Here is a 72,089-nt window from a genome sequence, read left to right as displayed (position 1 = left end):
TGCTTGAATTTCCCTACCTTGAGCTCCACATAAGCTATCTTTAGAAGTAGGGTGAAAAGAGGCAATGCCTTGGTGAGGATATATACACAATGAGCGACATGAGAGATCCTATGGAGAAGTAAAGCTACGGTTGGTCTTTACAAAAATATTTCCAAAACCCTAGTCATATAGCAGGGAAGTGGAGGAGACTGAAGTCAATACCATTCCACTCTTCAACTTCCCAAGCAATTCATGGTAGACACATCAAAATTCACAGACAAAGGTAAGGCCTAGAATAATTTGTATGCAGATGTCATATCATGTGAAGTCAGGTATGCCTTAGTTCTTGCCTTTACTCGAGGACGAGCAAAGAACTAAGTGTGGGGGATCTTGTTGACGGTCATTAACGATCCATTTTGACCATCAACTATCGTGAAAAAGTCGAGCATCAGAAGGAATAAATGTTAGCATAGGATGATTATTTGACGAATTCCACAGATGCTGGTCTGAGAATGTCTGCAGGTGAATTTGGGCCAAAACTGCAAGTAACGAGCACATTATCCAAGGCATAAATTCTTGGGCCAAGCACAAGCAAGCCCAAAGGCCAAAAGGGCCCACTTGGCAGCTGCACATGAGAGGGAAACTCAGCCCACACGCGTGACACGTCATTGATCCGAGGCAACACCTTCTCGACGAATCAGATGCATTCACGAGGATCCACGGGCCCACCAGAGCACCAAAACTGACTCAATACAGGCCCTTACCCATATACATGACATGGGGGCCCACCTAACAATCTTCTGACCAAAGACCGGGGTGAATGGAGCTAGCCCACGGTCGGCCGACCAGCCAGGTCGGCCGTCCCAGTGGCGACGGCACACGGGCCCCACCGCCTCTCAGATGACACGTGGCAAGGTGTGGTTGATCCCTAATGGCGGTTTGGCTCATTTCTTGGGCGAATGGCTGGTGGTTCCCTCCTATAAATATAAGGGGAGGGGGTGAGAATTACAACAACACACACAACACACTCACACATCACTCACCTCCAAGTGTAGAACCTCTCTAGCTTGTGTTTAGTAGGAGTTAGGAGTAGAGGTACTCAGGAGGGGCGCCAGCAATGGCGCTCTTCTCCAAATTGTACCTCTACGAGAGTGAGGGAGATAGTCGGGGGATGTGCCGGGCTTGTCGGCGCTCTTCTCCACTTGTACCACGACGGATGCTTATTCGGTTGTAAGTGTTCGAGACTTTCTTTGCTTATTTAGAATTAGAGTTTAGATCGCAAGTTATCATCTCTGCCTTATATTAGTTGATGTGTATGCTAGCGAGTAGCATTTGACTCTAGAGTTGGGCTCCGGATAGAAAAGGATAACCCTGTACGCCTCTAAAGTTAGTAGGGAAAGGCGTAGACGTGGTGTCTAGGCTGGACTATACCACTCAGTTGTCTCATAGTCCCACGGTTTCTAGAGGTAGCCGGCAGGTGGTGACAACCCTGTTCGAGCCTTTTAGTAATCCTCCATGTTCGGATATTGGATAGAGCACATATTGGAACTATCGGCTTGTATAAGCCGGTCGATACCTTTAGCTCGAAGTATAACGGCGACGTGATCTCTTCTTCTAAACATAGATTCTAGATCTTAGAAAGTCATCTCTTTCCTATCCTCCCACACCAGTGTGTGTGTCCTTGGACAGCCTGAACCCGTAGGTAGTGTACTCACGTTCCCTAGTGGATACGATACCCTGGAATACTCTTGGGTGAAAGCTACAGGAGGCCCTTGTTGCCGCATGCACCGAGGCGAAGAGCCATGCTGAATCGACCGAAGCCGCCCGCCGAGACGCTGGAGCGGCGGAAGAGGCGAAGGCTAGTGCTAAAAAGGCCAGAATAGAAGCCGAAGAATCACGAAAACTTGCCTTCGCCTTGCTCGTGGGAAAGATGTTGTCCAGCGATGGCGCACCGCTATCAGCTCCTTCGCAGATTTGGTGCAAGCTGATATGCACGGCCTGCTCGGGAAGTTCGCTCTTGACCCCCCGGAGATATCGCAAGAAGAAAACATTGAAGTGGCGGAGCTCTTCCGCTGGATCTGTGCCTCCTTGGTGATGGCCAGATCTGGCGCGGGCTTCAAATGCGAGCTGTCCGCAACGATTGCGGTGTGTACACTTAGTGCCGTCGTCTGCCGTTTGCTTCCAGCGAAGAGCAGCGGCTCTTCGTCTGGCATTGTGATGGCTCAGCTGCGGCTTCTTCAGGACGCATCCTTCGAGTGGCCTTCGCTAGACTCCCTGCGCCCCGAGTCCCTCCCTACTTTGCCGAAGAACATCACCAAGAACTTCGCGAAGTACTTCCATGAAAAGGGGCGTGGACTCGTTGATTTGGAATTGGAGCACATGAAAGATCAGGTACCAGCTTTGTGTTTTCCAAAGTTCACTTTTTGTTATCTTCTTCACTAATTGACATGTTTGCTCTCTCCTAGATTCAAGAGAAGGCTGAAATCTTCGCTCGAGGATTCCTTGGCGAAGCTGAAGCCGGCAACATGCGCAGCGGCGCTCTCGCCAGCGGTGAAGGCGGAGCCCCCGGCCAGGGCAAAGGCGAGGTCCCCGGGCAAGGCGAAGGCGGAGCTGCCAGAGATCAAGGGGACAGCGCGCCGAAGCCGGGCGAGGTGTGAGGGGCGAAGGCCGAAGCGATTCTGTAATCTTAGACTGCTGTACTTAAACGAAAAAATGTTATTGTATCTAATGCCTTCGGTATCTGCGCAGGACCCTGCGCTGGCCCCTGCGCGGATCACCGAAGGTACCGTTCCCTGGTGTCTGAACCTCGGAAATTTTTATGTTTCTGGTTTAACATGGAAAAAAGTCCGCGCTCGCAATCCTTGGCTTTCATTCGAAGACTTTTGGTCTAATCGAAAGCGTATATATGAACATCGGAACGCCGATACGAAGCGCTTTTTTGCGGAATTCCAAAGCGATCCTGAAAAACATGCGAAGATTTTGTCCGAACGCCAGCTTCGCTGCGAAATAAATACTCTTTTGGACACTGACAGGCCTTATAGTGCACCCATGGGTCTTCTAGAGCCGAAGCCGGAGCCCGTGGAGGAAGTGATGGAACCGCATGAATTCATGTATCGTCGCAAGGGAATTTTTGACGAAGAGTCTTCTTAATGTTGCGTTGCCCTCGCTTGCAGGGGCTGGCTTTGAAGCATTTCTTCGCCGGACTGCCGGAGAAATATTAGATATCACGGTCCTCGAAGTCATATCTGACTTGGACCGCATTATATTTGAGGAAGAATCTTCAGATGTAACCTCGTAGTTTGATAGATTTTTTTTAGTGTTTTTCGCCTGCGAGCGAAGTGTACATTTGTGTCTTCTTCGCATTTGCGCGAAGAGTATGTCTGCGTTCTAACACAAACTATGATTTGTATGTGTGAAGAATGTATTCCTGTTTCCTCGTTTACCCTTCGATTGTCCAAAATTTCATGTGTTGCGAAATGCCACCCCCCTTTTGCTCAACCATGAGGGTGAACGTGTTCTGACTGGTTCATCGACGCCGCATTCGAGCGTATTTTGTTATTTTGAAGTGCCACCCCCTTCGCTCAATTTGCGGGGGCAATGAATTTTTATGTGACTTCAATTTTTTTCCTGGTAGGATTTTGCTTTTGGTCCTCGCTTACAAGAGTCTTATTAGGGGACCTTCGGCTATTTTAGCTGGAGAACAAGGTGTGCCTATCCTTCGGTTTTCGTGCGAAGGGATTTTTGTTGCCTTAGGCTCTTCGCTTGTAATGACTTTTCTGCCTTTTGCTTTTCGTCCTTAAGGTCTTTTCTGCCCTAGGCTCTTCGCCCATAAGGACTTTTCTGCCTTAGGCTCTTCGCTCATAAGAACTTTTCTGCCTTAGACTCTTCGCTTATAAGGACTTTTCTGCCTTAGGCTCTTCGCTCATAAGGACTTCTTTGCTTTAGGCTTTTCACTCATAAGGACTTTTCTGCCTTAGGCTCTTCGCTCATAAGGACTTCATTTTCTTTGGAAATAAAGCTAAGGGGAGCGAAGCCCCTATCCGAGATTGTGCCCCGTGCTTACTTCTTTCAAGCCTCATCGCTTGACCTGTGCGCCGATGACTCCCCTCTTCGCTTGGCGAAGAGGGATAGACGCCTCGGCGCCTTTATAATATACATAAGTTGGAAGACATTTTTTTCTAGGGGCCTTGTTTATATTTCACAAGGGGTTACACAGAATTCCGCCTCATTAAAAACCTCACACCTTCGACAGTCAAATTGAACATGCGAAGGCTTCCCCATGAGGAAAAGAGTACGGTCCCTTCAGTACATCATGCGAATCTTCGCGAAACAGAAATTAAAATTGCGTAAAGAAAAACTAAACTATGAGCCCCTTCGGTTATTTTCCTCCGGTGGCTCTTACATAGTTCCTACACATAGTACTTTTGTAGCATATCCTTGTTCCATGAATAAGGGTCTTCGGCACCTTCCAGCGTGCGAAGTCTGCAGGCTTCTGGCCTCACCATGGAGGCGACAACAAATGGTCCTTCCCACTTGCTATGCATTTTTCCTTTTTGTTTTGCCTTCGGGATTCTGCGAAGCACAAGATCTCCTTCCTTAATCTCTCTGGGCTTCACCTTCTTGTTCTTCCACCTTCGCGTTTCTTCTTGGTACTTGCCGAGGTTGATTGCGGCTTGTATCTTGCCCGCTTCGATCGTGTCAATCGAAGGCTTTATGTCTTCTTCTATTTTGTCTGCCCTTTCGGTTGTTCTCCATGATTTGAGCTTGATTTCTTCTGGTGTGAGAGCCTCCTCACCATACAGTAGCTTGAATGGGGTAAACTTCATGGTCCTCGATTCCGTCGTGTTGTGGGACCACATTACCCTTAGCAGCTCGTCGATCCATTTTCCCTTCGGGAGGTCGGTGATGTTTTTATTTATGCCCGCGAAGATGATGTCGTTGGCCCTCTCCACCGTGCCATTTGATTCCGGGTGGTAGACCGAAGCGAAGCATAGCTTCGTCCCCAACTGTGTGGTGAAGTCTCGGAATGTGGTGCAGTCAACTGCTTGACGTTGTCTACGGCGACTTCCTTCGGTACGCCGAAGCGACATACAATATTTTGCCAGAAGAACTTCTGCAAGGCTCCGGCGGTGATATCCCTGAGTGCCTTAGCTTCGACCCACTTCGAGAAATACTCCACTGTGACTGCAGCGTACTTGTATTTTCCTGGCGCCGTGGGCAGAGGCCCTACAATGTCGATGCCCCACCGTGCGAGGGGCCACACCGGGGGCAGTAACTGCACCTCGTCTGGTGGCAACTTACTGTAGAGTGCATGCCTTTGGCAATTTGGGCATGTGCGGACCACCTCGTGCGCGTCTGCTACCGCCGAAGGCCAGTAGAAACCTTCACGAAAAGCTTTGCTACCAAGGCCCTTGTTGCAATGTGCGGAGAGAACATGCCAAAATGAATCTCTTCAAGCAACTGTTTGTCTTCCTCGTGAGAGATGCACTTTAGGAGGGGCGCGCAGACCCCCCCCCCCGGTACAGGTCTTCATTGATGATTCTGTAGTTACGGGAGCGAAGCGCCATTCTTTTTTCTTCGTTGTCATCTTCCGGGATAAAGTGTCCGCAAAGATAAGCCATTATAGAGGCCCTCCAGTCTTCGCAGGCTCTTTGGCACAATTGACGGAGCTTTACTTCAATTTTCGAAGAATACGTCAAGGGGTAACGGATCATACTAAGCTGCGGCCTTCGCCAATATATCGGCTTCCTTGTTTTGTGTTCTGGGGAAACTTCGTATGCTGAACCCAAGGAAAAACTTTTCCATGCTTCGCACAAATGCTAAGTACTTTGCCAGCTCTGGCTTTAGGGCTCGGTTTGACTTGTTGATTTGCCCGATGATCAACTCCGAATCGGACCTGATGGATAGCCTTCGCGGTCCCAGCGCTCATGCTTTGCGAAGACCTAAAAGTAGGCCTTCGTATTCTGCAACATTGTTTGTGCAGCCTTTGAAGTCGAGCCTTGCTGCATATTTCAGCTGCGTGCCCGAAGGGGCCGTGAGGACTGCCGAAGCCCCTGCCCCATCTCTCTAGTATGCCCCATCACATTCAAGCTGCCATATTGATTCTAACTTCGGTGGTTCTTGCGAAGGCATCGCCGGAATCCGGTCTACAATGAATTCTGCCAAGACCTGGGACTTGATTGTTATTCTGGGGACGAAGTCAATTGTGTGCTCCGCTAGTTTTGTGGCCCATTTGCCTATTCTGCTGGAGGCCCCCTTGTCTTCAAACATGTCCCGAAGAGGGAACGAAGTTGGGACTTTTATCTTGTGACTCTGGAAATAATAGCGAAGCTTTCGCGAAGCCATGACAACTGCGTAAGCCATTTTCTCCATTTTAGAGTATAATAGTTTCGAGCCACTCAGGGCTTCGGAGACAAAATAGATGGGAACTTGCTTAAGTTCGCCTTCAATTGATCGTTCTTCGACGAGAGCTGCACCGACCGCCGCACCCAAAGTGGCGATGTACAACAAGAGCTTTGCCTTCTCCGAAGGGCTGGACATGATTGCCAGATTTTCTATGTATGTTTTTAAGACTTCGAAAGCCTTCGCTTGTTCTTCACCCCACTGCATGTTGCCAGTTCCTTTCAATGCCTTGAAGAATGGAAGGCACTTTTCTGCCGACCTAAAAATGAATCTGTTCAGCGAAGCCAGCCTACCTATGAGCTTTTGTACCCCCTTCTTTGTAGTTGGCGGCTTCATCCACCTGATTGCCTCAATCTTCTCAGGGTTCGCCTCTGTGCCCCTTTTAGTGATCATACAACCTAATAACTTTCCTCTTCGAACACCGAAGACACACTTCTCGGGGTTCAGCTTCAGTTCGTGTCGGCGAAGATTTTCAAATGTTTCACAAAGATCTTGTATGTGATCTTCCCTCTTCCTGCTTCGGATGACCACATCGTCCACATATGCGGAGATGTTTCTGTCTAGCTGATCCCCGGGCACCTTCTTGATCATTCTGTTAAATGTACAACCTGCATTGCGAAGATCTTCTGGCATTCTGACATAACAGTATGTCCCGAAGGGAGTGGTGAAGCTGGTTTTCTCTTCGTCTGCCTTGTTCATGAAAATTTGATGATAACCAGAGAAGCAGTCCAACATGCTCAGCATTTCTGAGCCAGCCACTGCGTCAACCAATGTGTCGATGCGAGGCAAGGGATATTCATCCTTCGGACATGCCTTGTTCAGGTTGGTAAATCAATGCACATTCTCCATTTCCCATTCTTCTTCGGTACCATGAAAACATTTTCCAACCACTCTGGGTATTGTACCTCGCGAATGACGCCTGCATCTAGCAACTTCTGCACCTCACCTTGTGCTGCTTTCTTTCTTTCTTCGAACAATGACCTCTGTCCCTGTATTATTGGTTTTGCCTTCGGCTTGACCGTAAGTGTGTGTTCAATGACTTCTCAACTGACTCCCCGCAGGTCCGACGAGGACCAAGCGAAGACGTCTTGATTGTTCCGTAGAAATTGTATGAGCCTTTCTTCTTCGTGCTCCTCAAGCTCCTTGCCAATGATCACCATACGATCAGGTACATCTTCACATAACAGTACCTTCTTTGTGTGTTCTGCTAGTGACACCCCTTCATTTTTCTGGTTTCTTCGCGTGTCTTCGGCAACAAATGCTTCAGTGTCCTCTTCGGACGCTTCAATGGCGTGCACAGTCTTGTTGATGCTGTATGTGTTATCTTCGCACCTGCGCGCTTCTTCTTGATTGCCGCAGACCGTCGCAACTCCCCCGCCGAAGGTATCTTCATACATTGATATGGCTGATGGATTACAGCTGCAAATTTCACTAGCGTGTTGCGGCCGAAGATGGCGTTGTAGGGGTAATTGATGTCAACCACATCGAAGGTTATTGCTTCTGTTCTTTGATTAGCCCCTTCGTCGAATGTGATGTTGAGCTCTATCTTATCGAGGGCTTCGATTCTCTTTCCTCCGAAGCCAATGAGTGGGTATTGAGAATTCTGCAAAGCTTGCTCTGTGAACCCCATCTTGACGAAGCACTGCCATACCAGAATGTCTGCGGAGCTGCCATTGTCGACCAAAATTCTTCCTACATCATTCCTAGCGAAATGTACCGAATTCTTGCCAATGTTGGCTCTAATGACAAGGGGGTCATTCTGAGGGTAGTGTTGCAGCTGTGGCAGAACCAATTTGAATTATACCAGTTTTAGTGCACTAAACATCTAAACGCACCTCAACTGGTATAATCATTGGTCCTTCGGGTAGAATCCAATTATAGCCACTTGATATTGGATCGTATCACAAGTATATATCCCGTACGAAGGTGAGTCAGAGATACAATAATTCCACAATAATGTATATCATATAGATAAGGAGTATAATTTACATCAGAGTTTTAAAGCTAATTAGCCGAAGCTCTAGCTTTTACAAATTTTATTCCAAAGGAAACTAAAGAAGTTTCATAGAAGTAGAGTATAAGAAAGAAGTTCTGCAGCAGAAAAGAAAACATAACTATACACAACCGTCATGGGGTAGATGTCATGGTAAGCCCAAGCATGACATCATTCTGCCAAGTCAAAGCTTGCTGGGAATGGTTCCCATTCCATAGACCAAATAGTAGGTAAAACACTAGGCCAAGTCAAACTAGTGTTTTGGTCTTCCAAAGTCATTCCTGAAAACAAGGTCACAAGTAAGACTGAGTATACTAATACTCAGCAAGACTCACCCGTCTAAGGGTATATCATAGCCCTTTTAACTAGACATGCAAAGCTTGTAAAGGCTCAGGGGTTTCTTTTGCTGAAAAGCAACAATGAGCTCGTACGTTCCGTCGGCTAATAATGTTGTTTCTATATGCAATGCAATAATTGGAATTTAGTGAAGTGCTTGAGTATAGCTTTCCTTCACTAAAAAGTTGGAATTTAAGCAATTAAACAATCCATAAAAAGGTTTTAATTAAATTTGTAAAGACATACACAATATACAAAGAAAATTTTTAAAAGCATGAGCTAAAGTTTGGTAAAGAGTTTTGAAAAAATTTTATAAAGTTGGTCATGTGTTATAGAACACTAGATTCAAAGCTCACTTAAAGTAGAGCTCTAAAATCAAAGATATAAATAAAACGAGCTATTAATAAGTTTTATTTTTGGAATTTGATACACAAGGAAATATTTCAAACTCTTCACACTAGATGATAGAGCTAATTAAAAGGAACAAAACAAAATTAATTTGGCATTTTTCTATTTTTCTACATTTTTTCTAGAAATTTTGAAGTTCACTGCAAAAAGAATAAAAGGAAAAAGATCTTTTTTGCAGAAAGGACCCTGGAAGTTTTGAAAGCTTTGCAATCGGGTCCTTGGCCGTGGTCAGAGGGGAGGGGGAGCTTTGACCGCCGATTCCGGCGAGGGGAGTCGCCGGCAGCAAGGGCTAGGGGGCCAGGAAGGCTCAGTGAGTCAAGGCGCACCTCTGGGTACTGGTGGCGTGGCTGGAGATGGCCGGTAGGGGGGGTCGTCGGCGTAGAGCATGACGCGACGGCGGGGGTGAATGGCGGCGAGGGGTTTCCGGTGAAGGACTGGTGGCGGGGAGTGGTGGGTGAGCTTCACGGAGTCACTGCGAAACTAGCATGGGTATCGAGGTGGTTGGGCTAGCACTGTGGCGGCGGGTCGACGGCGGAGTCGAGCTCGCCGGAGAAGGAAATGGTGTGGTGGTGGTGTACGTCGGCGAAGAAGCTTGAGTGGGCTATTTATAGCCCAGATGTGGAGGGATTAGCACGAGAGGAGGTTCAGGGATGAGTTCGGCCTGAGTAGAGGCGAAATAGTCAACGGCGGTGGTCTCTCCACGGGCGCCGACGATGTGGCACACAGGGGAGGCGCTCGGGCGGCGTGGCAGGGTGAAGGGGCGCCAGCAAAGGTGGTTTGGGTGACGGCGGTGCTCCAGGCGCGACGCGTGGAGGCGGTGGGGGTGTCGAACAGGGGCAGGGGTGGCTTCCCGTGGCGGCGTGCTCGTTGGAGAGACAAAACAGCGGCGGCGATCTGGGGGCGCAGCGTGGCAAGGAAGCAGGACCAACATAGGGGAGGGGTGGGGCCAGGGAGAGGCAGGGAGGCCTGGCGGCGCTCCAACGGCGGCGCAGGGTAGCCGGTGGGCGGGGAAACCCACGGTGGCGGCGGCGCAGCAGAGCTCCGGGGAGGCTGTAGCTAGAAGATGAAGTGGTGACCATTTTGTAAATAGAGAAAAGTGTAAGGGTCCGACTGTAAACTAAAAATTGCCATTGATCTTGATCTCAAATGAAAAAGTGTCTAAAAATGAAAGTTGTTCAGTTTTTCAAGACCTACAACTTTCATGTTGTGCAAATTTTCACTAGATCAAAGTATTTTGAAATATTTTGAAAAGTTTGAATGAATTCTATTTAATAAAGGAAAAAAATACTTTTTGCTTGCAAATTCATCACAATTTTGGACTAAAATGCAATAAAACTGCCAAAATCATGATTAAGTATTTTGCAAGAAAGCTCTTCATAAAATTGAAATTACTCCCAAAGCCAAAACTTCTTGCAAAAAGGGGCTAGTAATTTCTTATAATTACAAAAATGCCCCTAATTTTGCACTAAAATTTTTGAACTATCAAACAAAGAAAACACTAATTTCACACAATCATTCATACACTAACAGCTAGACACCTGAGGTGTCACAGCTGCAGAAGATCCGCCTGTGTGAAGGATATCGGGACATGCGACCACGGGGTTCGGAAGCCTTTGCCTTCACTTACATGAGAGACTGTTCTGAAGTATTCTTTCTGCTTCCTCTTCGTCTCATGTATTGGTTCGTTGGATCCTCCAGAGATGGCGTTGATGATGTTAACCATGCTGCCGGAGGGTGCGTCGCTTGCACTTTCCGGAATCTGTCCTGGCTCGAGCTTTGGTCGTGGGGGTAAGGGCATGGAGCTCCTTGACCATGTGTTGGCGTACTGCGGAGCAGGTAGCATCGGCATCAATTGGTGCGAAGGTGGCGGCATGGATTGTTGCGAAGGCAATGACATTGGAGGTGTGTATGATGGGTTGTAGTTGTAGACTGGATATGATACTGGCCAATTTGGTGTTGGGGTTCAAGTGGTGGGTGGAAGGGGAACTTGTTGCAGTGGTTTTGAAGTGTAATTTACTAGTTTTGCTGACTGGGCATTTTTGCGCTCGAGCTCTGCCTTCGTTTCAATTGCGATTGGGCATTCATTGGTCCAATGACCTTGATCTTTGCCATGGAAATAGCAAAATGGCGTTTTTTTCTCTTCGGCCCCCCTTTTCTCTTCGGCCTTTCTGGTAACGGTCTTCGCGATTCTATCTGTGTTCGCGGCTGGACCTGTCACCACGGCTAGACCTGTCTTCACGGCTAGGTCTGTCGTCGCGATGATCTCTGCCACTCTTGTTCTTGTGGTGCCTGGTATCCCGTGACTCCTCTTCGGAGACACTATTGACAGTTTTCTGCTTCGACTGGTCGGAGTGCCATGGCTTCTGGTGCGACCTCTCGCTGTTCTGTAGTTTCTTCCTGAAGAGCTTGTCTCTTGGCTCTTTGTGAATCTTCGAGGCAAGCATCGACTCTTCGCATTTTTGTGATGTCTTCGGCGGAGATGCCGAGGTCCAGCAGAGCGACCTCGTGTTGTCCTTCTGCGATGGTGTCGACGGAGGTGTCTTCGTTGCCAGCTGCGGGGTCTTGCCCGGCGGTTGCTTCGTCTTGCACAAGCATCGTCATCGTCGTCGTCATGTCTGCCGAAGTGGTAGTAGTGTCTCCTTTCTTCTTTGCCGCCATGTGATGTGGCGTGGTGTGTCGAACCGATGGGTGGGCGCCAAACTGTTGGTGGAGAGTGCCTCCGGAATGGGCGAACACTACAACAGTTCGGAAGTGCTCACGCAGACAACTCGCAGTTAACACAAAGGCTTCGCACGATCAAGCCGAGTTCTCTCTCTCTATTGAATGTGTCCCATCAATGTACAGAGGTCAGGTATTTATAGGTGGCGGTTCACCTACCACCCTCCGTTATTACACTGTAATGCCCCCTAACAACTATATTCCCGGAATATTCCAGGGACACAATCGTATTTTTACATTACACAGCAGATCACAGTCGGGCCCTTACTATTTAATGGGCCCCGTCTCGTACATCATCATCCGGTGAGCTTGGCCTTCGCGGCATCCGACGCGATCGCTTCCTGATGCCTCTCTTCGCAACTCTTCGCCGTTGGACCTTGGTCTTCGCCTCTCTTCACTTGCCTTTGTCTTCGCTGTTTGGACCTTGGTCTTCGTCTCTCCTTGTTTGCCTTCATCTTCGCGCCTCTCTTTGCTTGAAGCCCGAGGTCCTTCGCTCGCTAAGGATGCTGAGCCGGCAGAAGACCTTGTCATTGGACCCGAAATGGTCCGCAAGCCTTCGGTCGATGTCCAAAGTTGGCATCCCCAACACTCACCCTGCGATCGGGATGAGCTCGACCCCGTCATCTTCTTAAATGCTCCGAAAATCTTCCATCCTACACCCTTCATGCTTGCAACAAGAACGAACAAGAATGAACGAGAACAACTTGATTCGGGTTATGTTAGTGAAATTGAAATGAAACTCTTACACAAAAGTTTTTCCTTCAAGAGTGTAGACAAACTTGCAGCAATGAAATGAGAAATAGAGGTTTCTTGAAACCAAACTTGAGTCAAAATCCAATAAAAAACCCGAGCAAAGCTTGTGAGAGGGAGTGTGAGAGTGAGAAGTGAGCATGAGAGCTTCACAACTCCATCTCGGCCTCTATTTGAAGGGAACTTGACGTGTGCATTCAAGGAGATGTTGGGCACAACAGCTAGGTGCAGTTGGAGGAGGTGGGCCTACTAGCTGTTAGCCTGGGGTCGACCGACCCAAGGGTTCGGCCGAACCTTGGGTGTCCCCCCTGGCTGACAGCTGGGGCCCACTGCTCCTCTAACGGTTACTTGCTTTTATGCTTAGGTGCCCGACTAAACTTTTTTTCAAAGGATGTTCAAAACTATTTTTCAAAGAATTTTGATGCCCAGAAATATTTTTAGGATTTTTGTATAAATGAAGAAAGTGCTAGAAAAGATTCCATCATGCAAGAGTGGTTTGGAAAATCAAACATGCAGTGGACAAAATTCAAATTCAAGAAAAGCAAATTTGTGGAAGAATCAAATATGAGATAAGTACCAATTTACCTTCGGCAAGAGCTCGTCGTTTTAAGTCTGACGTGCAAGACTTTTCTCCGGCAGTACTTACCATCTGTCGGCTCGCCCTGGAGAATTAGATGACACCGAACTCTCGACCTTTTGCCACACCTTGTTTGATTTTCTTTTATGTGACAATGCAGTCGGTGGGTGTTCTGGCTAGGGGAGTGGTTCACCCTAGAGTGCTTGCTCTTCGCTGTCCTGATGAATCAAGAAGCGTTGCTCCTCCCTGTATTTAAACTGGAAAAACATGTCCTCTTTCCTGGCGCGTGATGAGGACATGAAACCTATGGATACGACTATGATAGTTAAATACAAGGTGAGCTCATTCCTATATTTGTATAATTATTTTTGGTACAATTCACTTAGTTCCACTTGTACATGCCAATCTTTGATTGTAGGCCCAAATGTAAAGTTGAACTTTCATTTTGCCGGTAGACCGATAGTGAATCATTGCGAAGGTCATAACTCAGTCATCCGAAGTGCGATTGAGGTCTATGAGATCTTGATGGAAAGCTTATTTGATGGAAAGCTTATTTGATAATCTCTCAAATAGATCTGGTCCCACGTCAATATCTCGTCGGCAAGGTCTTCAAATCATCATGACATTCTGTCATTGTTTCTGCCGGAAGCTACATTGTCATCATGGGCATGTTATTCATCCTTGGGATCCTGGCCAAAGTTGGAGAAAGCCCCAAAGATTTGTAGAGGAGTTTGAAGATGCCCAAGAACGTCCTCCTCCATGGCCACCACCTTAGGAGACCTGCAAGGCGGTCCAAGTCAAGTTGGAGGCCCAAACCAAGTCGACTTCGAGTCCGTTTCAGAGTCCAGGAGCAGTCTGCACTAAAACAGGTTCCACGGTCGCATACAGGCTTGGATTAGGCAAAAATTTATATGGTTGGAAATATAATTCCAAGACACTTCCAATGGAACCAGTCCCAGGCCCAAATTCGTCCGGAGTCGTCGGGAATCGTCCGAGTAAGTTGACGTCTAGAATCTGTCCCAGTGCTGCGTCACTGTTTTTGGGCCGATGGTCCGTGTATCGTGTTGGAGCCCAATAGGGGCGCGTCCAGGGGTCCCTCGATGACCCTAGGGTCTTCATTAATAGCCGCCGCCACATCGTAAGGGTTTGGGTTTTGCTTAGATTCATTCTGTCAAGAACAGTTGTCGCCGTTCATCGGTTTGTGAAACCCCAACTCGTGAGATTAATCATTCATCTGCAGAGTAACTTCATTTGAGCTGCGTTTCTTTCGAGTTCTTGCTTGTGTTCTTCATTGTGCTTGCAGGGATTAGCCTTCTTGGCGAGGTCAACCGGGTTGTGACACGGTTGATAACTAGAGGAGTTGTGGTGCTAAGATTGCTGGATTCGGGTCTTAGGATCTGAAGCCGGATCGGTGTGTCTCGCTCCGCCTACAACGAGAGTTATCCAGAACCTAACGGAAGATCGGGAGCACCCGACCCCATCATTTGGTAATCAGAGCTTCAGGTATACCATCTGGTTTACATCTATCCTTTAGTCCGAGTGTTTTCGCTTTCGTCCCATAGTCCACCGCCATACTTCTTTCCTACCGAAAACCGTCCGCGCCATATCCTTTGCATAATTCAGTTTTAGAGTTCGTAGTGTTGAGTTTTTGTCCTAGGTCAAGTTCTTGTTGCTAGTTTAGATCGTGTTTTAGTCTAATTTGTGTGATCCCCTTTTGTCCTAGGTCAACCCTTGCCATCACCATCCACAAGATCCACATCTTTCGTCCATATAAGATCCTGATTCGACTGTCTTCTATAAAACAGTCATAACTTTTGCATCTGAACTCAAAAAAGTGCAAACTCTATATCTACGGAGAACTACAAAAAATTTTAGATCTGTTCCATCCTAGAATTGCTAGGTTAAAAAAAATTAGAATTGCGAAATTCGATCAGGAAAACTGAGTTTTGGGGCCGACAAGTTTGGTATGCATTTGAGAGCACAATCATGATTTTGAATAGACCACATCTTTTATCCAATTGATCTCACATTTTTTGTGGTTTGTTTTTGTGTGCTCCTTGCTGGAAAAAATATATCAAAAGTATAAGAGAAAAAAAGGTTGAGAAAAAAAAAGAAAAATAGTGAATGAAAAAAAAACAAGAAGAGAGGAGCACATAAGCAATAGCCAATAGCTCTATTTGATTGTGGTGCCTTTTGCCTTGTCCTTGTTCGTTGCTACCAATCATACTTGTTTCCCTCTCTTTTTATCACAAATTGGTGCTAGGAATACGTATTTGCCAGCAACTAGGACAAGTGCTTTGGATATTTATTCAATATTGCTATCTGTGACTGACTTGTGTGCCACATACAAATATTTTTGTTCCTTTGTGTGCCTTCCAAGCTCCACATATACACTTCAGATCAGTAACCCAGAGGATCTTGCAATCTTGGTACCACTTCCTCACAGGTATCACGAACCAGCCACCGGTTGTACCATCCACTGCTCGTGTGGGTAAGAACTTTGTAAGAGCTTGGTAAGACGCTTGAGAGTGTGTGCCTTTTTGCATAACCACATCCTAGTAGATTATAGGAAAATATACTTCTGTGTGTTTTCTTGTTTTCCACTAACAATGACAGGTTACAATTAAAGAGATGGAAGAAAGATGATGACTTAAGGCCCTTCAAACATTGCAGCACCAAACCATGTAAAACGAGGTACAATTGATATTTCTATTCCTTCTTTTGATGGTGATTGCAATTATTCTGAATATGCTAAGTGGGAGCTTGAGGTAGAGAAGGAATTGCTTTCAATCAATAATGTTTCTGAATATGAACAAATTAGAGCCATCACTAGTGCTTTCACAGGATATGCTTTAACATGGTGGCAATTTCGTTGTGAAAATTATGAGACACCTAAAACATGGTTGATGTTGAAACAACTTTTAAGATATGACTATGTGCCTATATACCACTTTATTTTGTGTGAAGAACTTCAATTTCTCCAACTAGGTAGCAAATCAGTGAAGTCATATTATGAAAAAAATGCAAGCTTTAATATTACGATGTGAAATAGATGAATATGTGGAAGCAACTGAGAATAGATTTTTGCATGGTCTTCAACCTGAAATTCAGAATGTTCTTAATGATCAGTATTACACTTCTCTTTCACAATTATTTGAACTTGCTTGTATGGCTGAGAAACAATTATTTCATGCACCTATTTGCAAAAATGAAGAGCAACAAATAGAGGAGCAACGTCTTGTTGTACCGCCATGTATGCCTAACATTTTGCAGGACTTTAGAGATTACAAGCAACATGAGACAAATGAGGAGGAAGATGTACACATAGTTTTTGGTGAAATTTCAGTACCAACACTTCCACTTCCTTCCACTGAGATTGAGATCATAGGTAATAACATTTGTGAAACACTGCAAGGTGAGCATCTTTTTTCTAATCTACCTTTGTCACAAGCTGAGGTGCATGATATTTCTTGTGATAAAGAAGAGTTGTGTGACATCATTACTTTGGAGCGAAATATTTGTGTCGAAAATATAATTTTGCTTCCCATTGAATCTGAAAATGATGAGCTCAAATTATTATCTTCTTTAAATACTTTGGGTTATATAGAATTTGATAATCTTTGTACTCTAAGTAGTTTGAAGGAGAAATTTATATGCGCTGAATTGCCATGGTTGCATAGATGTATATATCATTTTATTGGGCGATATAATTGTAAAGGAGAGTATATGGTGCATCGTGTCTATATGTGCTCAAATCTGAAATCTACTTTGGTTGTGCAAGAATTTGTTCAAGTAGAAGGTTGCAATAACAATAATCATATCTTGTCGACATCCCCTAGTTTTGTTTTAAAGAAACAGGTTAACTTTCAAGAAGGGGAGCGATATTGGTTACTACCAACAACCTGTCCTCCAACTAAGCTCAAACCGAGGACGGTTTACTGTCAAGAAGGGGAGGATGATGAGGACATGAAACCTATGGATACGACCATGATAGTTAAATACTAGGTGATCTCGTTCCTATATTTGCATAATGATTTTTGATACAATTCACTTGGTTCCACTTGTACATGTCAATCTTTGATTGTAGGCCCAAATGTAAAGTTGAACTTTCGTTTTGCCGGTAGACCAATAGTGAATCATTGCGAAGGTCATAACTCAGTCATCCGGAGTGCGATTGAGGTCCATGAGCTCTTGATGCAAAGCTTATTTGAAAATATTTCAAATATATCTGGTCCCACATCAATATCTCATCGGCAAGGTCTTCAAATCATCATGACATTCTGCCATTGTTTCTGCCGAAAGCTACATTGTCGTCATGGGCTTGTTATTCATCCTTGGGATCCTAGCCCAAGTTGGAGAATGCCCAAAGATTTGTAGAGGAGTTTTAAGATGCCCAAGAATGTCCTCCTCCATGGCCACCACCTTAGGAGACCTGCAAGGCGGTCCAAGTCAAGTTGGAGGCCCAAACCAAGTCGACTTCGAGTCCGTTTCGGAGTTCAGGAGTAGTCTGCACTAAAACCGACGCCATGGTCGTATACTGGCTCGGATTAGGCCACACTTTATATGGTTGGAAAGATAATTCCAAAACGCTTCCAATGGAACCAGTCCCAGGCCCAAATTCGTCCGGAGTCGTCAGGAATCTTCCAAGGAAGTTGACATCCAGAATCTGTCCCGGTGCTGCGTCACTGTTTTTGGGCCGATGGGTCCGTGTATCGTGTTGGAGCCCAATAGGGGCGCGTCCAGGGGTCCCTCAATGACCCTAGGGTCTTCATTAATAGCTGCAACCACATTGTAAGGGTTTAGGTTTTGCTTAGATTCATTCTGTCAAGAACAGTTGTCGACGTTCATCGGTTTGTGAAACCCCAACTCGTGAGATTAATCATTCATATGCAGAGTCACTTCATTTGAGCTACGTTTCTTTCGAGTTCTTGTTTGTGTTATTCATTGCGCTTGCAAGGATTAGCCTTCTTGGTGAGGTCAATCGGGTTGTGACACGGTTGATAATCAGTGGAGTTGTGGTGCTAAGATTGCTGGATTCGGGTCTTAGGATCTAAAGCCGAATCGGTGTGTCTCGCTCCGCCTACAACGAGAGTTATCCAGAACCTGACAGAAGATCAGGAACCCCCATCCCCATCAGTGCAGAAATGGATTTCTCCTCTTCCGACATCAATCCTTGCCCTAGCGGTCCTTAGGAATGGTCGCCCAAGAATGAGCTGTATTCCGAGGTTGCGTTCTATATACATTACCACAAAGTTGGTAAGGACGAAGGAGTCTCGTACTCATGCCAAGATGTTTTCAATTATCTCTTTGGGATATCGGATTGACGAATTTGCAAGCTGTACGAGCATGGTTGTTGGGGAAAGAGCAGGGTACTAAAGTTGTTCAAAGATTACCTTGGGCATTATGTTCACACTTGCCCCCAGACCGCACAGTGCATGCTCAAAGTATTGATCATAGATCGAGCAGATGATCATAGGGACCCCTGAATCCTCTTGCACTGCTGCTACCAGGCCATCCTAAGAGTCATTCCTTGAGGGATTGTACCTACCTGCATGGTTAGTACTTGGTGGCCTCCGAGACGGATCCGGTGGACACCATGCTGACATTTTCAACGGGAGCCTTAGGATGCCCCGTGATCTTCCCGCTCTCAACAGTAGTATGGAAGCAGCAATTTGTGCAAGTTGAGTTTCTATCGGTTTCAATTTTTATATTTAAACTTTATTGGGTTTTGTCATTGGCAAAAAGCTTTTTATTTATGTTTTCAATAATTTTAGATTGGTCTAACACTAGTTCTCTTCAGGGGGGTTGGTTCAAATTGAAATTCGAGTTGAAAAAAGAGTTTTAGTTACTACCTCCCTAGAATGGTGGACGCGGCTGGTTCCACCCCTAGCCTCCTTGATGTGGACGATACCCACTATTGTTGTTGAGGTAGGCGCAGTCTTCACGAGTCTCGAGGTAGTCGTTCCTCGAGTGTCCATCATTACCATAGACTTTGCACGTGAAGTGTGAGTCCATGGCACATACGGGAGCATGAATTTGTTGCTTGCTCCCTTCTTCCATCTTCTTGATGAGGAGGTCCAGCTTGGCGACAATCATATCCATCTCTTTGACGGTATGCATGCCCTTCATGCGGGGTTGGAGTCGTTCTTCGCTCTAGCCCTGGTTGGAGACCATCTTCTCGACCAATTCTTTTGCTTTGGTGATGGTCAGGTCGAGAAAGGATCCTCCAACGGCATAATCAATGTGGGCTCTTGATGCCATCGTTAACCCATTGTAGAAGCTTTGGAGGATGTGTCATTCGCCCATTCCATAATAGGGACATGCCAGGATGTATTCCTACATCCTTTCCCAAGCTTCCGGGATGGATTCCATCCCCATCTGCTGGACACTTGAAATCTTCTTGTGTAGGGCATTTGTTTTACCCAGCGGGAAGAACTTTTCAAGGAACGCCTTGGAGCATTTGTCTTGGGTGTCGATGTCTTTCTCTTTGTAGAACCAGTGTTTTGCCTTCCCCAGCAAGGAGAAAGGAAACAAACAAAGCTTGATGATATCGGCAATGACACCCCGTATCACTACGATGTCGCAGAGCTCCAGAAAGTTATGCAGGTGTGCATTGGTGTCCTCATTAGGCTTACCGCAGAACGGGCTAGCCTGCACTATGTTGATAAGGCTAGACTTGAGCTCAAAATTCACGTCCCCAACATTGACATTGGGTCCGGTAGCCACATTGGCGGTAGAGGAGACGGAGAAGTCGCGGAGAGTCTTCTCAGCCATAGCCTCACCAACAAGTGGCACTTCAAGAATGGGTTCTTGTGCCAGAAGAACAGCTGGAGGAGGGATGACACGAGGTCATGTCCTTCTCACAAGTTTCGCTGGATTTTCTGTGTAGTTTTCCAACAGGGAGAAACTGTCATACACTATCCCTGTCTTCTATCAAGCACAAAGATAAAAGAAGACATAAAGTGACATTATCCTAAAAGAGTAGTGTCTACATCTTAATTACAAAGCCTAGATTAATGCTAGTTCAAAAACTTTATTTCCATGCCATCCCGAGCAACGGCGCCAGAAATGATTGTTGGCGTTTCTTTGCAATTACTAGGAACGGCGGTGTTAAGCCTATCCTTAGTAATGGTGCAAGAAATGGACGATGACATTTCCTAGCATCACCGCTGGGGATGTGTTAATTCCCCCAGCAATGATGTCAGGAACTGTCACTCTTGTGGTATAACTTTACAATTACAGAAAGAATCCACAAGTGCACGGAAATACCATTGTAGCATTTCACTAGGAGAGCTAGGGTATTGAGATTTATATTTTTCCAAAGGATGGTAGTGGCAAAGGTATTGAACTTAGCATTAATCATGACATTGTACATTAAGCAATAGGCATAGCTCTGGTAGGGGTAAGTCATGATAAAGAAGATAAATTAGGGTAATGTGACACAAGTACACAACCAACACATTAAGGAGGATGGAAGAAAGAAAGAAAGAAAGAACAAAAGAAACTAACTAAACTATGATATGTAAAGTTGGCTAGAGCTTAGGCTAGGTTAGAAGGTCCTATGCATCTATTCAAAGCAGAGGTTATGTTAGCACATGGTTAGGGCTGCAGGTGCTAGGAAAATGGGAGTATCGGGGAGAAAGTCCCGCACTGGAGTACATCCAGTCCCGTTATATCTTTGCATGAACTCCTACACCATACGCGAATATCGGGGAGTGCACTAATTGCAACACTACTATTACGACGGACGGACAGAGCTGTCACCACCTGCCATCTACCCCAGTCACACCATGGAGCACGGTCACATCCGAAGGATCCCGCATACCCAAGCACCACGTCCGTGTATGAAGTCACTACCCTAGCATCGCTGGGTCTCCACACTTTGGATGGACAAGTAAAACACTAGAGAAAGTCCGAAAGCACAACGAACCAACATCTGCACCCGGATCATCTGGCCTAACCACATCCTTAGCATAACTCATGAATAACCAAAGCATGGATTGATTAACTATAGAGATAGCATATCAATCATGGCAAAGCTCTCTATTATGAATAGAGTGCTGATAAATAGAATACAAAGCCATATCGAGGACCGAGGATTCCTCAACGACTCCGAGGAAGACTTGATTCGCTAAAGGAAAACAAGCCTAGCTCTACTACCTAAAAGCAAGAGAGGGAGAGAGAGCCTCCTTGGAAGAATGAGGTGTGAAGTGTGTGTTGATGTATGTCTGTTGAGAGGGGTGGAGGAGAGGCCAATTTATACTCTTGGAGGTCGGTTCCCGCCATCTCACTACTACAAAAAACCATTAACCACAACCTTTAAAAAAACCCTCGGAGGCGGGCAGGAAAAATAACTACCTCGGTTAATAGCTAGCATTAACCGAGGCGGTCATTTCTTATTAACTGAAGTTGTTAAAAAACCGCCTCTCAAAATAGATTAACCGAGGCGGTTGTCTTATTTACGGAGGCAGTTAAAAATACCTGCCTCGGTTAATCATTTATGGAGGCGGACAGGTATAAGGCGTCTGCCTCAAAAAACTGAGGCCGAACCCACAGCCCAATACCACAGTCGACTATATAAACTGGACTTAGGTTTTTTCTACTCCCTCTCCCTCAACCGCTGCCGCTGCCACTTCCTCCGTCTCCCTCAGACACCACCGATTCCCCTCCCTCTCCCTCAGTCACCACCCCCGCCCCTCTCTCTCCCTTCCTGGCGCCGCGTGGCTCCCGGGCGCCGAGAACCCAGCAAGGCCGCCAGCGCGGGCAAGGCCTGGCCCGTGGCTCGGGCGCAGCCCCAGCCACCAGCGCAAGGATCGGGGCGGAAGCGACGGCCGGCGGATCTGCCGGCGGGGAGGCCAGATCCAGCGGCGGTGAGGCCGGATCCAGCGGGATCCGGCGGGCGTGGTGGACTGGCGGCGCGGAGGGCCCGGGCTCGCCCTCCTCCCCCACGGCACAGGCATGGTGGAGGGCGGGGCCCAGGCAGAGGGTGGCGGATCTGGTCGAGGAGCGGCGGATCCGGCGACGGTTGGCCTGATCCGGGCGGCAAGCAGCGATCGGCGGCGACAGCCGTGGATGGGCTCGGCGGGCCTGTGGATGGGCTCGGCGGGCCCATCCATGGGTTTTCTTTTTTTCCTATTCGATTAATGGAAGTGGGCAGTCCAACCGCCTCTGTAACTCACTGATTAACCGTGGCCTTCCATTGGAGGCAGTTGCCTTTGCCCGCCTCCGAAAATAAAAAACGCCCGCCTCCAAAAAGAATTCTGTAGTAGTGTCTCCTCACATGGAAACAACTGCAACCGACTTGTTGATGATATAGGATCAGATCTCCCGCCAAGACGCACCTAGACTGATGCCAGTCTAGGTTCGGCCGAACTAGGGGATCGGCCGACCCCCTGGCACAGTCTTTCACCACCGCCTTTGCCTAGGTGACTACCTGGTGGATCCTCTGCACTGTTGGGTATGTTTCCTATTTCTGTACGTCAGTTTGCTCTGACATGTGGGCCTTCTTTTGGATCTTCTGTGGTTTCTACTGCATCTTCTTCGTGTTTTCATCTTATTCCGCACGTACTCATCTGAAATGGTCAAACTCCAAAACATCTATCGAACTAGATTAGTGATACAAATATGCGAGTAAGATGTGTGATTTTTCTTTATTATTGAGTCTAGTTGACGGTCATATTTTGCACATAAGGACCGTTAACAGCCATGATAATAGGGAGGAAACTATTGAGCATCTTTTTCATGCCCTTCCTTAGTTACTAGGTGGTTTGATTTGGGGATTGCCTGGAGTGTTGATGGCAACATCCATGAAAAGTTGTTCACTGCCAAACAAGAATTCTCCTATCCTTTTTTCATGGAAGTGGTTATGATAGGCGCCTGGTGCATATGGAATGAAAGAAATGCTCTTATTTTCAATGGCAAGGTTCCAGGCTTGCTGTCTTGGAAGACTGCATTCAAAAAGGTAGTGGGTGATCATCTGTGCAGAATCAAGTTTTCTCTTCATCAGTCTATTCAAATGTGGCTTGATGCTCTATAACCTCTTTTTTTTTGTAGCTTTGGTACCTGGTTTTGTCTTCTTTATCCCCCCTCTCTTTGGCTAATCTCTCGTTAAGCCTTTCCTTATTTGTTATTAATATCTCTATAACACGAAACGGGTCTATTCTCTGGCACGAGATTAGGCCACGTCTACAGTTAAAAAGGACCGTCGGATTGGGCACGAATGGGCAGGGAAGTGCCGCCTCCATCCTGCTCCTGAGCGCGGGCGTCGCAGCCCCGGGCTCGTCGGCGGCGACCTCCTGCTCATCGAGCCGGCAGCGGATGCGGCGGCGCCGCCAGGGGCCTCGCAGGCGGCCGCGGGAGCCTGCGAAGGGAGGAGAGGACGGAGCAGCTAAACAGCCAGCGCAGGGAGAAGAGGCGGCGCATGGGGCCAGAGGCGACGGTTGCTGGAAGACGACGGCACCGCCGGCGAAATCCGCCGTGGGCACCCTTCCATGGACCGATTGCTTCAGCCTCGACCTCCGCCTCCACACCAGGGAACCTCCCTCACCCCTCAGGCGGAGCCCTCGTTGACTGCAGCGGCTCACCGTCGACGACAAGGAGCTGCCGTCGACACCAAGGAGCCACCGTCACCGCCATGGCCGGCCCTCATGGCAAGCTGACCCACCGGCCCTTCCTTCCTTCGATTAGTCGCAAAAATGGAGCCGCCGTCACCTGGCCAACCTGACGCGCCCGTCGGCCGCTCGCGTTCGCCGCCGACGTAGCCGGAACGCAGCCATCGCTGCCGCGGACGCCATGACCGCGCCACCTGCACGTCGCCGGCCAGCTGCCGCTGCCCACACCCCGTGCTGCCTAGCTTAGTGGATGCGCGTCGTCCTCGTGATGCTCACGATGGCGATACCATCGCCGGCGACGGCACGTTGTTGCTTGAGGATGACGTCGAAGAGTGCGTAGATACAGTGCTCGATCAAATGTCTCAACCATTGCAACAGCTTCTCCATGGACTGCAGGTCTTTGCAAAGCTTCTCCATGTCGAGAAACGGACTACTCTTGCCGTTCCAGCAGGTCAAGTTTGCATTCCAAGGATTGAACCCGCTCATAAGAGTGCACGCCACCACCGACCTCGCCTATAGTCGGCAGTGCTTTGCCGTGCTTGTTCACCGCGTGGTCAGAGTGCAATTCCCTGTGGATCTGCGATGCTGCGCGTGTTCGCTGATAAGAGTGCACAAGCACACAAATACATGTATTAGAGCATCTCCAAGAGCTTTTCCAAAATCTACTCTCTAAATTATCATTTAGAGAGTCATTTGAATGAAAATTATTTTCCATATCTTTGTCTTTTCCAACGGCTCTTTTATATTTTATTTGTAGTCTAGAGAACCATCCTTACTATAGGCTAACATGAAATCCGGAATAGAGGATATCTACCTTTGGATATTCATTTGAAGAGACTGTTGGCGGCTAATTTTTCATCAAAATCTCTATTCCTATAAATTATAGAAGATATAAAGAGTCTTTTGGAGATGCTCTTATGTATACTCTGTTACCTGTAACCTGCTTCTGCAAGACCTGCAGCACCTCAGGCCCAAGCCACCCACCCACATGCTTAGGTCCAATCTTGTGAAGTCTTAATTACAAATCTGTTAGACTGCGAGGTAAGCTTCGTTCCTTTGCACAGCCAAGATGCTCAAAGTAATTTTCTGATTAATCTTTTTCTCGGATGGTGTCACTTGATTGTTCTGTATATAGCTAAGGCCTATTAAGGCTATTAGCTCGTTGATATATCCAAACCAGCTTAATACTCTTCAATTAATTTCTTTATTCTCGGATCTGGCCATGCAATGTCACCTACTCTTGACCATCCTATGTAAACCCAACATCAGCAGCCACTTGCAAATCAAAACAAACGGACGAGCTTCCAATGACCATGTCCATCTTGCTCACTGAATCCAAGCAGGAATTTTCATCGAACCAGCATCTATGATCAAGGAGTTTTCGATATCAAGGTTGCCAATTCATGGCCACCCTTAACTATTGTTTCATATAATACATAAATGCAAATAAATACTACGACCATATTTAAGCAGAACGTTGTTGGTTTGCTCAACACAATATCCAGCATCAAAGGGCACATATTTCCCCCCTGAAAATCAATACATTGCAAACTACAATTATATGATCCTAAACAAACTATACACTCGTCTGTACATATATACTACCCTGCGAATGAAATAACAGTCCGTCAAATATAGTAACATAACAAAAAAAAGGCCTTGCGCGGCAATGCCGCGTGTCCTTTCAAGTCTATACTATATCTACTAAAGTGCCAAGAATTGGCGCAACCTCACGAGCCTTGGCCCCACGTTGGACTCGTGACTGTTCATGCGGGACCCACGTGGGACCCACGTACTCTTCAGGTGGGGCCTAGGTGGGGCCCACATACTTTTTAGGTGGGACCCACGTATTATTTAGGTGGGGTCCATGGGGGACCCACGTACTTTTTAATTGGGTCCCGCGCACATTATTTGGTGGGACCCACAGTGCTATTGAGTTTGTTTACCTTTAAAAAAATATTCCTTCCATTACTTCAAAATATAAAATATAATTTTTTATTTTTTATAGATAAAAATAATTTATATACTACGTTCACATAGTGGGTCCCGTGGCACTGTTCATAGGTGGGACCTGCAGTTTTTTTTCTTTCCCTTCCTACATTACCCTTCTTCATTTCTTTGTTTTTCTCTTTTCTTACACTAATAATTGATTTACAAAAGTCATATGCAACACCACTTTAATTTTTTCCCACACCTCACAACCGTAAACTAAAAATATATTTATAAGAATTATTAAAACTATGAACCAGTTTAATCTAACATAAACAAATCTATTTCCTTCTAATAATTGGTTTTCATACTTCATAACACGAATCACACGGTACTATTTACAGTGACCCACATACTGTTCACACCTACACTCAAACAAATACTACTAATCATAAACTTTAATACATATTTAAAAAATTACCAAAAGCCTTGAACCATTCCAATGTAACATACAAATCCCAACAAATATTCACATCCAAATAATTAAATTTTAATTTTCGTAAAACTTTTTTCACTATATAATGCTTCTTCTTTTAATTATTTTAAATAATATTTTTGTACAGGCATGCATCGCCCCCCAACCTGTCTAGTATTAATATACTCTACTAACGCGCCAAGAATCGGCGCAAGCTCATGAGTCGTGGCCCCATGTGGGCCGGTGCACTATTCATACGTGGAGCCGGTGCACTGTTCATGCAGGGCCCACGTGGGGACCACATACTGTTTATGTGGGACCCACGTACTGTTTACGTGGGACCCACGTACTGTTTATGTGGGACCCACATGGACCCTACATGAACAGTATATAGGCCCCACGTGGGACCAACATACTATTTAATTGGGGCCCGCGCATAAAATATATTTAACTATTTTTATATATGAGAATAATAAAATAATTTTGTATACAATGTACACGTGGTAACTCTACTATTTATTGAATTTTGTTTTCACTTCATAAACTCACAAAATATAATTGAATCATGCATTCATTTCTAATCTTATTTTTTCTACCAAAATCAATAATTAGTGTAAGCTAATCCATCAACTATACCTACTAATAAAAAAAATCCTACATGTACTATTTATACAAGACCCACGTGGGTTCTGCGTGCTATTCAGGTGGTACCCACGTAATATTCAGTTCGAATCCACCCACAAAATATATTTAATTATTAAACTCGCAAAGTATAATTAAATCATCGTTCATATTATGTAACAGTTATATTTGCGACTTGGATTTCATATGTATCAGCCATGTACAAAATAACTTGAACGGCGCAGCGTAGCGCGCCTACCTGTCTAGTATGTATATACTATACTAAAGCTCCAAAAATCGGAGCGATTCCGTGAGTCGTGGCCCACGTGGGACCCACGCACTGTTCATGCGGGTCCCACATACTATTCATGCGGGACCCACGTGGGACCCATGTACTATTCAGACGGGACCCACGTGGGGCCCATGGTTCTATTAAGTGAGCCTCTTTATCTTAAAAAATTATTTTTCTTCCATTATTTGACAATACAAAATATATTTAACTACTTCCTACATATAAAAATTATAACTAAACTTTGAATACTACATTCACATGTGGTAGTTCTACTACTTTTTGGGTTTGGATTTCCCTCCGTAAACTCACAAAATATAATGTAACTGTTCATTCATTTCTAATCTTACTTTTTTCCTACTAAAGTAATTAAACTATACCTACTTACACACAAAAAATAATGAATTCCTAAGAAAAAATTATCTGTACCTCTATACTAGAATGTTTGATATTGACGCGCTCTCAGACTCTAAACTACTATGCTGCTTTACTATAATTTTTAGATTTAACTCAATACATCGATACAATATTGCTTCGAACATAGTAACCGATAATATCTTTCCATTAATATTTTAGGTCAATGTTTTTGGTATAGGTGCACGTAGCGCGCCAACCTGACTAGTCTTATCTTTTTTCCTACCAAAACAAATATAATCAATGCAAATCAATCCATCAACTGTACCTACTAAAAAATAAAGGTTTGGAATTGATGCACTCTCAAACACTGTAATTTTTAGATTCCATTCAATACATAAATACAATGTTACTTTCAACAGGGATAATATTTTTCCATTATTACTTTTGATCAACTTTTTAATATAGGCGCGCATGACGCGCCAACCTGACTAGTTTAATTTATGTTGCCGGGGGGTTCGTTGCTCCACGGTTTTTGCTCAAAAAAATATTCTAAAGACTTAAAGGCCATCCATGGTAGGAAAAAAAAACTGCATTGCCACAGTCTCTAACATTTGGCCCGCCAGTTTCATGTGATCCTCCTGCACCTCACTTGCAGGAAATACCCATTGTCGAGGGATGCAAATCAATTGAGGAAAAGCAATAGGTTTCGATGTCAATCAAGTTAGCAGGGTGATTAGAACTTTATCTAGCATTTCCCCATCCATTTACTTGTAACTTGATCTAAGATTCCAATTTAGATTGTTTTTTTGCTTCATAAAAATAAATTTTCTTCTTAGAAGAAGTTCCGTTTAGAATTTTGAGATAGCTCCCATATAGAAAGTCGAAATTGGTATAATGAAGTCCCCAAAGAAATTGAAGGAAGAAAATTCCTCACATTTGTGCAAATCTCTCTTTTTTTTCTATGGAGGGCAACTCAGCTATTTTGTCAAATACAACGAGCTAACAACTAAAACAGGACTTCACAAATAGAAGTTCCAATCAAGTTAGCAAACCACTGCTCAAATTGAAATGCAATAGCTGGAGGAAATTCTATGACTCCAACAAGGAATTAAATCAGTTCTTACCCTTTTTGGGCCACACAGGATTTTGTTTTTTCACCCAGGTAGACTTATGTTACACCTTTTTATTGGAATACTAACTACAAGTCTCTAAATGATTGAGTACCCATGCGTAACTCTAAAATTAGTTGCATGGTCTACTATCAGCTTCATAGAATATAAGTATCACCACTATTGCAGTAATGCTGATCGTATAAACCATAATTCTTAGACATATGAGTTCAAGATATTGAATCCTGCGCAATTTAAATGGTTTAATTCAACTTTGTCCTTGTATCCAGAATATGACTTGATTCAATATTTTACCTTGCAATTAAAATGGCTAAAGCACTCTCAAGCTCAATCAACTATGCAATCTAACAACCAATCAATTTCATGAATCAAGGATTGCTCCTCTCCGTTGCCGAAGGCGGAGGGCAGGGCGGCAGCGTGCGAGGCAGAGGGGCGTTTGCCTTGGTTGCGTGGGGTCATGATGCACAATGACCATATTTCCTTTAGGCGAATAATATCAACCAAAATAGCGTAGGTGTTGGGAAGCATTTTCAAGCACTGTAAAATGGTGAGAATACATTAAGCTAGTGCCTTTATTTTATGGCCGGCTAGCGATAACCACTAATTCTTGACTGATCTGGACCTCACTTAGGGCCTATTTAGTTAGCAAATTTTTTTGCCAAAAATTTTTGGCAACATTTACAATACTAATTAGAAGTATTAAACATAGAATAATTATAAAACTAATTACATGGATGTACGGAAAATCATGAGATGAATCTGTTAAGCCTAATTAATTCGTCATTAGAGATTGGTTACTATAGCACGATATTGTCCAATCATGGTCGAATTAAACTTAAAAGATTCGTCTCGCGATTTCACCCGAGCCAGTGGTTATGGAATGAATTTTATCAGTTATCCACATTTAATACTTCTATCCTAATTAGTGATCAAACGTTCAAAGATACTGTATTGCTGAATTTTTTTAAAAAAACTAAACAGGGTTTTAATGCACACGCACGGACGTACAGTGTTTAGACTTGATAGCTTCCAAGAACTCAATTAATGTGGTTGTTGTGTTGGCCGATGATTTTTTTGAAAACTAAACAGGGTTTTAATCCAGAAGCACGTACGTACAGTGTTTAGACTTGATAGCTTCCAAGAACTCAATTAATGTGGTTGTTGGCCGATGACCGGTAAGGTTGACGGTGACGAACGCAGGCAGCGCCGTGCCCGTCCTACGCACAAACGCAGACAAAGGGCTGCGATGGCAGACGCAAGGGCGGCAAGGATCGGACGTCGTGCTTCCGGCGAAACGGTGGCGTTTGGGGAGTCTTTCTGAATCAGCCTGGTTCCGTTGCAAAATTTTTTCAAAAGAATCTTACTAATTTAAAGTACTAAATAAAGTCTATTTATAAATTTTTTTATACAGATGGGTTGTAAATCGCGAGACGAATCTAATGATGCTAATTAATTTATGATTAATTAATAATTAGCGAATGGTTACTGTAGCATCACTGTTGCAAAATCATGGATTAAATAGGCTCATTAGATTCGTCTCGTGATTTACAGTCCATATATGCAAAAAGTTTTATAAATATACTTCATTTAGTACACCATATGTGTCGAAATATTCGATGTGATATTTTTTTTGTGTTTACGAGATCCAATCTAAACATGGACTCAGACGAATGGAGTGGTTGGGAAGGCGCATCGTTGATCACGTCCGCTCCAAAACTGTTCATGGAAATTGATTGCTTTAGATGGTGTGGATATTCCGGCACATATTTAAAGTATTAAATGTCAATCAATTACAAAATAAATTATACAATCCATCTGTAAACTTAGAGACGAATTTATTAAGTGTAATTAATCCATCATTAAAATTGTAGCAATTTAGTATCTAATCATGGCCTAATTAGCTTTATTAGATTCGACTGGCAATTTATAAGCAAACTGTGTAATTAATTTTTTATTTTATTTATATTTAATTCTCCATGTAGGTGTCGTAATATTCGATGTGATACTTTTGCAATTTTGAATTTTGGAACAAGGTAGGTAGCTTCTTGCTTGGGATATCAATGACAGCACATGGGTAATGGACTCCACTGCAACAGAGACGACCATGGGTAGTTGTAGAAATAATTTCGTCGAATTTCACCAAGACAGGCTATAAATACAGGCTTCTCAGGGCCACCATTGAAAGCAGCTCGATCGGCGTGACCAGCTACCACTGCTGAGTGTTTGGAATAAGAAAGTGTTTTGAGCGCCAGATCGGGGCGCCCCTGGTGATCAGGTCGTTCTTACTCTCACTCTGTACTTACGCACGAAAGAGGAAATACTACTCGATCAGAACCCTTTAATTTGTTGGGTCTTTTCACTGTGTATTCTGAGATTATCTCGCGTTTTGTACTGATTCCGTAGTTTTTTTATAATTCTCATGAGAATAATTCCACTTTCTGCAGAACAACAATGTCAGAGTCTGGGGCCTTGCATCTTTCTACGGGCTTGCATGGGAAAACCATTGACAAGGATCAACTTGACTCGACCGTTGAACAGTTCTCTCTCTCTCTCGTTGCTAGTGGTTCATGCAAATTTAGGCCATGTTTGGAAATTAACACATGATTTTAAAATTATAAAAATCATGAACTGGGTATTCACCACTGTTAGACTAATAAGGAGATGAATTATTCATTCCGAACCAAGAAGTGACAGGTCACAAACTGGTTTTATTTTTTTCACTATATTTTACGATGGCAGAAGGTACTCTGAGAGTTCCTAATTCAAAGTCATTAACATGTGTGATGACAATAAGTGGTGATTACTGGTTGACATGTTGGGAAATTTATCATATAGAGATATATATACCATGCCTTCAGAAAACCAAGTGATTTGGAGCAAATGGGTTATTTGCGAGGGTTTAAAGTTGAAAATTGTGAATGATAGTAGTTAGAAGGGTTACTTTTGGACACGTCAATATATATTTTATGACAACTTGACAAGTGAGGTACGACACACACCATGCATGACTCAGAAATTTGAGAAAATGAACAGGAGAGAAGAAAGAGTGGTCTGCACTCGAGAGCGCGTAGATATTAGGACTGGACTGGCTGGTCCGATTGGTTATTAAACCGTGAACCGGAGCTCTCTCCAGTCCATTTGAGATAAAAGACCAGCATGCAAGCGAACTTGATAAATCCCGATCCGATCCCCAGCTTTTGCATGCATGAAACCATCTAGTTTTTCATATTTGAAACCGGATAAATCCCGATCCGACCACCTCTTTTCCATGAAACCGTCTAGTTTTTCATATTTGAAACCGGGGGAAACCAGGTGGGCTCAAGCTGCCGAGAACTTGAGGTTCTGAGGGGGTGAGTGCTGCTCCATATAAGGCTGGAGCTCGCTATGATAACGAGCTGGCTCGGCTCGGCTCGTTATGACAGCGAATTGGAAGTTAGGCTCGGCTCGTTTGTCAGCTCGAGCTGGATCGTTTAGTTCGGGAACCAATCTCGCGCAACACGCGCGGCGCAGGACTGACCGCCGCTGGAGTTGCTGTCCGCCGCCTTGCCACGCAGGGCGAGCTACGAGCCGGTGCACAGGTCCGCGGACGCGGCCATGCAATGGGGACGCTGGCTGCTGCCTTGCCACGTAGGGTCACCCACAAGTGCCGTGCGCAGGTATGGGGACACGGCCTCACGGGGGAGTGGCCGCCAGCCACCGCAGTGCAGGGTCGTTGCCGCTTGTTCGCCGGATGCCGAGGCCGGACCAGGCCACCGTGCCGCCGGGTCGAGACCGTAGTCGGTCTCCGGGCTGGTGGGGATGGACCGGATGTTTGCTGGGTCGAAGCCAGCGAGGCGGCAGGCCTTGAAGAACGTGGAGTGGATCTGGTCGCCGGCGTACACGGTGAGGCGCGGCAGCTCGGAGACACCCTCCGACTCGATCTGGCGCAGGGCGGCGTGAGCGTGACGACGAGCATGGCCTCGCTGGTGGTGCCAATGATGACGCCACTTCCAGTGCTGCGGCCGGCGGCGGTGTTGTTCATGAAGCTCGCCGGCAGGCGCAGGAGCTGCGCGAGTCAGTCGAGCGCGAGCACCTCCATCTCGGTGGTGTCGGGATCGGACGCAGCTGTGGGGAGAACGCACGAAGAAGGGAGAAAACAAAGAAAAAAAACAGTGGGGGCCACAATTTGGCAACCCAAATAGACGGCCAGCAAATTGAGGGGTGGGAGAAGAAATTTGGAAGCCCTACCAAAATGAAAGCCCATTTGGAAGGCCTGTTGGAGATCAAATTTTTGTACCCACTGTGCAAATATAGATATGGTAGCCTATTTAGTCACCCTGCTGGAGATGCTCTTACAACAGAAGCTAGTTGATGGGTAAGTTGGGCTGAGTAAAATTGGGCCGAGTGGGATGGATTGTTGGGCTGATTGTGGGGTGTAGTATTGGCTCGTTTCGGCTCGCGAGCCAGCTCGAGCTAGCTCGTTAAACTATCGAGCTAAAATCTTAGCTTGGCTTGGTAATATTTCCAAACGAGCCGAGCCATTAATGAGCCGAGCCGAACAAGCTAGCGAGCCACATATTTTTCGTCCGGTCTTAGCTCCATAGCATGTTTGTTTACCACCACTCCACTCCATCAGATGCATTTACAGTGAATTATGTACCATGTTCAGACCATTTTGAACCGGCGCCATCGAACCAATGCAAGGAGATGAGCGGTTTGATCACCCTCTGGAAGTAGTTGGTTTTAAACGAAGCAGCTGATATAGATAGTTGGATGGAGATCCGAAATGGTTAAAAATGAAACAGATGCCCAAACTCTTTTAACGATGACAATTTGAGACCTATTTGTGATAGATATCAATCAGAATTTTTATAGCAGCGTGCATCTTTTATTAATTAATGAATCCATATATTACTACACTTAATTCCATATATTATAGGAGTGTGTGAGTACAATCACTGGATGTCGCCATGTTAGAATAAATTTTTTCCAGTTTTTTTGGTTTATTAAATCTTCCTCTTAGCCGCTCCTGAATGTTCAATTTGCTTCAGATATGCAAAGTATCATGACCTGCACGGAGGTGATGAGGAATTCAGGAAGTCGAACTATAGTGACTTGGTAGATGGAATTATTTTCTTTTGAGCCAAAGTTAAGTACTTAAATGTTTTAACACTGGTTGGGACTCAAATTTGCATAATTGTCACTGTACAATCAGGTAAAAAAGTATTATGATCTTGTAACCACCTTCACTGAATACCACTGGGGTCAATCATTCCATTTCGCCCCAAGGTAATAAAATATGAACCTCTCGTTGCAGTTATAACTTACTAAACGCCTTCATTTTGTCTACTGACTTCTCTACTTCACAACTGTGTTGTATCCATTCGGCTGAACTCCATTTATATCTTTTAATTATTAGATGGCATGGAGAAACTCTTCGTGAAAGCATCAAGAGATTTGAGCATTTTATTACCCTTCAATTGGGGCTCAAGAAGGGGATGAAGGTTGGAACATAAAAATAGAACTGCTTTGTTAATTTAGCATATTAGAGATTTTTATGACCCTAGGAGCTACCCAAATTTCCAATAATGGTACGATCTAAATCTGTCCTAAACAATTGTGTTGTATAGAATTTTACAATGATTGAAAAATGGGAGCCGTCCATCTCATAAAAATCTTACGGTAGGAAGTACCCCGAAGTACCTAGGATAAAGTACCTGGTACTTCAAAATGCGGGACCAAGTACTAAAAAGTGGGACCAAATACTAATTTAATTTAATTTTTATAAATACTTTCCATAGATCAACGGCTAGAAAAAAAATTCAAGATAAAAGTACCTGAAAGTACCTATTGGTACTTTACAATCATTATAAAAGAGCTCGTATTTAAAATAAACTGTAGCATTACTTTGTACTAATTTTCATCACAAGCCTTGTAGCCATCACTGATAAATAGGCAGCCATGAACCTATCATACACTCATTAACTACTAGTGGTACTAACACTGAGTTGGCTTTTTGTGCAAATAAAATTTTGGATCCATACAGTATTCGTTCACTGCAAACATTGTTCAAAGAGAGTTCACATAAATCATATCATTGTGGTGTCTTTTAGCCACATTATTTTAATTTGATATCAAACATGGCTATTCCACTTGTATATGTTGGTAGATACAATCCTATCAACAGTTCTGCCACATTTAGTTTTTTTGAATTCAGCATCCATATGGTCGTTGTTGCTTCGCAGGTCCTGGATGTTGGATGTGGAATTGGGGGACCCTTAAGAGAAATTGCCAGATTCAGGTACTGAGCTAATCATTTAAGGCTGAGATGAAATTCCTCGGAACATGTAAATATATAGCAGTCTCAGTGCTGTTTATCATTTTAGCTCAACAGAGATAACTGGGTTGAACAACAATGCTAACCAGATATCAAGGGGCAAGGTTTGCTTTTTTACATCTTTTTCCTGGAATACAATAAAAACAATGTGAGCATACTTGTGTAGATCAGTTGTAAAATGGGTTATTGGATTTCAGGAGCTCATTTCTTTGGCAGGTTTGAGTGAACAGTGTAACTTTATAGAGGTGAACTTGCATCCTTATCATGAGTAGTATCATGCTTTTCTTTGAGTCTCGACCATGTTTTATTCTAATGGTCCTTATCTCTAATTGGCCATCGTAGGGAGACTTCATGAACATGCCATTCCCTGATAACACCTTTGATGCAGCCTATGCAATTGAGGCCACAATTCATGCACCTGATGTGGTATAACCCACATCATAAATTCCTAGTTCAATTTTGTTTTTAGCCAATAATTCCAGTGTTGCTAATTTTTTCCCTCTATCTGGTAATCGCAGCTAGGCGCCTACAGGGAGATATACAGAGTGCTGAAACCAGGCCAGTATTTCGCACTAGATGAACTGTGCTTGACTGATAAGTTCGATCCAAACAACACTAAACATAAGAACATCAAGGCAGAAATTGAGCTTGGCTGTGGCCTGCCTGACGTCCGTAGCACTCGCGAGTGCATCCAAGCGATGAAAGATGCAGGATTCGAGGTTATGAACAAAAATCATCATGCCCATGGTTTAGTTTGAAGTACCTTAGGTGCTAGAATGACTCGGTTCTTCTCTTTTATTTCAGGTTATCTTCGCGAAGGATCTTGCTGAGGACTCCGACTGCCCTTGGTACCATGAAATAGATCCTGGCCACTTCTCATTGAAGAGCATCAGTACCTCACGTGTCGGACACCTCCTGACTCGTGCAATTGTAATCTGAGAAGACTCTACTTTAGGACATGTTTCTAGGTAATTGTATGATCTGCAGGTTTTGGTCTTCAGATACCTTACTGTACTTCTTTACCATTTTTTTTGCAGGTTGGCACACTTGAGTTCCTCCGTATTGCCCCCAAAGGCTGCAATAGATTGTTCAGCATCCTGCAGACTGCTTCCCACGGCCTGCTGACGGGCAGCCGGTATGTCTTTTCTTTGTTTCAAAGGAAATTTTAAACGCCTAATAATCGGATCACACAAGTGAGCAACAAATACAAATTAAATTAATGGACCTAATGGATCTTGCATGATGCCATGATCTCAGGGAACAGATTTTTACGGTGACCTTCTTTGTCCTGGGCCGGAAACCTCTCAAGGAGAGTGAAATTTAAAGCAGCCTACAACAATAATGCCGTATGTAGTATGGGCTTATACACAGGGGCTATAGGACTAAAGTTGGCTGTGATCCTTGCACTGTACTAAAGTATTGCTAAAGTTCTATAAAATAATGTTGTATGCTGTGTACTGAATTACTGGGAAATTAAGATTACTATCTGGAATAAACATACTTGTAGTATCCGGATATTGAGCGCTCTCTGAAAAGTTAGCAATATCTATGTGCAAACATATTGATCAATGGCACCATATCGCAAGCAAGTGCTTCACCATTTTATCCACTACAATAGAAACGCTTATATAGGAGACTCAAGGATCGTTTGGTTTCAAGGGCTAAATTTTAGTCCATGTCACATCAAAGAGAATCTTAATATCTAGAAGTATTAAATAAAGGTTAATTTTAAAACTAATTGCAGAACGATGAGGCTAAATTGCGAGATGAATCTAATAAGGTATATTAATGATTAGCGGATGGTCACTGTAGTATCACTGTAGCAAATTATGAATTAATTAGACTCGTTAGATTTGTCTCGCGAATTGGCACTCAGCTGTAAAAAAGTTTATAAACAGATTTTATTTGATACTTCAAAATAGTAAGATTCTTTTTGATGTGACAGGAACTTAAAAAAAGTTTATGGAAACAAACAAGGTCTCAGTTTCATACGCTGTCTTAAGTCAAGGCAATAACGCCAGTTGATGTTGTCGAAATGTTAGATTTTGTGTAGAACTTACGAGGGAATATTCGTGACCATATCCTGCAGAACTTACGAAATGTTAGATTTTGTGTAGTCCACTTGAGTTACATATTTTGCTTATCCAATTAATTCATTTGAATGAATTGATGAGGCGAAGCACTTACATAAATGTATATGAAAGAACTGCATCACAATTATTTGATCTGGATTTTGCTTCAACGGCGCACATGCCATAGTTCTGGTCATTTTATTTATCATGACTTAATTAGTAGCATCCATTGCCACATTTGGACAGTGGCGACGCATGTAACATCCTCTGAGAAGGACATCTGACTTCTGAACCAATTTCTCCAACCGGGGCAAATAAAAAAATCTAAAGCTCAATTATATATTTTTCAGTTATTCTTAGTGGACTACAATTCCCCTTCATTTGTCTGGGTCATTGCCTTTTTAGTGTGATGAAGTAAAAGGAATTAGGTGGACCTAAGTACTTGACTGCTTTCGGGATCATAGAAAAACTGCTTGAACATTAACCTTCCAGAAATCACTGTCAAAGACACCGACTTAAGATTATTGACACCAACTGACGAGATCGAATCAGAAATCACTGTCAAAGACAGGCAGTAAATCATAACTGTTGGATCGGGACTATTTGTATGCAATGAAATCAATGAAAATTCATTCTATCCTCTCTCCCTGCGAGCCTATATAAGAGACACACTCCTCATATATATTTTTGCATGAGCAACAACTCTCACAGCTTCCTATGCTACTACTGCCACACCATATTCTCAGTCGCGCCCTCACAGAACTGGTGAGAGCAGGCCTCTTGAACCATGTCATGCTACGTTATCTGAAAGGGTAGGTGGGTGATCAGGTTCTGAAGAGCGCAAGGCGCGATTGCTTGCTAACTCTCTAAATTCGTATGACTATTTCCAGTACTTACTAGAGGACATGTCCACGGGACAACACTGTGAACATGTTGGTGCCACTTAAGAACACCAATTGTTAACCGCAAGTAGGGCTGGAAAAAAAGCTCGCGGCTCGCGAGCCGGCTCGGGCTCGGAGCGGCTCGCGAGCCTGGAACGAGCCGAGCCGAGCCTCTTTTCTCGGCTCGCTAAAATACCGAGCCGAGCCGAGCTAGCTCGCTCTGGCTCGAGCCGGCTCGCGAGCCGATAACGAGCCAAGCCGAGCCTCTTTCAACGGCTCGTGAAATTACCGAGCCGAGCCAGGCTCGACTCGCTGGATGACCGAGCCGCGGCGAGCCGAGTCGAGCCCCGAGTTGAGCCTCGGCTCGACTCGTTTCCAGCCCTAACCGCAAGTGTATAGATCAATGTAAATTTTCCTTTAGAATACTACCTAGGGTTTATCAATCCACAGCATAAATGGTGTTGATTCAACTATTGTAGTAAATTTACTAACCGAACAAAGCAGGAGTATATATGAAAATCTAAGTAAAGAGCCAAAACTAACAGGCCAAAGCCTCTATTGTAAATAGATATAAGTGGAATGTTCATCACAAAGATTGCCCGTTAGTTTTCCCTCCTATTGAGAAATGTTCATCACAAAGCACATGACCTTTTCCCTCCTGCATACTATAACTGCACAGGATAATCAACCATTTCGCAACAAGCACGTTATGATGATGTATACAAATGATAAATAACAACCAAAGATTATTGGAACCCTAATGATCCAACTAGCCAAGCACATTAAAGCACTCATCAACATATATAATTCTATAATACATTACTATAAAAATCTTAACCGAGGCGGGCAAAAAGCATTAACCGAGGCGGTTTTTGTAACCACCTCGGAGTCATTGTCATGGTTAATGTGGCATTAACCGAGGCGGTTTGCTGCTCGCCTCGGTTAATCAAATAAAAAAATTAAAAAAAAGACAATGAGCCCGCCAAGCCCATCGCCACTGCCGGGGCACCACGCCGCCGCCACCGGCACCTCCACCCCGCCGCGGCAGGCCGCTCTGCACCAATGGAGGCCGTGCCGCCGCCGCAGAAGGCGGCCGCTGCCCCCGCGAGCTCCACCCCGCCGCCGCCGCGTGCTGCTCGGCCCCGCCCCGGCCACTCCGCGCACGCAGATCAAGGCCAGCAGTGGCGAATCTGGTGCTGCCTCCTTGCGCTAGCTGTAGCCAGAGGAGACCCACGCCACTGGAAGAGCTCCGGCCTGCACCGCCACGCAGGGCTCGTGAGCCCCCCACGCCGCCGCCGGGGGCGCACCGGCCCTCGAGGCGACCACCACACCACCGCCAGGGGCACACCGGGGTGAACGGCCCACACCACTGAGGTCGCCCCGTGGTTACCGGGGAGTGCGGTGCCCATCCCTCCGCCGCCGCCGGGGAGCACGGTACCTCACCGCCGCCGCCGTCAAGAGCCCTAGGACTGGGAAGGAGGAAGGAGAGAGGGAGGGAGAGAGCGAGGTAGAGGAGAGGGAGAGGTGCGGTGCCGCTAGGTGGCTGCGGGGGTGAGGGGTGAGGGGAGGGAGTTGTGATTTAGGGTTTGATCTTATTTTTATACACTGAGGGTGCCTGATTTATCGAGGCGGTTGTATTATAATGCCCGCCTCGGTTAATGATTTTGTGAGATGGTTATTTGTAACCGTCGCGGTTAATAGAAAGTAACCACCTCGGTTAATGTTAGGCATTAACTGAGGCGGTTTAAATTGCTGTCCGCCTTGGAGGTGTTTTTAAAGGGTCGCGGTTAATCAGTTTTTTGTAGTAGTGATAAAAATTGTCTCAAACATAAGCATAGAAATTATATATCAAGATTCCCTTTGATCCTAGGGACAAATCCCAAGGACATATAGAGAGTTTACCCCCATGATCAGCCATATCTTGTTGCACAACAAGGGTATGAAGGCTCTAGAGTGTCTGTTGATACCGATTTTTGACACGTGTCAAGGAAGGTTATTTTAGTAAAGGGGAAGTGGCCGATTTGAAAGAAACCAAAAGATGAACAGGGTTGGAATCGGCCGATGGGGTCCGTCCGATGGATCAGAGGAATATGCTTTGAAGATGCTGATTTGCCCGCTCTAGTGCTCGGTCGATGGAGAGTTGCCGATTAAGTCAAGGAAGGAGAAGAGGACCTGGACTCTACGAGAATCTTGACGATTCGGTTGTAATATTTAAAGTAGTTTATCTTTAGAAAGTATTTTCTTTTTTAGTCAAGTAATGTTTGTCGTGATCAGTTAGGACTTGATAGCGCTAGGCTACATATATCAGTTGTAAGGGACTGGAAAAACTTGATACACATCCAATACAACAACAATTTACAATTCCTTTGCACTTTTTCGGCGACTTCACCTTTTCTTTTCTTTTTCGACGAGTTCTTTCAAGTTGATCAAGGACGCCTCATATTCGAGCGACTTGGTTTGCTGGTGAGTTTTCGTTTTACCGAGTATTTTTGAGCTTTAGCTACCGGGCGCATCGCTGTGGCTTCGTTCAAATCTATTCAAAAGTTATCGAGTTCATCTAGGCTTTGACTTCCGGGCGTATCGTTGTCGTCTCGTCTAGATTTATTCACAAATTATTGATATCGGCTAGATTTGTAGGTTTTCCTATGCTTTTTGGCCATTATCAGATCTATCCGCTAAAAATGTATTAGATAGGCTTTAGGTCTTGCAGTAACACTTTTGTTATCTCAAGAGCTGGTTTAGATTTGTTTTTAGTTTGCATCATCTAAGTTACACATTCGTAGCTTAGATCTTGCTATATACGTGTAATCGGCTGTCTTAGGCTGATTTCGTCATCTAGTGCATCGGCTGATCCTGCCGACACGTTTGTTCATTATACGCTCGCATTTAATATTCTTTTGTCGTCTTCTGTATCGGCAGAGCTTGCCGATACAGCTGTGTGAGAGATATTCGGAATCCCAGCCGATACGCTCTCGAATTTGACTTTGTTTTCTTCCTTGTCAATTTCAGGTCAAATTGACTGGCACGCTTGGTTGACTTTCCGGAGCTTGGCGAACACTTGCCCTCGGATTCCAGTGTGTTGATTTTTTGCGTCAACAGAGTCCCCAGGTCAAAACTCGTAGTAAGACAAAGTGAAATAGGACTGAGCCAATCGACCTGGATTCCTAGACCAATCCACCTAGGGTATTTTTGTCGGAGCCCCGTGATCTCCCATGACGCTCTACTCGACAATTCGATCATGGTGGAATGACTAGAACGAGTCGTATTCATGAAGCCCTAACTCCTTTCATATGGTCCTTTAGAGGGCATTTAGACTCCTCTTCAAGTTGGTTAGGGGCAAATGGATTATATGGAAACTCTAGAATTTGTGTGGGCCTCAACATTCAAGAATAGCAGTTCGATTGGAACCTAGAATAGGCTAGGCCTACGAGCCTGAGCTCTTTCTGGGTCTTCTATTGCTGAATTTATTTTGTGCATTTCTTTTATGACCTTTTTTTGGGAGAAGTCCTTTGATGACCTTTGTCCATGTGTCCATCAAGCTTGTATAAAACCCTCTATTTTATGTTATTAATTTGCAATATACTCCAAAGTATAACACATATGAATATGAGTTATTGAGGCTCCAAGTGGCAGGTTAGTGTAAGAATCATAAAAAACCCCACTACAATAGTATAAAAAAGTGTTGTAATCGAGCACCAGCACAACATGATCTCGCTACAAAAGGAATACCCTTTTACAGCACCTATCACCTTTGCCAAAAGTCCAAATAAGTGTTGGTACGATCTATACCAACGCATATAACCGATGAAGGCTAACCCTAGTTGACTTGTTAGGATCTGTTGGGCCCTGCGTGAAATAGGTAGGGAAGTTATATTTTACTTTCACGAGAAGGTGGGGGAGGTGGGCATGCGGAACAGCCAACAACACATCTCAAATCTATTCCAAGTCATACATTGCCAAATAGGGTTTGTTTGTAGTGTCTATGCATCAACTCTGGTCGACTACATGGAATAGATGTAATCAGAATGTGAGTGATTTGCATAACAACACACCCGGTGCCTCGAGCACTGGTCGAGCCTAATGTCACACCCTCCATTTTTTTCTGGTTACTATTTTTGTTCATGTGTTAAATTGTGAATTAAATATGAACATGCATGAGCATGCTAACTAACTGTTTTTAGAACATCATTCATGCTAAACAACATCATTTTTTTAGTTTTCAAAATTAAAACATACTGTGTTTTGCCTAAATAGCTAACATTAACCACCTCTAGGATGAAGGAGAACCAAAACTCAAACTCTAAAAACAGCACACCCCCACCCCCAGCCCAAACCCTAAACATCAAGGAAGAACATTGAATGCTCCCAACATAGTGCGGTTGAAGAATATGTACAATTTCAGTAAGTGCAAGTTGGAAAGTGGGACTTTTCAACTGTTTCTTCTGCGCTGCTTGTTGAGGTTCACTCCATGCAGTAGCTTATAACTGAATCCTGATATAGAGTCACCCAACAATTACCCTATAAGCTGCTTATAATAATGCTCCAGGATTCTCCAGCCACTGGTCGCATTTGATTAATGATTACCGTACCTGCCTTATGCTAATAATGTTAATGATGCTTTTACAACTAACAACTTAACCACTGGTTGGCTATAAGTACTGTCTCAATACTGACGGCAGATCGATCACTACTCCTGACTCCTGAGGCCCTGACTGCCCACCATCATCTCCATCCCCCATCAATCCTACAAATCACAGCCTACTGATCCTTCATAAAACCTTATAACGCCAAGCACATAGTTTCTCTAACCACCGGCAACTGTGAATTGAAATGGACAGATCCAAGAAACCCAAATCAAACTTAGGGTCACGGAGGCAATTCGAGCTACTGGACTTGAACAAGTCTTCCTCGCTGAACATGTCGACATCCTCTCTGAGGAGCGTCGGCGAGGAGACCAGGAATTGCGGCAAGGCGGTCCAAGCGAGCAGGAGGGCGACCACGGTGAGGTTTGCCCCTCCTCCACTGTCGTCGGCAGTGGCAGCGCCGGCAAAGGCAATGGTAAGGCCTGCGACTGCAAGTGGAGCACGCCCGGGTTCTGCCTCAGGGCAGAGGTCCGGGGCATCAGCGGGGAGGTTGCCGGAGCCGGGGGCCAAGGCGATGAGGAGGAGTTGGGGATGGACAGGTGACGTGGATGCCAAGGAGAAGGGCGGTAATCCTGTGGCGGCGAAGGTCGTGGCAAAGGCACAGTCTAGGAGCAGCTCGGTGAGTAGTCATTCCATTTCAAACATCAGTCTCGTTTGCTGGATGAGTAATTCTGACATCCAGACAAAAATCAGTGTTGTCTTTGCATTATGAGCATGACTGCTAGGAAAGTTTCGATATTTCAACTGTTCTCCAGAATTTAGTCACACCGTCGCGTGATAGAATATTCCAATGATGTTCAGAACTTATTTTGCTGCTTGCATTAGTTCAATGGGCGGTTCATTTGAGTCAATGGCAACCTACATCGATTACACGTTTGGTAACCTACATCGATTACACGTTTGGTTGAATGGTAGTTAAGTGAAAAAACAATTAGTGATGCAACACCATGTACTTTGGACGGACAAGATTATACGTTTACATTTTCCCTTTAAAACAGCACGTTTGCACCAGAAAAAGGACTTATTACATGAAAAAAATGTATGTGCATTAATTGCATTTTCCTTGATACTAGATTAATTTTGGTGAAGTGCATTTGCATCTTTTGCGCGCGCCTTTGCTCCGCTACTGTTATACACTAAGATTAGCAATATCACGTCATCCACTTTGTTTTTTTATGCCTTCATTACCATCCCTTGCCACATTGGGCAGTGCTAGCTGACGCATGTAGCTTTCATTGAGAAGGACATCTGAACCGATTTCTCCAACCACGGCAATAGAAAGATTCAAATAGTAATTTTCAATTATTCTTTTGGTGGAGGGATTGCCCTTTATTTGTTTGGGTCATTACCTTTGAGTGAAACGTAAAAGGCATTAGGTGCACCTAATTAGATTTCTTTTATGATTCTTTGTCAAATCTCCGCCTTTTGTTGCCGATTATTGATTGAGCCACTAGCAATGTAAAAAATAGCACGCTATAGCGGGCTATAGCGGCGCAATAGCGTTTTTCGACCACTGCAGCTATAGCACCGTTATACTAAATAGCGAGCTATAGCAGCGCTATAGCGGCTGAGAAGAGCTCTCCGCTAATTTTCATAGCCCGCTAGTAGTGATACCTTTTATACTCATGATTGTTAAAATCGTGTGAAACTTTGTGTTTACCCTACATTAAAACATATAAATTACTAGCACTTGTTCCTTGCACATACCTAGTGTGGCCCATTGGCAAATTGGGCTACTATAATACTTCCTCGCTCCATTTCAAATTGTAAGTTATTCCAACTTTTTTAGGGAGTCAAACTATTTTTATGTTTGACCGAAATTATAGAAAAATTACAAAGATTCATAGCACCGAATAGATATACTATAAAACATATGTAATCAAGAATCTAGTGATACTTATTTGATATCATATATGTTAGTATGTATAAACTTGGTCAAACATGAAATATTTTGGCTCTCCAAAAATGTTAGAATAACTTACAGTTTGAAACGGATGGAGTAATCGGCAACATTGACTTTACTATTCAATGTTTAACCGTTCATCATTTATACGAATGCCCAAAAATATAATACGTGCTTAAAGCACTTTTTGATAAAAAAATAATCCAATGACATTTTTCTCACCTAACTAAATGTTTAAACAAATATTATTAGTCAAAGATTGAAATAGTACGACCCATAGTTATAAATTAAATATTTTTATGGACATCTAGATCTCATAAAGGTTGCTGAGCTGCTGGAGGACACCACAAAACTCCTATTTGCTGGCAGACACACAGCATCAGTGGCAATTATCCGTTTCACAACTGTTCCTAAACAGGTGCATTCTTGGCTGGAGAGGAAATATTTTTGCTTTTCTCATAATTCAGAAGAGAAGATATTTGTCTCCAGCAATACATTTGCCCTTTAGGGGCCGGGCGAGATAGTCTATTCGCCAACTTCGCTCTCCTACCCCTCAGTACCAACTTGGAGCAAATTGGCACTAAGGCAAAGTGTTTCCAAATAATGATGAATTTTTGCTGTCTGCTCTAGTACCTCTGCACGTTTTGGACGTCCAAGAGTAAAATTTTCTATTATTTTGAAACATACGCTAGTTCTAAATCTGCGAATCCATTTGGGTTATGTTGAAAAGTTCACTACTACATATTGGGCCATTTGTCCCGGTTCCAAAGGGCCATTTGTCCCGATTTTGGAACCGGGATTCAGCCGCCGGGACAAAAGCCCCTGGAGGCTTTTGTCCCGGGTGGTAGAACCGGGACAAAAGGTCCATTGCGCTAAAAAATCTTTGCGCCCTACGGGATTCGAACCCAAGACCTATTGTCTAGCTCATGGCTTTCTTACCAACTCACCTAAGTAGTACATGTGACTCAGTAAAAAATAACTCCCTTTTGAACTATCACGTGGAGGGGCCTTTTATCCGGGTTTGTAACACCAACCGGGACAAAAGGGTCCTTTTGTCCGGGTTGGTACCACCAACCGGGATAAAAGGGTTGGACCTTTTGTCCCGGGTGGAGCCACCAACCGGGACAAAAGGGGAACCTTTTGTCCGGGTTAGTACCTCCAACCGGGACAAAAGTCCCTTGTCTCCCCCGCTGGCCCGGCTAGCCTTTGGACCCGGGACAAAAGCCACCTATTGTCCCGGGCCCAAAGGCAACCGGGACAAATGGCCTGGAACAAAGAACTATTCTGTAGTAGTGGTTTCACATGAGATCATAAATAAACTAGCTAATCTTTTGAGCGCCCTGGTGATCATAGCAACTACATGCTCAGACATTAACAGTACTACGTACACAACCATCCATTCAGGTCCCAAGAAGATTGCCACCACCCGAGGACAAAGAGCAACCATTGCCGAAGACAGGCAGTAAGACCATGACCAACTCTAGGACGAAGACAAATCCAAGCACGCCTCCGAAAACGGAGATGGAGGGAAGCAGAAGCCCCCCTGATACTTCAAGGAAGAACATGAAGGCTCCCAACAGTGTGTCACTGAAGAACATGGACATGGTTTCCCCTCCCACAAGAACATCGGTGGCGTCGATTGGCGCATCATGGGATTCACTTCCATCAGATATCCAGAAGTTGGGCCTGGTAATAGTTCAATTTTTTTTTCAAAAAGAATATAGTTTAAAATATTTTTCTCATTGAGATTTTGCACGTGTGCTCAAATAAGCTACGCATGCTGAATTGTATCAGTACATATGTTGTGCACTATCGGTTGTGTGGTGTGTGCAGGAAGTCATGGGGTACAGGGATGATGCGGAGGTAGCTGCTGTTGAGGCGTTGAAGGAAGTTTCTGCTGCCGAGATTTTAGTGCGGTGCCTGAGGTAGAATCATCCTAATCCTACCACCTGAGAAAAAATTCTTCTAAGTTCATTCTTAGTTAACTACTTACTAACCACTTCTCCAATTCTTTTATCTGGCATGAAGATTTATTCAAAGCATAAAGAATTGATTTTTTTTTACAGCGCCTTTGCGGAGCTGACTTCCGCCGCGGCCAAGCAGTCTCCGCAGCAGACCGTCGACGAGTTCCTCGCGCTCCACACGGCCATCACAAGCTCCGACGCCGCCGTCACCTTCGACGGCAAGCGAAACCGCCATGCAGGTGATTGGCTGCGCGCCGCGGTCTCCACGGAGCTCGCCCCCTTCTCCCTCTACTCGCCATTGAGGAGGTCCAGCCACACGGCAGGGTCGCCGGCCTCCTCCCCACCGGCACCGCCATCGACGCAATGGCCGGTGGCGGCTGGAGGAGCCGCCGCGGAGGGGGAAACCTGGCTGGAGGCGGCGCGGAGGCGGCTCGGGGAGGAGATGCGCGCGTGGTTCCTCGGCCACGTGGAACGGCTGCTGGACAGCGACGTGGCCGGGACGCTGGGGCAGCTCAAGAGGGTCAACGACTGGCTGGACGCCGTCGGGCTGGGGCCGGAGTCGGACGCCGTCGAGCGGGTGAGGAAGAAGATCTACAGGTACCTGCTGGACCACGTCGAGTCGGCGGTAGTCGCATTGAATGGCGGCACGGCGGCTACTCGTGGCCGGACAAAATAATCCTTCTATTCTAATGTACCATGGATGAGGAGCCTCTTTGGCACCTGAGTACCTGACCACCTGTTCTAGTAGTTGAACTAGTAGAATCGATTTGTGTGACGGGAAAACTAAAATGATTTCCACTAATTGCGTGGGCCACCAGCCTTGGACGGCGAGCGACGACCCTGGACCGGGGAGGGGTCGAGGTTGGGGCGTCGGCCGCCAACCTTCGGCGGCCAGCGGTGCTGGACCGGGGAGGGTTCTGGGTTGGGGCGTCGGCTGTCGGCGGCAGCCGACCGGGAGAATTGGGGCATTGGTGTCCCGACCCGAAAAATTCAAATATGATTAAAATTAAGCAATTCCATCATGATCATCATTAGTACATAACAAAGCATCATGTGCATGTGCATGCTTGATTAAAATTAATTTTTGTGATTTGTTTGAATGTATGCTTGTGATGAAAGTTCAAATTTTGTTATGCAACTATGCCTCCAAAAATTTTACTCAAATACTAGATTTCAAATGTTGATTTTAAAATATTTTTGTGAAATTGTATGTCCTTTGAATCGAGCCACAAAATCTTGGAAAATTCAAAAATAGTAGTTTTGTTCTTTTTATTGCAACCAAATTACAAACAATTTTTGAGTGATTCTTGTTGAAAAATATTCTAGGTAATTGTATATAGCTCCAGTAAAAATTTGGTGAATTTTTTAGCCCGGAAACACCTTCGTTTTGATTTTTCAAATTTGAACCGGTGTTTTTCTTTCTCCGCTCTCTACCGGACCCACCTGTCGACTGGTCCCACATGTCAGGGTCGCCCCCTCCTTCCCCGTGTCTCCTCGCACGCTCGTTGGTCAGCCTGGGTGGTGGCGCCATGCTGTCGGCCGCTGGTTTGGCCAGCGTGGCCGCGGGCAGGCGAGACGCCTCTCCGGCAGCTCACTACCCCCTTGATTTAAACATCAGCCTCCTCCCCGAAACCCTAGCCCCCAATTCATTCTCCTTTCTCCATTGCAACTACTCAGAGCTTCTTCCCCAATTCCGCCCGTCACCAAATCCCCCTTCTCCGATGAGTTTCCCTTCAATTTCTCGCGGCTATGAACTCCCCTCACCCTCCTCGACCCATTCCGGCGCTCATCCCCTCCGTTCCCTCATCCTACAGGGCTTCCCGGCGGAGCGCCTCCGTCGCCGTCGCCCTTCTTCATCACGTGCCCCGTCCACCGCCGTTCCCTGCAGCCCAAGTCGCCGGTGAGGCTCGCCTCCTCCTCCTCGTCGCCATGCGCACGCCTCCTGCTCAGTTCCGGCCCTGCTCCGCTTGTCCCCGCCGCGGCGCCGAGCGCATCGTGGGCCCGCTGGCCGCACTCTGGGCACGGGTCAGGGCTGGGGAGGCTGCCTCGACTCTGCCTGGTCCGTCTGGCCTCCTGGGCCCACCTGTTGGCTCCTGGGAGCGCCAGATCCGGGGGCACCTAGCTGTTTCCTCGCGTTTTTGTGTATCTCATAAACCTGTCAACTTGTAAAATGTGTGTAAATTCATGTATAGCTCTGAAAAATGTGAAACTTGTTTTGTTGGATTCTTAATGCTTAGATCTACTCTGAAAAATGTTTTTTTGCATGTAATCTTGCTGTAGATTTATTTATAATTTACTGTTAAAAAAGTAAGTTAAATGTTTAGTAATTTGTGTACTGCTCTCAAAATGCCAAAACAAATTTTGCTGGACTCCTTGTGAAGTATTCTTTCGAGCGGTACAACTGACTTGCATGAATCCCGCATGTTTGTTAGGGTTTTACCTCGATTTTGTGCTTGCTGCCTGAAATGTTGCTTATTGCATAAGTATTTGGTGAAATGTGATAAAATGGTAAAACCATTTTCGTTAGCTTTGGTTACATGTTTAGTTCCTGTGTAATTTTTATGGAAATTTCTTGGACTCTTTTGCGTGTCCTTTTTATTTATCTTTTTTTGAGTAGATGAAAATTGATATATTTTTGATTAATTCTAGAAAAATAATTTTGATGCAAATCCAACTCTCATGAGTTTTTTTTATGCCCTCTGTGTTCAAAATTAATTTTGTGATTTATTCTTTCTGTATAAAATATTTTTGATAATTCCTGTTTAAGATGTTCTTGCTTAAGTTTCTTAGACATGCTTGATTGTTGTGGCTTGTGTTTATGTTGTATCATGGCATGTTGTATCATTCATTTTTCATGTCATGTCATGCTTGCACAATTCATAGCATCATGTTAATGCATCAAATCATTCATGCATTGTAGTGACCGAAACGCCGAAGACCGAGACCGCTGAGCCCTCCGAGTCCGTTGAGCCCGAGCTCGGTGTTGAGTTCCTTGTGGAGCTGGAAGAAAACCAAGGCAAGCAGCTAAGCATGATCCCTTGCACCTTTTTAAAATGATGCAATTTAGTTATCTCATCGGGTATTTATGGTTATATATATTATGTTTATTATTGCATTCTTTTACCTACTTGTATGCATTTACCACCCCTTGATTATTTATCCTTGTCCTTGTCACTTGTTAGTTAACGAATAACTTAACTTGATTAGATGTTCAGCCATGCTTAGAGTACTTTACCACTTTATAAGAAAGGTTAGTCAAGAGTCATCACACTTATCCGGTTATCCTTGATCGCATATGTACGACCTGTGTCTTGTTGGATGGAAAAATAGATCGTGGTCCGGGCGGAACGGTAGGGCCTAGAGAAGAAAGGCACGGGCGTAGTCCGCTCGGATCATTTAAGGACCGTCCATGGATGACCTCGGCTTTGAGAATTTTATCGTGCTACCACATATCTGAAATAATACAAAGAATGAGCCAATTACCTCCCTTGCCATGGCCCTTGATGCACGGTCCTAGATACGTGACCAAGGTGCTATGTACAGAGGCCTAGTGGTGTCCCCGGTGGACCTAGGTGACTCTCTGCGTAAGCTAGGTGTGAAGTTCAATGGTTGGGGCTTGTTGAACGGTTGACTCGAGTACCCCCTTATCCAACTTGGCCCGTTGGGTGAGCTACATGGTCCTTACGTCGTGTGAATAAAGAAGTACACCCTTGCAAGGTTAAAAATCAATTCGAATTGCCGCGCTCTCAATTATGAGCAAGCTCTTTGTCCAACGAACTCTTTGTAGAAAGTTTCAGTTATGGTGAGATATGTTCATGACACTTTTATGGTTACTTACTTGTTTCCTTATAATGAATTAGAATTGGTGTTGTGGGTTGGGCAAAACAATTAATTTTGCTAGAGAGCAAGATGTTTGTTTAGAGAGCTAATGCTTATGTAATAATTACTTAACCATAAATCCTCTTTCAGCCTCTTGCATCATCCTTGATTATTTAAATTGCGTAAGACTTGCGAGTACCTTTTGTACTCATCTTGCTTTTTAAACTAAGTTGCAGGTGAGTCAGAAGTTGTGTTCGATTGATGTGGCCACAATGATGCCCTTGAGCAAGACACATTGCTTTATTATGGTTTTATCAATTTATCCTCCGCATATTATATCTTTCATGAGAGCATGTTGAAACACTAAACTTTAATTTCATCTCTTTTATGTCATTCGTGAGCCCAAGGCTTGTAATTTGAACTCTCCTATATTGAATTTGTAATAATTAATTGTAGTACTCCTTTATGGTTAAAATTGATCTTTATGATTCATTGGTGATGTATCTATTGTATAACAATATGTGTGCTTAATACTGGGCATGTGGCAAGCACATACTGGGACTACCAGATTTTATATCGTTTTAAGTGAATGACGTGTCGGTTGTCGAAGTCTCTAGATATGGGTGAGCACGTGGCACGTTTGTAGGTGAACATGTGCTAGCTCTCATCTTAAGAATGATGGCTGGCGGTTTGCTTAAAACAATGTCAAATTGGGCAGTTCTTACAATTGGCCATCGGCCGTTGGCGGCAGCCGATGCCCACGGCAGCGTGCTTGCGGGATTGGTGTCTGACGACTGGTGAGCAGGCAAGGGCGGGTTGGCGGGCTGAGTGGGGATGACGGGTAGGGATGAACAGAAGGGAGGGATGATGTGTCCCCGTGTTTGGTCCTTGCGGCCGATGTTAGAAGTAAAAGTGAATGGAATGGTTGGATTGTCTTGATTGATAGAGATTATTGTTTATATACAAGACCAAAGGAGGCCGAAGGGACATGCCCCTTCGGTATGGCCCCTTCGGGATGGGCCCTTCGTGTGCTGGCCCTTTTGTGGCTTGGCCCTTTCGTGATGATCCTTTCATGAAAGGTAACTGCCTAATGACTAATCTAATTAACTATTATAGAAATTGATCACTAATTCTAATTTCTTCAGAACACTCCCCCTTGATCAATTTTCTTCTTCTTATGGTCTTGTAATCAATTTGATCTTGTGGTCTTGTAATCATTTGAATAACTCCTTGAAAACCCTATGGGAAAAATTAGGAGATGCGATATATATAACTCCCCCAAAAACGTTTCAGGAACAATGTGAAGAGAATCTTTGGAAAACCCTGTGGGAAAAACCAAAGTAATTCTGGTATACTAGGCAAAACTTCTTAAAACCCAGTGGGAAAAATAAGGAGAAACACTATAATATACAATTATCAATGTTAGTAGACCCTTGAGACAAACCCAAAGTCCTAGTCTAATAACATCTTGACCCTATGGTCAATATGCTTCAAATATCATTTTCCAAAAACCCCTGTGGGGAAAATAGATGATATAGCATATACCTTTGCGCTAGCATTGCCTCATCAAAAACTTTATATGAGTAACCTCAAAGGAAAAACACACATAAAGAAAAGAGTACAATGCATGTTATGTCCAAGTATCATCCACCAAAAACCCCATGGGAAAAATGGATGATATGGCATGACCTTGTTGTTGATATTGCCTCGTTAAAAACTTTATATGAGAAACCCTAAGAAAAAAACTCATAGAAAGAAAAGAGTGCAATATGATGTTTGTTACAAGTTACTATTTAGAGAGACTCTCCCCCAGATACTTGCAAATCTCAAAGTAATTTCATACCAATGCACTCAACACATAAGAAATGTGGAGTATGGTAGATTTTGTGAATATCTCAGCGAGATTATCACATTACATAGTTTGCAAGTGTTTGTATGTCCATTACATAGTTTTCAAGTGTTTGTATGTCCATATTACTTATGGAGCAGAACCATCTTAGTGCAAAAATATTACACTAAGTGTAACTTGTCTTCATCTACACAACACAAGTTGCATTACCTTTATAGGTAATGACTATTGATTCAATAGAATCAACACCACATAACTTTAATATGTGATCTATCATTCTGTCAAGCTATACATATTCATGTGAAGCCTTGTGCAATACATATCAGAATGATTATCGAAATTGACCCTTAAATGTCTAGTTAAAGACTATCACAAAATGATCTTTCTAAATGTATTTTAAGCCTTCCAATGATCTGAATTTTGGGATCTTAAAGATAACCAGAATCATTATATCCATATAATCGGATCATGGATTATACCAAGATCACATGTGCTATTTGAGATATCAAAAGATACTCTTAGTTCCAATCTACCAATATTTGGTTGGACTAGCGCTGCTACTAGAAAGCAAATCTTTGCAAAATAATATCCGGCCGGGATTTTTTGCAAGATATATTAGCGCATTAATAGCACAGAGATAATGAACCATATGTCCTATTATCTCATCTCAATCACTATGGCATACAATAACTTTTCTCCTTTTTAGAGATGGAACAATCATAGGATACCTTCATATTGAATCGCTCAATATGATCAGGATATAGAAGCTTTATACAAAATCTTGAGAGAAGACGCTTAGATCATAAACACAAATTAAAGTATTGGTTTAGTCTATATCTTCCATCTTAAACTCCGTCTTTGATTATCACGCGCTATTAATGTGTGTTCATCACTAATGGTGTCAAATTTATTGATCACCATATAAGACTATGAAGTCCAATCAAGGACATCAAAAATGAACACCCATGTGTAATCAACCTTGTATCCCTTAAGTTTAAGGAATACACACAAAGTTGATTGTACCAAATTTGACTTAACTGCTTTAAGCCATATATTGACTTAAGCAATACACAATATATATTGCGATTTTATGTATGAGGGTTTGGTATGTGAACTCCTTCCCAGAAACTTCACAAGTATGCCAAACGAAGTGATCATATAAATATATGCAACCACTACATCTATCAACTGCAATGATAGATGCTTTTGTACTGCCAATCAAAAGATAGTATCGAAAATTTATAACAATTATTTAGGAGAATAATTTGCATTGAAAATCAATGCCTGGGCTTTGCGTAAACCCCTTGTGCTACTAGTCTTGTATTATATCTCACCACCATATTGTTCTCGATTTATTCTAGGATGAAAACACTTATGTATTCCACAGTAAAAATACCTTGAGATGTTAGCTCCATAGGCTAAAACATCTCTTTCTTGGTGAGCAAGACTATCTCTGTATGTACTACTTCATTCAACAAGTTCCAATAAGAGTGTTCAAAACACTCTACCATGGTCTTATTAACTGGATGACTTGGAATGTTGTATACAATTTATTCAGAGAAATATGTGTCGACACATGTAGCCTTTCTATCATATAATTCTCTAGTCTATCAAGACTCAAAAGAACCATTAACGACTCATCGTGACTTCCTGAAACGAGAGTTATGGCTTTCCAATATCCTAGCATCAGTATTTAGGTGCACCTATGAGCTAAATGTGTGGATGACATTCATCCATCAGGTAATAACCAATATTTACCCACAAGGTGTCGCCAACCATAGGTTGACCTGCATTTACTATCTTAGAAGGAAAGCCTTCTATTGCTAGCAATGAATAATCCTGTTTTATGGCCATACTTCTCCCCCTCTTATTCACAAATTGGAGATGAGTGGATTTATTTGGTACCTCCACTCTTCTGGCACATACTTGTAAAGGATTAACAAATGTAAAAGATACCTTAGTGGTCAGTAAATGTATGTGGCAGTTTATTTGCAATATTTTGCTAATCAGTTTCTTGAACTCAAAATTCAATTCATTTAGTACGTGATCCTGAGCTTGAAATGCCATAAGCATTCTAAATATTTTCCTGGCATTATATATGGTACTTCAAATCTCCCCCTAATGCCTGGAAATGCTCGTTATTAAAATAAACCCAGCGTAAATAGGTCCTCCTTGAGAGGTTCTAGATACTTTATGATTGACGGAGGTTGAAATCTTATGTTGATCCCAAATTTTCTGTGTGTACCCATCAATATACGCTGTGGTGGTGAGACTGGTACGTATACTACGTAACCCAATCTTACGCAAATAGGAAATCTTCATGGATTCCCACGTACTAAATGCAGTTAATCATAAGTTAGGAGTGTGTAAATCTACCTGACCCCAACATGAAGTTGGCAAATAGCAATTCTCGAATACTAGTTCTCTATTATTTTGATGTCTTTCGTATAGATTCCATTTATCCCTTTGGATATTTAACTGAATTCTAAAGCCAAAACAATTGTTTTAAGGCATATAAATTCAGTAGTGTTCAGTATAATGAGCTCACAACCTGAGCCATTATTTACCAAATGCATAGTTGAGTGTGGATACTTCACACACTCTAGATCATCTTATAGATGAATCTTTACAACCATGAAATGTCTGAACTGTCCATACAATATTTGTATCGGCCTCAAACATATTCTCTTGAATATGATCAAGGAATTTAAGACATTGAAATATGATTTTAAGATAAGATGGTCTTAAAATCTGTCTGTGGCACTTGTCGTAGCCACACTTTTGGAATGCATCCCATATGATGGACAAGTTAATCATTCCAAATTTGGAATGCATCAACAGTGTGAAAAATTATCTTATACGCAACATTTTATACGGGAATGATTATATGTATAATACAGCCAAAATGAGACTTATCTCATTACTTATATGCCATATCCAATATGTCTTCTTGTGTTTCCAAACGAAAACACATTTGGATATCTCTATAATTTGGTAAGATATGAGTCGAATTAGGACATAACTAAATATCCTCAATTGTTAACTCATATCCATAGGAAGAATGATAGTGGTAGAACAAACCAAACTATCATTGCATCGCATCAACGATGGCCAAAAATATTCCCTCTTCTTGTCATAAGAACTAGGAACATTTTGCTTCCCCAATTGAAGAGTTTGTGGTAACAAAATCCACTAGGCACATATCATTCCCACATTGGAATGATTCCTGTACGACCTATATCTATATATGACAAGAATTCAATGAAATTCTCATCTAATATATAGAAATCCATAAATATTAGCAAGTATCAAATTTATTAATATGATATCTACAATATTTATGCATTGACAATAAGTATAACAACATCTTTGATGTATAACGAACAACCCCTAATTGAGGTTCATGAAATTCTTCCCTTAGTCAATGGGATAAAACTATTGCTATTTTCCACTGTCCATATAGGATAATGATACAATCTAGAGCGAGTTCATCAAATTCCTCTGAAGTTAATATCCAACATGTGACAGCCCATTGATTTAATTAATTTACACCTAAGGTAAATTAAAAACCATATGGTGTTGTTGTAATCTCCAATGCAAAATTTAGAGGGATCCATATCTTCACTTTATTTTGGATAGTTGAAAGTAGTCAACAAAACTTTAAACCTCACAGCAATTAGAGGTAGTCACAAGGTGAGTAGACCTCACAAACAATCATTATTAATATGGCACACACATAGTAGATAATCTTTATGTCCGAAACATAGAGTAGATCTCTCAGTAGTAGGCAAATAAATTGCTGCTATATGCACAGTCTCTAGGCTGATATATTCACATGAATATACCGCAGCCAATACCTAAGACTCTACTACCTGTGTGTAACCTTTAATAATGAATGATGGTAATCACCATAAAAGTGTACCATTCGTATATTTCCAAAATACTTATTTGAGAGAACACAATGTAGGTAGTCATCAAGTTAAAATAAACAGATGTAGACCTCTCAGCAATGGGCGAAAAATCGCTGCCATAGGCTTGGTCTCTGGGCTAAATAATTCAATATGAATTAAGTGCAGCCAATGCCTAGGACTCCATTACTTGTATTAGGATCCCAAATGTATCCAAGATATGTATATAACAATTTTGCATAATCCCTCTATAATGAAGAAATTCTTAATTAAGAAGAACAATCTTTGTTAAAATGCAAGTGAAGCCGACGATTTGTCACTTATCTTGATGGCCAATCAGAAGCAGAGGGAGCGCTTCTATACCGAAGCAGAAGGTTGGCCTTGTTTTTGCCGCGTCGTCTTACTTGCCGTCCAGAAGAAGTTGTCGTTTCCTCTTCACTAATTCTTCTCAATCTGCAAGAACAAGTGATGTTGGCGAAGTCAAAGACAAAACTGCTGTTTCTTTCAGGGAAACCTATTCATCGCGCGCGCGGGTGGCAGCGAAGCTGTCGCAGAAGCGCCGCAACGCGCCCTATTCATCTTCCCCGGCAAGCTCCGGCCGGGGTTCGGGCCCTGTTCATCTCCCCCAGCGATGGTGGTTGGCGCCGGGGTTAGGGGAGAGGGGTGGCCGGGGTCCGAGGGGTGGTTGGTGGGCGGAGCGGCCGCTGGCAAGGTCGCCGGCGGCTGGGGTGGTGGAGGGCGGCGGCGGCCTTATGATTCTAGGTTGCTGGGGGGTGGGACGGCTCCATGGCCGCCGGCCATAGAGGAGGGGGTCGGAGGCGGCGGCGGCCAGGCGGTGGTGGCGGTTCGGCCGGCGGAGGGCGCGGCGGCGCGGGAGCGCTGCCGGCCGGGCAGGTGTAACACCCCTCAATTAGGAGTGCTAAACAAAAATTGAAGATTCAAATTTGGTAAAAAAAATTATCAAGCCACGTGTAGCTCTCTCCTCCCCGTGCGTGCTCACCGTGGCCAAATTGGCCACGGCGCCACTCGCGCACGCCACGACGCCGGTCGCACGAAGCTTCTCCCGTGCTCCACTTCTCCTCTCGCTGCCACAATGCGCCGTGCTGCTCTGCTCTGCTTCGCTCTCGCGCACGTACCGGCCGAGCCTGCCAGCGCCATAGCAGCGTCGCCGCCCGTCATGGCCGTGGGCACCCCTCCATGCCAAGCCGCCGCTCAAGCCAGCGCCGACCCCCACCAACCCCCAAATCCGCTTGCTCTCGGCCCCCTGAAGCTTCCCAGCCCAACCACCGTCACTCTCCTATGCCGGACCACCGCCGGAGCATGGCCACCACCACCGCCGCTCACTGCTCCCGCTGCTGGCGCCTCTCCGGTCGCCCCCAACCCCAACCGAGCCCATCTACAGGTAGATCTCGCTTTCCTCATGCTTCTCCATCACTCCCAGGCTGCTGGCATGGCTTCCTCTCGCCGAATCGAGCTCCTGAGCACCTCCTCTGTTCCAACTCACGTCAAGGACCTCGGGCTGAAATTCAAACAAGTGCAGGGGGTTTTCTGCAATGTCATAGACTCATAGGAATAGTGTTTCAGGGACCAAATCGCTTGAAACTTTGAAAATCCATAGAAAATAGTAGAAAAATCTTAAAATAGAAATTTAAGATGTTTTGGAATCCTTGTGAGTAGATATATGCAGTGGAATCATAATATGATGGGTGTTAGTTGAAAATATTTGCTGTAAAAATAGATTTATGCTTGTTAAGGTTTTAATGCTAGTGTTGCTTGTCTTTTTCATAACTGAAGTTATATTGCTCTAAATGATATGAATTTTTTATGTTAGCCTATTCTTGTGATGTGTGCGCTGTGGTAAAAATTTCAAGTTCATTAAGGGCAGTATGACCGAGTTTTTTATTTAACTTGTTGAATGCTAAGTAAATAGTTTATAAATAATAGAAATGTGTAAAAATGGAAAATGTGATTCCATTGCCCTTGTATGATGTTAATTTGGTCTAAAAAAATATAATATGGCCATGTGTTTACATAAAATATGAAGTTTTACATTTAACTTGCTCTCACACGATTAAGTGCAATAAAGATTTGTTTGTTTTATAATCAATAAAATATAAAACCTGAGCATGTGAAATTTGTGCAGTAGACTATTAGGAGTATTGGTGATCTACTGTGATTTTGGTAGAATTTATTGTGCACTTTACATGTATGATCATATATATATGCCTATATGTCTTATTATCTAAATAAATTAAGAAAAGGTTTTAGATAAATTAATTTGGGGTTGGATGCTATGTTTTCTGGTGATCATAAGTCATGTATGTCATGTTAGATGTTGCTCATGCAACTCTTGTTTAAGCTTGATATTATTTGCTTGTTTGCTAAAGCTAGCTCATGACCTTCATGCTTATGGATGCTCAGTCGTGACCTTGTGTCTGTCTTGCTTGCTCTTTTTGATGCATTGTTTATTGTACCTCTGTGCATTCATACATATGCATTATTGCACCTCATTTAGGTACGATAGATGAACCACGTGAAGGACGTGATATTGGAACCGAACACGAAGACGATGTTTGGTGGACATATCCAGAAGAGGCAAAGAACTAGGAGTACATGCTTGGACCGGAATACTCGTCAAGCGAGTGTCATCTAACAAACACTGACCTAGTGTTAATCCCAGGAAAGCCCGATGCACATCCTATTATTTCAAATTTATGACACCTATATATGTTTCTATTACTTGTGCATTAGGTCTAGGAATTGTTTGGAACTCTAGTTGCATGATCCCTAGGTTCCCTGGAGTTATACTAGTGTGTATAGGATGATAGAAATGCTATGCTTAATAAGATCTCGGTAGAAGTCGAGTGATTTCTGGTCACTCGCGAGATATAGGATATCTCGTTATTTTGAGTATATGGAATATTGGAATAGGTCGGAGAAGGAAAAGAAAATGGAGACCGGGCGGGGAAAGGCTAGCCCCGTCTGTGTCGGTTAAGGACCGTTCGTTGTCTGGCCCTGTGATCGAGTTTGAATTGTACTAGCTGCATGCCGGGAGTAGGAGGTAGTCGAAACCGGTAAACCGAGTACTGCCTTGTTTCGAAAGTACAGAACTTCTACCCACCCCTTAGGGCAATCGAGTGGCCGCGGAGAATTGGGATGCATATGTTTACTTTTGGTGGTCTCTCGTAGGGTTCGGTTGACTATATGCAGGTGGGGCGGTTCTGTAGTTCGAGGCGGGGATGGGAATGGTTGGTTCGTATTGTCTGACGGGGCAAATACGTGCTGTGTTGGTTAGGTCCACCTTGCAAGGTTAAATCGGATGGATTCGCCGTCAGTCGCTCTCGGATATGAGCACCTTGATCGCAGCACCGCATCGTAGTGATACAATATAGAATATGGATTATACATTTATGATGATGGTTACATTGAATTATAGTATATTGCTCTACCATGTGTGCTCTAGTTGGTTTAGGCAAATATTAGATTATAGTTAATCTATATAGAACATGGAGCTAAAATATTGAAAATAAGGATCCACCTTTATGATGCTTTTTTTGCAAAATAAACCACCAGCCAAATGCCTTGCATGTCTAGGTATGTGGGCTAAGTGTACCCAATAGTCGGATAAGTCTTGCTGAGTATTAGTATACTCAGGGTTTGTTGTTTACCCTGTTTCAGGTATAGAAGCTAACCAGGATTCGCATCAGTGGGCTCGATGTGACGTCCTCACGTGTTCATAGTTATCGTTTTGTTTTATTGGTTCTCAATCAAATTTCCTTCTCTCAGGTCATATTCTCTTCCGCTGCTGTCATTTATTTTATGTAGATTCTAAATTTAAAGCTGTTTTGTAGATATGTATGTTATTATCTATTTTTGTGAAATTATATTATGCTGGTACTGTCTGTGCTCGCCGTCGCGCGAGACTTCTGGTGTGTTTCGATCAGCCTGTGGGTTGGAAACAGGCTGTCAGGTTATACTTAATTAAACTAATGCGCCTGATGTGTTCAAATGATGGCCATTTCGCTTAATTAAGCCGTTTAACTTGGCGGTTCTGTTACAGCTAGTATCAGAGCTGAAATGCACCAGGGAGGGTACTAGCATGATTATTTTTAGTGTTTTCAAAATTAAAAATGAGTTTCAGAAAAATATGTTTCTTTGCGCTTAAGGGATTAAGAGAGATTAGTTCGTAAGCCCTATATATATAGTTTGTGTTATATCAGGTGGTTTTATATGATATTAACTAATTTCCAGTACATTACATTTATGTCAAAACTTACTTTCTTGCCTAACCTTTATTTAATATTGTATCGACGCACCTACGCTAAGGTAAGCAAGGTAAGCATTCTTGGTAGTCCTTAGAATAGCCCACGTGTTTCATACGTGCGCGGGTCCCGTATGATAAGCATACGAGGAGGTGATAAGGCTCCATTCAAATGAGTCTGTCGCTATCTGCTGCCTGATATGGAGCGCGGACTTCCCACCGTGTGATTGTGAGCACGGCCATCTCGTAAGGCAATGTTACGAGATGTAAATCTGTCATGCGATTGGTCATGACCGTGTACCTTGGGACACGTTTACCCTTGGGTGTCCCGTAAGGCGATTTGTACGGGAAGTGAATACGTTGCCTCGGTAACGTATGCAGCGCTGTCCATGCAGCGTTGATAGCATGGGCGCCATCTCTATAGTGGATGGTGATGTATATGTGAATATGTGGGCAACTGCATATGCGTTGCCCATGTGGCGTAGGACACATGAGGGCCGTTCGTGTGTGCTGGCACGAAGGGTTCAGTCGTGGATATATGTATATATCTGTATATCATGTGATTTTCTGCAGGTACACTAACAAACGATTGCGTGAGTTAGAACGAGTACAAAACGACTAGATATATAATAGGGAGAGTACGTATGTATACCACCGAGTATTCACGTATATTGCCATATAATTATGTTGGCAAATTTTGGAGAGGACGAAATTAGACGAGCATGCATCATCATATCATCATGTGTGGAGTTTTGGGTGGTTTTTCTGGTGCATCCAATACTCACTCGTTCCCTAAGAGCATATATCGCTGTTTTGAAATTTTGCGCTGCACTACTGTCGGTCCAACTTCTAGCTATCCAAATATTTTTTCCTGAAAAACATGATTATGAGAAAGATGTGAGAAATTATAGATTTACATATTATAGAAATTTTAACGACCTTAGGGGAATGTTCATATGGATCTCCAGACTAAACTTGGCCCCTTGATCCAGTGTCTTCTATGCTTATAGTTACGACTCAGTAGTAATGATCAGGTCTTTCTTAACATTCTCATTATCTTTGAAAGCCCAAATAAGGATATTATCCAAAGAAGAATCTCCTAGTCGATTTTCTTAATATACTATCGCACGAGCAAAAATTTTCCTAGCCATGACTCAATGACCTTTCCAATTTATTCAAGTATTGGTGTTTTCTACATTTGATCTATGTTAATTGGGAATCGTATGTCCTCATCTCTGGACCATTTGTTCGACCAGCTTCTGGTGCCCTAGTTTTATTTATTTGAACGTAGGTCAGGCCTCAGCCTCAGGGTCAGCTCTAAGGAGTAAGCTAGTAGTTCTAATAACTGAGTAGTAGAGTACTAGTATTTAGTATTATTATTATTATCTCTTGGGATGGTGCAGGTAGTTTATGCTTATGAAGATACTTGTACCTGATACATGGGCTCGGGCCCAGCTGTCATGGACCAAAAGCTCATTGCCATGTCTGAGACTGACCGCCTTGCTTCGCTCATCAGTGACTCTAGTGGTGATCCATTTGTTCCACAGCGCACCTCCGGCTATTCTTGATGATTAGAAGCATCATGTTGTTCTTCCAGCATTCATATTCGTTCATTTCTAATCGTCTTCATTCATACACCTAACTCCGATCCACTTACATTCTTGCTCAAATAAACATGAATAAGGTCGCATATTTGTTGCATGGCATAATCCCACGGTGCATAGGTATGGGTTTAACATGGGAAATACGGGTGGACGACTAACTAACTGTAGAACTCATGTGGATCTCAAAATCCGTAAATCTTTTCTGATTACTTATGTTATTTGAGTTGCTCTCTATGATTCCGTACGTGGTGGTGATTTCCCTTGAACTATAGTACCGCGACGGGACCTAGTGCCTCGTGTGGACTGCAGCCATACGTTGAGCCACTGGGTGCGCGCTAGTGCTTAAGTGCGTGTGGATATGATTTGCTACGACTATCTTTTCATGCAACTCTTAGAATGTTTTTCTCTACTCTGTCCATTTTTAAGGGGGTAGGCCCTAGACGAATAACGATGCAAATGAGTAGTCTTAGGTTTGAGTTTCTATGGGTATTAGTACGCTAACTGGCAGACATCATGTGCATCCTGCATCATGCAAGTTAATTAACAAATAATATCGAGCAAGAATGCTCTTGAGAAAAACTTGTCTTGATACCCTCTCTTTCCAGTTTCCCTGAGTTCCTTAAAACTCACTTTGATGTCTTTTCTATCTAAGATTCCCCACCAAATTGAGAATTTGGGTCTTCCCAAAAACCTCCTTGATTCATGATCGTTGAGAAGCTTAGAACCTCTCTTCTTCGTAAAATCCTACTGTGTGCTAGCATCAAAATAGTCAACTAGCCTTTTCAACCGACTTTGATGGTGATTGTATCCAAATATATTATCCACAGTCACTTGTTGTAAAAACTGAAGCCCTGGAGCTTTTTAGTGTGGAAAAACAATTGATTAATTCGTACAGTGGCACGGTTCTGTCATAGCAGGGCCGGACAACCGGTGGGTGGTGCCGGCGGCGGGGGCGAGGAGAAGGCGGCGGCGCGCGGCGGCGAGCTCGGTTAGCGTGGCGGCGGTGGAGGGCGGCGGCGGAGGCGGCGCCGGAGCCGGGGGGCGGGGGCGCGGCACTGGGAGCTTCTGCGATGTATCGATGACAAATCGCACAAAGCGATGAATAGACACCCCTGTTTCTTTCCGCCCTCTATTCTTGATTCTTGTCTCTCGAATTCACTAGAGCAAAGGTGTTGTCCTGGGCGGAGAAGATGGTTTGCTTCCTCCATTTTCATGGATGACGATGAGACAAAAATGCCTCTGTTCTTCTCCTGCATGCGTGTGATTAGTGATGCAAGGACCAAAGTGACAAGAAATACATAAAAATAATATTGTTCCTGGAGGCCGAATAGCCCCCGCTTTTCTCTTGCGTGATCCATCTTATATGGAGGTTATGCTTCCTGTGTCCTTGCGTTGGTTTCAGTGCAAGGCTTCGGCGGTTGCATTTTGCCGTGAAGAAGATTGCAGCATGGCCGTTGTTGTCTTGTCTACATTGGAGTGATGACGCAATTCGACGGCCTTCCATTCTTCTTCTGTCCATTGCCTTGCGGGTTGCATTGCAGTGCCGTGAAACGACGTCCATGGATGCAGGCTGTTCTCGGAGACGTCGTCGCCGGCTGTGCTTGTTTCATTCTTCGTTTGTCGCCTCCAGCAAGTGGCCGCCGATCTTCCGGTCTTCTTCCTTCGCCTCATGGCCTGGTTTCTCAGCGCAGAGTATCGTGCTGATAACATGTTAGAAGTAAAAGTGAATGGAATAGTTAGATTGTCTTGATTGAAAGAGATCATTGTTTATATACAAGAACAAAGGAGGCTAAAAGGAAATGCCCCTTCGGGATGGCCCCTTCGTGAGTTGGCCCTTTCGTGATGGCCCTTTCATGAAAGGTAACTACCTAATGACTAATCTAATTAACTATTATAGAAATTGATCACTAGTTCTAATTTCTTCGTAACAGCCGAGACGCCAAGGCCGGAGTGGGAAACTAGTGATTAGGTTACTCTTTCTAGTTATTATATATGCAGGGCTTAGAAGCTAGGCCCACATAGCATACTAAACGGGTGCCCCATCGGGTAACGAGACTGGTTGTGGAAGAACGCACGCACACCTGTTTCACCCGATGGGTGAGGGAAAAATCCATTGACAAACTCATGGGGAAAATACCCATACTCACACCCTATCGGATTTTTACACGCGGGTTGTCACACTACAAAAATTAATTAACCGAGACGTTTTGAAAAGGACTCGGAGGCGGCAGAAAAAATAACCACCTCGGTTAATGATTCGCATTAATCGAGGAGGTCACTTTTTATTTACTGAGGCGCGGTTATAGAAAACCACCTCGCAAAATCTATTAACCGAGACGGATGCCTTATAAAGGTCCGCCTCGGTTGATGGTCCAAGCCCATACGAAACTCATATGAGCTCAGTTAGGGTTAACAGACCAACCCTAACTCACACTCCCCACCCTCCCCATCCGACGCCCCTGCACTCTCATCTCTCCCTCTGCATTATCCCCTCTCTCTCCCGAGTCCGACGCCGGTCTCCATCGCGCGCCTACTTCCGGCCCCTGGCGGCGGCGACGCGGAGCCCGCGGGGTGGCGCGGCCCGTGGAGGCAGAGGCCTGCAGTGACAGTGGCGCGGAGCCTGTGGGGCTGCGCGGCTCGCGGAGGGGAGGCCCGCGGCGGCGGCACGCCGCGGCTTGGGGGCACGCGCAGGCCCATGGCGGCGGCGGATCCGGCACCATCCCCTCTCCTCCTCCTCCTCGTCCACAAATCCGGCAGGCAAGCGGCGGTGGCATGCCCAAGGAGGCCGGATCCGGCGGTGCGGCGGTGGGACGCGACGGTGGGGAGGCCGGATCCGGCGCCCTCCCCTCTCCTCCTCCTCCTCCTCCCCCCTCCTCTTCCCCAGATCCGGCAGGGGCGAGGTCGGAGACGAGTGTGGCGGCAGCTGGCGCAGCAGCTCCACCGTCGATGGGCGTGGCGGGCCCGTGGATGGGCTCGCCGGGCTTGCCCGTGGATTTTTTATTTTTCTTGTTTTTTATTTATCGAGGCGGGCACCAAACCGCCTCGAAAAACCCATTCCAACCATCTAAGAAAACGAATTTTGTAGTAGTGTCAAGTTGCTGGTCCGGTTGCCATCCCTAATCCTAACCAACTTGTCCGACTTGGGTTTGAGTCTTCCCCAAAGTTTAACTCTCCTATCCGAAAGTTATATACATGTATGTGTGTGTATTTCAATCGCCTCAATGAGAGCTATGCAATAATAAAATTAAAATTGCATTTGTAAGAGTTATATACATGTATGTGTGTGTGTGTGTATTTCAATTAAAATCGCCTCGAAAAACTTAGTTTGCACTTGATACGTTGTAACAAAGATAACATATCAAGTGCAAACTAAGTTTTGGTGCAAACCCCGTGCAAATCTATTAAAAAAAGTTTCAAAAAATTCTAAAAAAATCATGAATGTTATTCTCAGCTTACCTCATCTATATATAAAATTTCATGATCAAATCCATCTTACTCTAGAAGTTAAAAAAGACAAATTTTCTGACAAACAGTAATAGTTCAAATGCATCTCAAATTTGTCTTTTTTGTAACTTTTAGAGTAAGATGAATTTAATCATGAAATTTTATATATATATATGGGGTAAGATGAGAAGCACATTCATGATTTTTTTCAGAATATTTTGAAACTTTTTTTATAGGTTTGCACGGAGTTTGCACCAAAACTTAGTTTGCACTTGATACGTTGTAACAAAACCATCGAAATCAGTCTGACAGTATGTGCACACCGGTATGTAAAGTTGCGCCAACTATTTATTCTCCTTCTCCAATGATCGGAATACCACGTAACTTGATTCTCACTATGATCATTCTCGGACTTAGCAATATACGCAAAATAAATGAGCTTGCCATCCGGATTGTGCATAGGAAGACTCCGTAATAGGGTAGATTAAATCGTATTCATGTGAGACGAATCATTGCCAACATACATGTGAGGAAACATCTCAGCATATGACTTTATGTTCATGTTAAACTAAATAAATTATAATTGAAAAATGTATTTTAAGTATGAAAATCTGAGGTATAGTTTAATTAGCTTATAATTAGAAAACCATTTTTGTAAACATTAATTAAAAATAATATTGAGTTTAATTTCATAAAAAACCAAAACCATATAAAACTTCGTGCTAGACTATAGCTTAGGTCTGTAATAAAAGACCAACTCAAAGAAAAAGGATTATAGATGAAACGAAGCACAAAAATGACATATATCGATCTAAATATATCAATGTTACCCAACATCAACATACTGCATATAGCTGCATCAAGGCAAGTCATTGAAAGCATGCTTCAACAGAGGGAAGGATCGACCCGACGCTAATTTCGAAGGATATCATGTTATGACCGGCAAGCAATATCAACGCGGAAGCAGGCCAAGCAACCAGAGCAGCCAGTGCAAGCCGAGGAACGTGGCTAATTTAGAATATTTTAAGAGATATGTCTCGAGTTATTTTAGGGATGATTAACTATTTCGTTATGAGAAACTCAAGTGCGTGCGCTCTATATATGGGCTGATTGTAATCAAGGGGAAGCTAAGCAATGAAATCAATCTAATTCTCTGTATCCTCTTCTCTGATTTCCCCGGTCTCCTTGGTTGATCAATTCCTGCACCGACGGCTCCTCCTCGACGGCGAGGTCCCGCCGTCCCGGCCCTCGACCAGAAACGCACCACCACTACCATCTATGCACCATTCCTCCCTCCAACATCCCACCACATAACAACCTAGTATCAGATTGCTCGGGCTCCGATCAGATGGAAGATCTCCAGAAGTCCATGAACGATCTCAAGGCGCTCATGGAGAAGATGGACACCACGGTGTCTGCCTTGCTCCGCTGGTGCCTAGTGCGTCGGCCTTGGTGGCTCTGCCCACTTTGATGGATGCCCTGCAGCAGGGCCGTATCTAGACCTGTGCGGCCCGTGCGACCGCACAGGGCCCCCAAATTTCAGGGGCCCCAAAATATAATGAGTATACTAGGAATAATTATATAGTAGACTTTGTTTTAGTTAGTATACTAGGAATAGTTATATAGTAGGCTTTGTTTTAGTTATCTTTTGGCCCAATACCAAGCAAACTGTAGCTCAAATATGTCATAGAAGAGGAAATATGTCGCTCGATTTGTCTTTCAATCGAATCTGCAGGCCGCAGTGCAATCTTTTCTGCTTCCACCGTCACCGCTCGCCAGGCACGATCGTGACGTCTGCACTTCCACCTTCCGTACTTCACTGGCCACTAGCAGGCCACAGCGATGGCACTAGGGCCCAGTTAATAGTTTGGCACAGGGCCTCCAGATTTGCCGGTACGGCCATGCCCTGCAGAAGACCATGAAGGAAGCCAACACTCATCTTGAGTCGGTTAGCAGTGCGGTGAAGCGTATGGAGGCCAGCGACTGTTAATCATCATCGGCAAAGCACAAAGGGTCTGGGGGTGATGCTCTAATGGGGGCGCCGCCACAACGGCCATATAGGCCACCTCCGCTGCCACCGATTTTTTCCCATACTTCGGGCTCTCGTAAGGATGTGCATGAGGACGATCCGTTCCTGCTGAAACCAAAGATGGTGTTCCCCTCGTACGACGGCTCTTGGGACCCATTGCCTTGGATCAACCACCACGAGTTGTATTTTCGTGGGCACAATACTCCCATCACGAAAAAGGTATGAATGGCATCTCTGCATTTGACGGACGCCACTCAGATGTGGTATTATCACTTGGAGACTGTCAGTGGAGAGCCAGAATGGCGTCGTTTCTGTCAGTTGCTCAACCGACATTTTGGACCTTCCATCACGAAGTCCCCGTTGAGCGAGCTCGCGCTGCTACGCTGAACTGGCACGGTGGAAGATTATACTCGACGGTTTGTTTCCCTGGCATGCCGCTAAGTTAAATTGACGGAACGCCAGTGAAACGACCTGGGTTTTCGAACGAAGAACCCGAATCCCTGTATCGTGTGATAGTCCGGGATCCCTAGATCAGTAGCTATCACATACAGAACTCATTTCAGGCAGTAAATCAGTTCATACTCACTTAAAAGAGGTTCAAACATAGATTTAATTATTACAAAATCCATAGGATCTGTAGTACGAATTTATTACAAGCCCATTGGGCTAAACTGGAACAAACAGAAAATGGTAGCGGTAGCTGGTCTATAGGCCATCTTTCACCTCAAACTTCATCTCCACAGGCAGCACTTGAGCGTAGCACGGGCTTCTAAGCTTCAGTCGTACCATCCGTCATTGTTGGCGTCGAACTCTTGATTGGATCCTGCAACTTGCCAAACTTTCCCCAAAGACGGGATAGGTTCACGTCACCATCCGTATGCAAGTTTTAAGTGTATGCAAAAGTATAAAAGTACACAAAGATAGGCTGAGGTTTCCTATGCAAGCACAAGTATATAAATATATCCATAATCATATCTCTCACCCATCCCAGGTCGGTGCACGAAATCTGAATCCCTGCACCTCATCTGACTCCACAGGGGAAAGTGGAATAGAGGGAGATAGAAATCAGGGTTGACTACTCTAAATGAGGTAACAACAGAGTAGGAAATGTACATGACCGAGTACGCAGCTATACGTATAGATTTCACCCTACAGGGGTTGCGCACCTGTACCCACTCGCCCCGAATCCAGCCGGCAAGCTACTCTGACTGACTCCGAAGCACCGGAACGAGACTAACCGCGATGACACCATTCCTGTCCCCCCAGGTTGGGATGCAACCCCCTCGTGGTTGGGGTGCCCTGGAGTTGTGTGGCCCTGCCCCTGCCATCCGAAGTTCTACCAAGCGCCCATGCTCCTCCCGCATGGGGCCTCCCCACACTACCCTACTCCTGACAGGTCTGGTGACACGCATAGCTAGCTCGGACTGGATCCACCATCACAGTGGGTAAGTGGCGTGCATGAAAATTCCTACAAATCTTAGATACCGCATATGTCCATAAGATCCGGGGCAAGCTCTCCTCACGCAGTCCTCCGCAGTGGTCCGCCAAAGGCACCCATAACAGGTCTCGCCTCTCCTTGGGCACCCATAACAGGTATCGCCCTACCTTCTCTTCCTGCACCCGCCATAGGTGCTCCCCAGAATGTGCCCAATACACATTTCCGGCCAGTAGCTTGCCCCCGCTAAAAGCTCTATCTCTGACTCCTCACAAAGTGGGTCTCATGCATGCAAGACTATCATATCATGGAATTCCCATACCCATTCACTCTCATGGTAGCCAAAGCATTTAAGAATCAATCAAGGATTCATAGGGAGCAAGGAATACGGTAAACAATAGGCCGTGCAGGCTTATCTCACATACACACAAGTAGAGCAATAGCAATTCTAGCAATCAATGCCTAATAGGTATTCAAGTTGTAGATGGGCGATGCTCCTCATAGAACTCCTGTGGTCGTCGGTCTTCTTTTTAGCACCAGGACCTATTCATAATTATGAATTACTATAGGGACCAAAATGCAAGAATGCACAAAACTATCCAAATAAGATCCAACTCACAACAAAACCTACTTTAACACGTAGATCATGATTTTAGAAGAATTATGAAACCGGTTTCATAATTTTCGGAGCTCCGGTTGATTTATTATGAATTTTTGAAGATTAAAATAATTTTTGAAATTAATAAAAGGTTTTCGGAAATAGAAAATCACACAGTCAGCCACGTGGAAGCCTCTGGGCGCGCCATGTGTCATGCCAACGTCAGCACTGGGTCAGCCTCTGCTGACATCATCATGACGTCAGTGTTGACTTGGTCAACATTGACCATGTCAACGGTCAACGGGTCCACGTCCGAACGGGGTCAACTGGGCCCATGTGTCAACGGCGCTGTGTCGCTGATGGGCGGGCCCCACACGTCAGGTCTGATTAAAGAAAAAGAAAAGGGGGAAAGGGTGTAACGGGCTCAAGGTGTAAGCAGGCCGGCTCGTTGGCCCACTTGGCTCGGCTCAGGGTTGCGGCTCAAGGCTTCTCAGGCCGGTTTGGGCCACGGCTTACTGGGTCAGCGGACTGGGCCTGCGGAAAAGATGTCGGTGCACTTCTCCTCCCCCTCTTTTTCTTTTATCCCCTTCTTCATTTTTGCTTCTCTCGCTGACCTCCTGGTCCCACTGGCCGGCGCCTCTTCCTTCCTCTGGCTTGCAGGGCCCCCATGTCATCGGCTGCGGGATCTTCTGTGGCCTCTCCTCGATCTGGTGTGGCTCGGTGCCGTGTGGTCCAACTTGTGGCACAAGTATGCGGTGGTCTTCCCACGCCGAGGCGGAGCATGGCAGGTCGGCGGCGGCACAAGCTTGGTCCACTTCGTCTTGGGCAGGACGAAGGCAGAGCTCCGACGAGGACAGGGCAAGGTCAAGGTGAGGTCCGGCGGCGACGGCAGGGGTCCGGTGGCGGCGGAGCAGAGCAACAGCATGTGCGCGCAGGACGTCATGGCACAGCTTGCCGGCGAGGCTCGCAGGCGGCGCAGGGCAAGGGCTAGGCCGGGGCTAAGCGGCTTGGCTCGACGCGGCCATGGCGAAGGCCATGGATGGGTTGACCGCAGTAGGGCTTGCGCCAAAGGGCGGTGGTCAGTGCCAAGGCTTCAACGGTGGCGAAGCGGAGCAAAGCAAGTCGACGGCGAGTCGTGGCGAGGTCTCGGGTTCGCGTGTGTGCACGGCTAGGCAGCGAGCTCGACTCAGGTTCAGGGCAGGCCAAGGTCCAGGCTTAGCCATGGCGCCCGCGGAACTTTGGCGAGGCCGGGACGCGGCGAACTGGGCAGCAGTGTGGCAGAACCGCCTAAATTATCCCGGCTCAAGTGCGTAAGCCATCACCATGAAGGTAACATTAGCTTAAATGCACTTCAAACGGAACAATTTTTGGTCTGTCGGGTAACGTCCCGATACAACCACCGATTCGCGGATCGAACAAGCATACCCCGCACGAAGGCGAGTACAGAGATATTACAACCACAATTTTTACATCACAGGCATAGTAGTTATTACAAACGGGTTCTAAAACATTAAAACAAGACCAAACGTAGCAAAGCAGTTATACAAGCCATAACTATAATTTCAGAGTTTAAAACAGCGGAAGATAAAACACGATGGCTACAACACGTCGCAAAAGGATACCAGGCTAGCCCAAGCCGGGTATCACTCGTCATAGTCATTGCCGGTCGCAGACGTATCCCACTCTACGGACCAGCCAGGAGGCAACGAGCAAGGGTAGGTCAAGCTAGCGATCTGATCCTCAAAACTCAAACCTGAAAAAAAGTTCAACAGCAAGGCTGAGTATTCTAATACTCAGCAAGACTTAACCGCCAACGGGTATAAGTAGCCCACCTTAGCTAGACTATGCAAGGCTTTGTGAGGCTCTGGTTTTCTTTTGCTGAAAAGCAATAAAGAGTATGTCCTTACTTTCAAGTTTTAGCTTTCAAGGTTCTAGTTGATTAACCGTTCTATGTAAGCAGCTACTATCCAATCATGGTAGAAAAAATTAAGCAAACATCAAGATTGATTATAGTATTGTTGCTCTTCTTACTCTGTGTGGCAAAGAGATCAAGCAGTCTCATTTCATCGTGAGAGGCGGACGATTCTGAATCGAAATTCAACCTTGCAAGGATAACCTAGCACACACGTCTGGAACACCGTCGGGTCATTCCCAAACAACCGTTGACCTTTCTTTCTGGCTCGTGGATAGGGTCACTCTCCCCGACTACAGGGCTCCAAGGCCGAACCTTGTCCCTTGAAGTCGTAGTGTTGCGCAACATAATATTAAAACCTATCCCTACTGAGAGAGTGAAAGGTATATCCACTCCCCGGTCCAATCGGCTACTAGGCTTGCCGCGTACCATATTTACGGCATGTGACTAGTACTTTCAAAAACTTAACCAGCACTACCACACACCGCGACCTTAGCAAGTTCATCAACACAGACGGGGTCTCACATAAGGTCATGATATCGAACACAACCCCGTCCGTCGTCCTTATATTGATAACAGAAAGTAAACAGGCAATTCCTATAAAGCTCGCGAGTGACAGGCAATCACTCGACTTTTACCGGTCCTATAAGCTTAGCAATTATTCGAACTCAAGTCTAGTGTTCAGTACATAGGTTCCTAGGATCATGCATCTAGGTTTTCAATTCAACTCCTATGAACTGTAAATGCACAAGTAAAATAATACAGTAAATGATATTAATTTGAAGTATAGGTTATGTCCGGGGCTTGCCTTCTCGGTAGTTGCTAACTATTTCAGCCCTAGGCTCTTCCGAACTTTGGTCCGGGGCTTCAGTTAGTT

General features: G+C 44.5%; 2 protein-coding genes across 3 annotated transcripts; both read left to right on the top strand.

The window, feature by feature from the left end:
• Positions 1 to 30,690: 30,690 nt before the first annotated feature.
• On the top strand, positions 30,691 to 36,407 carry LOC120644245 (cycloartenol-C-24-methyltransferase 1-like). Of its 2 annotated transcripts, XM_039920826.1 has the most exons (13): positions 30,691 to 30,849; positions 31,019 to 31,111; positions 33,605 to 33,671; positions 33,769 to 33,842; positions 33,973 to 34,057; positions 34,799 to 34,854; positions 34,940 to 34,994; positions 35,088 to 35,135; positions 35,233 to 35,316; positions 35,409 to 35,609; positions 35,695 to 35,820; positions 35,928 to 36,025; positions 36,148 to 36,407. In XM_039920826.1, exons 2-13 carry the CDS (start codon positions 31,026 to 31,028, stop codon positions 36,212 to 36,214), a joined length of 1,047 nt encoding a protein of 348 aa, XP_039776760.1. In that variant the 5' UTR covers positions 30,691 to 30,849; positions 31,019 to 31,025; the 3' UTR covers positions 36,215 to 36,407. The 2 variants fall into 2 exon arrangements, with proteins under 2 accessions (XP_039776760.1, XP_039776761.1); XM_039920827.1 differs by lacking the exons at positions 33,605 to 33,671; positions 33,769 to 33,842.
• A 6,141-nt stretch (positions 36,408 to 42,548) lies between these two features.
• Positions 42,549 to 47,080, top strand: LOC120646229. The gene is made up of 4 exons (XM_039922900.1): positions 42,549 to 43,105; positions 45,794 to 46,078; positions 46,223 to 46,314; positions 46,456 to 47,080. The coding sequence occupies exons 1-4, from the start codon at positions 42,674 to 42,676 to the stop codon at positions 47,027 to 47,029; spliced, it is 1,383 nt and encodes a 460-aa protein (XP_039778834.1). The 5' UTR covers positions 42,549 to 42,673; the 3' UTR covers positions 47,030 to 47,080.
• The last annotated feature ends 25,009 nt before the right edge of the window (positions 47,081 to 72,089 follow it).

The sequence above is a fragment of the Panicum virgatum genome, chromosome 8K (assembly GCF_016808335.1).
Source record: "Panicum virgatum strain AP13 chromosome 8K, P.virgatum_v5, whole genome shotgun sequence".
Lineage (NCBI taxonomy): Eukaryota > Viridiplantae > Streptophyta > Magnoliopsida > Poales > Poaceae > Panicum > Panicum virgatum.
The sequence above is the reverse complement of the archived record's forward strand: the minus strand, read 5'-3'. Positions and strand labels throughout refer to the sequence as shown.

Coding starts and splice junctions, on each gene's coding strand:
- LOC120646229 (XM_039922900.1), top strand. CDS start 42,674: ATGGACAGATCCAAGAAACCCAAATCAAACTTAGGGTCACGGAGGCAA. Junction 46,079..46,222: donor ATATCCAGAAGTTGGGCCTG/GTAATAGTTCAA, acceptor TGGTGTGTGCAG/GAAGTCATGGGGTACAGGGA. Junction 46,315..46,455: donor ATTTTAGTGCGGTGCCTGAG/GTAGAATCATCC, acceptor TTTTTTTTACAG/CGCCTTTGCGGAGCTGACTT.
- LOC120644245 (XM_039920826.1), top strand. CDS start 31,026: ATGTCAGAGTCTGGGGCCTTGCATCTTTCTACGGGCTTGCATGGGAAA. Junction 34,058..34,798: donor GGCTCAAGAAGGGGATGAAG/GTTGGAACATAA, acceptor GTTGCTTCGCAG/GTCCTGGATGTTGGATGTGG. Junction 36,026..36,147: donor GGCCTGCTGACGGGCAGCCG/GTATGTCTTTTC, acceptor CCATGATCTCAG/GGAACAGATTTTTACGGTGA.